At 34.6% G+C, this 72,089-nt stretch overlaps 1 protein-coding gene and 1 non-coding gene across 2 annotated transcripts; one reads left to right on the top strand and one right to left on the bottom strand.

The window, feature by feature from the left end:
* Positions 1-16,769: 16,769 nt before the first annotated feature.
* On the bottom strand, positions 16,770-43,220 carry LOC149580609 (28 kDa ribonucleoprotein, chloroplastic-like). Its single transcript, XM_089792248.1, has 4 exons — positions 42,559-43,220; positions 39,532-39,633; positions 17,161-17,436; positions 16,770-17,057 (listed from the first exon to the last, which is right to left on the bottom strand). The coding sequence occupies exons 1-4, from the start codon at positions 43,006-43,008 to the stop codon at positions 16,992-16,994; spliced, it is 894 nt and encodes a 297-aa protein (XP_089648374.1). The 5' UTR covers positions 43,009-43,220; the 3' UTR covers positions 16,770-16,991.
* Positions 43,221-46,152: 2,932 nt separating this feature from the next.
* Positions 46,153-46,254, top strand: LOC149580608 (U6 spliceosomal RNA). Its single transcript, XR_016358226.1, has one exon. It is a non-coding gene; the product is annotated as a U6 spliceosomal RNA (small nuclear RNA).
* The last annotated feature ends 25,835 nt before the right edge of the window (positions 46,255-72,089 follow it).

Here is a 72,089-nt window from a genome sequence, read left to right as displayed (position 1 = left end):
TCAAAGGTAGATGCTTTGCATGCAATGAAATTGGTCGTATAAAAAGGGAATGTACAAGTAAATCATTTAAATAAGTTACTAATTTTTATTGTTATAATTGTCATCATTTTATTCATAGAGCAGTTAATTGTAAGAAACCTAAATTTGATAATAATAATAATAATAGTAATAGTATAAATAGTAGAATTTTTAGAAACACTAACCCTGTATGGAAAAGAAGGAGATCTAAGGAAGGAACTAATGGAGTGAGAACAACATTTTGTGTTACAAATTTAACAACCTTGGACACATAGCCAAAAATTGTAGAGCTCCTCTAAGCCAACCTTGACTTGTTAGCATGAATGTTGATTGTATTCCTTTGGCGAGTATCCTAAGCATTTCTAAAGTATGTGAAGATTGTTAGCATGATTGACATGTTGCATTCATGAATATGTTCATCATTGATGATAATATAGTATGGTTTTTGTGAAGATTGGCAGAGTAGTAGATAGAGATCAAGGTCATACAGACATAGAATTGATGGTTAGGTCAAGCATGGTTAAGGACATGTTCTATACTATTTCCTAATGATGAGGTTAAGTGCACATATAGAGAGTCAAAAATATGTAGAAGATGTACTTGATTTACAGAAAGTAGTATACTTACAAAGTTATTTAGAAGCAATTTTTGATGGTTGGATTATATCTCCTGACAAAGATAGAATCTTGACGTGTGAAGTTGTATAGTGATAGTAGACAATTTGATCATGACATCAGCAAGTGCGCAAGATCTAGAGTCACATGTGTGAGAAGTTGTAAAGACTGTAAGCTGACAGTGTTGTGTAATAATTAATTATCTTAATGTGGTCCTATTATAATTAATTGGAAAATCCTCAAGGCTGATTGAAAAAATTGTTTTGAGGACATGGTATAAATGAAGCATATTTTCCTTGATTGTAAGAATGTAATTGTGATTGACATGGTGTCAACAAGAGTAGAAGATTTGGTAAATGTGAGTAAGTGATCCAAGGGATTATTGGATGCAAAGTTGGTGATCTAGTATTGAGATAAGAAGAAGAGCAATTTGGTTAATAGGATAGAGGAAGAGGAAGTATTGTATCATTGATTTCTACTATTTTACAAGGAATGATATACAGATCGGTTGGATAGTGAGTTCAGTGATCTATCCCCTTAAGTCATTTGGACAATGGGTCCATCTGCCTTGTACAACTCCTAACAAGGTTGGTGCAACTCCTAACAAGGTTGGAATCTCATAATAGGGATTCAAATTCTCTTAACAAGGACTCATATGTACTGATATATTTTATTGGCTCCTAATAAGGTCCATCCTCTAATAAGTAATATTTATATTAGTACATCATTTTGTGGGTACTATCCCTACCGAGGTTTTCCCTTTGATTAAGGGTTTCCCTAGTTAACATATCTAGTGTTATTGTGTATAAGTATCTTGTTATGATTTCTAATTATATTTCTCATATGGCTAAGGATTAATAAAGTTGATAATTGTTATAATATTTGGATAATTGATTCACGCCCCCCCCCCCCCAACTCTTAGTTATATTGGCAAACTTTACTTTCTAACAATCGGTATCAGAGCTTTGGGAGATCAATGGTAAGTCACTTCAGAAAAGAAAGTCCTAAATTTGATCAAGTTAACTATGATAGTTGGAAGGAAAATATGAAGACTCATCTACTATGTATGGGTCCAGGATATTGGCTTTTGACAAAGAATGATAAAGAATGCAGTGAAGCAGAAAGAGATATGTTTATGTGTAATATGCGAGCCAGAAAAACCTTACTAATAGCTTTTCCTAAAAATGAATGCAATAAAGTAAAATCACTAGAGACATCTCATAAGATTTGGAAATCTTTAGAATATATTTTGAAGGATATAATCATGTTAAAATTTTGAGATTACAGAATTCAATGTGTTTGTTTCAAGATGCTAAAATGTTGGAAGATGAATTTGTGAGAAGCTATATTGGTAGGATATCTGAGATTGTTGCAGGACTCAAATCATATGATGGATCCAAAGAGGAGGATGAGATTGTATGGAAGATTTCAAAACTTTGACACCACCATTCAAGCAAGTAACATAGATGTTTGAGCTATTAATACCCTACACTGAGAAGTTCACCAAGGAGACTTTACTTGGAAGATTGGAAGCAAAAAAATCAAGTTTGAGAATGTTCAAAGAATTGACAAGAGTGGAGATAGCCTTCAATGCCTTAATTATTTGTCCCTCCTTATTCAAAAGTGCAAGTACTCATGGAGATTATACTAGCAGCAGCAAATCCAAATCTAAAGAGGATGGAAAGATTGAAGGTATAGCCTTTCTTGTGAGAAGAGAACCAGAACTAGATGGTAAGAAAATTTTTAAATGTTGGACTTATAATGAATTTAGTCATTTTTCTTCTAAGTGTCCTAAAAGAAAGAAAAATTATAAGAGAAATTTCAAGCCTAGAAGACCTAGAGATTTTTAGTATGCAAATGAAAATGATGAATCTGAGGAAAGAGTTCAAAGTGAAAGTGATGATGAATTAGGATTTGTGGCTATAAAGGAAGAAAATTATGAAATTGAAATTAGAGAAGAAAAGGCTCTAGCTTCTCAAGTTGAAAAGAAATTTTATTGGATTATAGATAGTAGTTATTCACATCATATGACTGGTGATATGAACAAGTTTGTTGAATTTAGAAATCATGATGGAGGTATTGTTAGAGTTGGTAATAATGCAGCATGTCACATCACATGGATATGATCTATTACTCTTGATGGAAACACTAACACTGGTGATGTTTACTTTGTTGATGGTTTAAAGCACAACTTTTTGAGTGTTGGACAGTTGGTGGATAAAGGTTATCAATTGCAGTTTACAAAGAAGACTTGTATTATTAAAGATAAGGATGCTAAGTTGATTAGAACAGGTAAAAGATCAAAAGGGAATGTATTTCAATCGAATCCTATTGAGATTACATATTTGGTTGCAAAGGTACATAATAGTTAGTTATTGCATAGAAGGTTTTTTCATATAAACTTAGATAACATTGTGAAGGCAAGTAGTCCATTTGTAGTCAGAGATTTGCCTAGAATCATGAAGCATGTTAATGTTGTTTGCTAAGAATTTATAATGGCTAAAGATAAGAAGGTATCATTTCCTAGAAGGAAATTCACTACTACTGAGAAGTCGAAGATTGTTCATACAAATCTGAGTGGCCCCATCAAAACAAGAGGATTCTATGGAGAAAGGCATTTTATGATTTTTGTGGATGATTTTTCTAGAATCATGTGGGTAGCATTTCTTAAGGAAAAATATGAAGCATTTGAGAAGTTCAAGATATTTAAAAATGGAGTTGAGAATGAATCTAGTGTAAAGATTAAATGTTTGAGATCATATAGAGGTGGAGAATTTACTTCTAGAGAGTTTAACATGTTTTGTGAAGAAATTGGAATTAAGAGACAGTTATCATCACCCAAGACCCCTCAAAAAAATGGGATAGAAGAAAGGAGAAACATATCAATATCAAAGGCAGCAAGAGAATTCATGCTTGAGAATGATGTATCCAAAACATTTTGGGGAGAAATAGGTAATACAACAGTATACACAAAGTGTAGATCAGAAAAGCTACAAACAAGACTCCTTATGAATTATGGTTTGGCCATATACACTTACTGAAGTATTTCAAAAAAATTGGGAGTACGTGTTATAGAGATGATGATATTGGTAGGTTTGATCCAATAAGTGAAGAAGGTATGTTCCTTGGTTATTCATTAAAAATAAAAGTTTACAGATATTTTAATCATAGAACTAAGACAATTTTTTAGCGTGCAATTGTGAAAGTAGATGAAAAGTTTTGGGTTAAAGAAAGGATGATGGATTATTATTCTAATGAGGAAGATGATGATCATAGAATTGTTAGAGAAAATGTAGAAGTTTTCTTTGAAACTAACAATGACTTGCAGAATGATAGACAAATTATTGAGCAAAGAGGAGAACAAAGAGTTGAACCAAGAGAAGATATAACAGTTGAGATAGCAACTCCCACACCTAATAGGAACTTGGCAAAGAATCACCCCATAGAGCAGATCATTGGAAGCAAAGACAAACTAGTAATGACTAGAAATAGAGTACATGAGGAATAATACTTGATTTCTCAAGTTGAACCTAAGATGGTAGATGAGGCATGCAAGGATAATCATTGGATTCAAGCTATGAAGGAAGAATTAGATCAAATAATAAAGAATGACACATGGGAATTGGTTCTTAGGCCTAAAAAAAAAAATGCAATAGGAACTAAATGGATATTCAGAAACAAGATGAAAAAAAAAAATGAATTTGTGAGGAACAAAGCTTCATTGGTATGCAAAGGATATTCACAACAAGAAGGCATAGACAATGAAAAAACTTATGCCCCAGTAGCCAGAATGGAAGCAATAAGAATGTTCTTGGCTTATGCAGTAAGTAAGAAGTTTAAAGTATATCAAATGGATGTCAAATCAGCCATTTTGAATGGAGAACTTGAAGAAGAAGTTTACATTGATCAACCTGAAGGATTCCCTTTGACAGAAGAAAAAGACATGGTATGTAGTTTGAAGAAAGCACTATATGATCTAAAGCAAGCACCTAGAACCTGGTATGCAAGGTTGGACAAATACTTGGCAAAATTAGGATTTGCTAAAGGTACAGCAGATGCTAACTTATATTTGAAAAAAATTGAGAGTAGTTTGCTAATAATTGTGATATTTGTTGATGATATAATCTTTGGAGGCAATGATGAAGCAAGTGATAATTTTGCTGAAAAGAAGAAGAATAAATTTGAGATGAGCATGATTGGTGAGATGAAGATTTTTCTAGGTTTACAGATTATGCAAAAAAGTGATGGTGCTTTCATTTCATAAGCTAAGTATTTAAAAGACTTTCTAAAAAGATTTGGCTTGGAAAGTTGTAAGCTTGTTGGTACACCAATGGTAATTGATCACACATTATCTAGCAAAGATGAGACACCAACAGTTGAGCAGAAGTATAGATCAATGATTGGAGGTTTGCAATATTTGACTCACAACAGACCAAATATAGCAAATGCGATTGGGATTTTAGTTAGATTTCAAGTTGATCCTAAGGAGTATCATTATGTAGTAGTAAAAAGGATATTCAAATATTTGAAGGGTACACCTGATTATGGATTATGGTATGATAGATCAAGTGATTTCACTTTATGTACCTATACTGATGCGTACTGGGTAGGTGGTATGGATGACAAAAAAAGCACTATTGGTGGAGCATTTTCCTTGGAGGAAGATTGGTTTCTTGGCTGAGCAAGAAACAAGATTATATCTCATAGAGTACAACTCAAGCAGAGTACGTAGCAGTAGCAAATAATTGTAATCAAATCATGTAGATGAAGAAGATGTTGAAGGACATTGGGATAGAATTTTTAAAATCTATTATCATACATTGTGATAACACAAGTACAATGAGTATGTCTAAGAATCATGTATTGCATTCTAAGACTAAGAATATATCTATTAAGTATCATGTTTTGAAAGGCAAAGTTGTAGATAAATATATCATATTGGATTATGTTAGTACAAAAGATCATATTGCAAATATCATTATGAAGTCTTTACCTGAAGATACATTTGAGTACTTGAGAGGTATGCTTGGGGTCCTGCCCCTGTCTACTTCTAAGTAGATGATGTAGAGATTGCATCGGTCCAGTGGTACAAAGCACTATTATTTGACTGGACTAAATATTGATGCTTCATGTATGAGGGAGTATTTGAGATGAGAAGAATCATCTAGGACTCTTGGAAGTTGGTCTAGAGCAGTGTCTTTGGACACTTGAGCTGATTGAAGACTTGGAACAAGTGATTGACATAATGAAGCCCTTGTCATTTATGTCAATGGGGGAGAGATTACATAAAAAACATCTCCATAGTATTATAGGAAGAGACTGCATAGAGAAGTATCATGTATGGGGGAGAAGATCCTCTATTGGGAAAGAGATTGAGATTTCCTATGTAGAAGGATTCAATAGGGAGATACATTGGATGGGTGAGAAGTTGAGAGTTGTTTAGTGCATGAACAATTGATTTCAATCCTAAAGGAAGAGATGCAAAACAAATCATTGTTCTAGAGGATTTCATATTTGATTGATGACAAGGATTTGAAAAGAACAAAACAATAGTAGCAACAGCAAAGTGTTGTTTTGGTATTCTTGGAACTTAGATATTTTTCATCTATGTTGTCATCAATGCTAAAGGGGGAGATTGTTAGCATGAATGTTAATGGTATTCCTTTGGGGGGGTTTCTAAACATTACCAGAGCATGTGGAGATTGTTAGCATGATTGACATGTTGCATTCATGACTATGTTTGTCATTGATGACAACATAGTATGGTTTCTGTAAAGACTAGCAAAGTAGCAGATAGAGATCAAGGTTGTAAAGACATAGAATTGATGGTCAGGTCATATTAGCATGAATGTTGATGATACTACTGTTAGAAATATTTAGGATGAAATGTGTTACTGAGAGGGGAGGGGTGAATCAGTAACATATAAAATTTTATGCATTTTACCCATTTATCATTCATTTATCTAATCTACTGCATAAATTAAAGATCAATCATTCATAACACATGAACACAATGATTTGGTGACCCAGAAACCTTCCAATTAGAAAGTAAAACTGGGGTGGGGATGATGCCCACAAAACTTCGTTATTGCAGTATGAAGTTGGCCTGTTAAAGCTTACAATGATCACTTCTGGTGATCTGCCTTGTTAGGAGCAAGTAGGACTGCCAGATCCACCTTGTTAGAGGATTTACAAACATACAGAGAAGTATGCACTATGTTAGGAGATTTACAAAAGACTGTTAAGTCTACCTTGTTAAAGGATTTAAAAACTGATTCACCTGTTAGGATGAAATAGTGGATCTACTTACAACTTGTTTGCTGATAAGATCCTTTTGCATTGATCACCTGATGTGATAGATATAACTTTTCTGCTCCTTATGCTGACCTTGTTGTATTCCTTTTGCTCTGTTGCTGATAGCAATACCTTCTTTTCATGCAAACAATACTTTCTTATTTCATGCCAATATGTTCATATTCCATTTCATATTTCAAAAATGATATCATACATTACATATATACCATTTCAATATTTTACAGTTACAAGGTCGGCCAAAACACAAGTGAACAAAACATTACTGAGTCGGCCCATTAGTAAACTCGAGTTCACTGAACTGACTCGGTGACCTTCTAATACTCGGCATCCACTACGTTACTCGGCATCGTCATGCACTCAGTAGAAGTAGAGACTCGGTTCATACTAGTCACAGAACATTGCTTGGAACTCAATAGCCATTGGTGACTTGGTAGATGTAGTGTTACTCGGTAGAAACTATCTTCTTTGTTTACCTTGCTTAGCTTGGTAAACACTAAATCCTTTGTTTACCTTTTTCACTCGATAAACTCTGCTAATCTTTGATTACCTTTTTCACTCGGTAAACTCTGGTGATCTTTGATTACCTTTTTCACTCGGTAAACTCTCCTAATCTTTGATTACCTTTTTCACTTGATAAACTCTACTGATCTTTGATTACCTTTTTCACTCAGTAAACACTGCTAAAATTCCTTTACCTTTTTCACTCGGTATCTTCTAGAATGCTCGGTGAGAACTATTTGCCTGTTAAACTTATAAGGTAACCATCGAATGCTCAGTATATACTTGAGACTAAGTGATGAGCAAGATAAGCATTCAAGATAGAATAAGTGTTTGCACTAATGACAAATATATCATAATTCCAACAACTACAATGGGGGAGTATCCTAAGCATTGGAGAGTATTGACATGTATTCATGACTGTGTTTGTCATTGATGTCAACATAATAGTAAGTCTATGAAGACTGGTAAAGTAACAGACAGAGATCTTAGTTGTACAGACAATGTTTTGATTGTCCGGTGATGCACGTTCATGGACATGTTTGATACAGTATGCTGATGTGAAAGTTCAATGGATAGTCTAGTGGTATAGAACATTATTGTTTGATTGGATTGAGTATTGATGCTTCCTATATGAGTGAGTATTTGAGATGAGCAGAGTCATCCAAGACTCTTGGAAGTTGGTCTAGAATAATGTCTTTCGACACTTTGAGCTTATTAAAGACTTGGAACAGGTGATTGACATAATGAAGCCTTTGTCATTTATGTCAACTTGGGAGAGATTACATGAAAAATATCTCCATAGTACTATAGTGAGAGACTGCATAGAGAAGTATCATGTATGGGGGAGAAGATCCTCTATTGGGAAAGAGATTGAGTTTCCCTATTTATATGGATTCAATAGGGAGATACATTGAATGGGTGAGAAGTTGAGAGTTGTTTAATGCATGAACAATTGATGTTGATCCTAAAGGAAGAGATGCAAAATAGAGCTTTGTTCCAAAGGATTTCATATTTGATTGATGACGAGTATTTGAAAAGAAGAAAACAACAACAGTAACAGCGAAGTGTTGTTTTGGTATTCTTGGAACTTAGATGTTTTTCATCTATGTTGTCATCAATGCCAAAGAGAGAGATTGTTAGCATGAATTCTAATGTTATTCCTTTGAGGGGGGGGTTCCTAAATATTACTAGAGTATGTGGAGATTGTTAGCATGATTGACATGTTGCATTCATGACTAGGTTTGTCATTGATGACAACATAGTATGGTTTCTGAAAAGACTAGCAAAGTAGTAGATAGAGATCAAGGTTGTAAAGACATAGAATTGATGGTCAGGTCATATTAGCATGAATGTTGATGATACTACATTAGTGGAGTATCCTAAGCATTGGAGAGTATTGACATGTTACATTCATTATTGTGTTTGTCATTGATGTCAACATAACAGTAAGTCTATGAAGACTGGTAAAGTAGCAGACAAAGATCTTAGTTGTACGGACAATGTTTTGATTTTTTGGTGATGCATGTTCATGGACATGTTTGATACAATATCCTGATGTGAAGGTTCAATGCACAATACCTGAGTCGAAGACATACTTAAGCTATGCCTGATTTACAAAGTAGAGACAGAGTGCCTAAGAAGCAGTTTCTGGTGTTTGTATTACATCATCTAACAAAGATATAATCTAGAGATGTGTAGTTAGCCAATGACATATGATAGTCTAATGATGACGTGAGAAAATACGCAAGTCTTAGTGTCACATGTGTGAGAAGTTGTATAGACTATGAGCTGATAGTGCTATTGTAATTATTAATTAATTAGTTATCTTATTACAACTAATTGGGAAAACCTCAAGGCCAACTCAAGGAATTATTTTGAAGATACGGTATAAAGGAAATATGTTTTCCTTGTTTGTAAGATGTGTTGTGATTGTTGTATTGAGTGCAAAGTGCGAAAAGGAGCAGAGTGTTAGAGATATAATAGGAAAGTAAACTCTAAGATAGGGGGTGAACCAGCACTTAAAACTTTCAACCTCTAAAACTATTCACCACACATCCATCTCACAATCTATGCATATAAACTGAAATACCAAATTAAGCATATACATCCATAGCATGAAAGTAAAATATTCAACACATGTATGACACAAGATATTTGGTTACCAAGAAACCCTCCAAGAAGAAGGTAAAACTGGGATGGGAATGACACCCACAAATCTTCACTACTATAGTAATAAAGTGAATCTAATGAAGGTTACAATGTTTGACCATGAAACATGATCTACCCTATGAAAGGTCTGCCCTATTAAAGACTTACAAGATTGTTAGATCTTACCTTGTTAAAGGATTTAAACACCCTGCTAAAAGTGTCTTTGGTAAAAGGACTTTAACTTACAATGAAGTAAGCACCCTATTAAAGGATTTATAACAGCCTATTAAGACTTCTCTGTTAAAATATTTAATTGATTCACCTATTAAAATATATCAGCAATGATCCTTTGATTAGTACTTTGTTGCTTGATTTCAGATCACCTCTATACAAATGTATACTTGATCTTTTTTGATCAGATGTATCTTTGTTGTCCTTTGATTCCTTTTCTCTATTCTCCTTTAACTGATTATACAATGTAACTCAATTCACAACACCTTAATCACCATGAATGCTCTATTTATGCATGAAAACTCTCTTCAATTCCCCTTAAGCATTCATACAAAGTTTAGGGTTTGTCTTCCTTAAGAAGATCTAGGTTACTTAGGGTTAGGTATGAATCAACAATGGTGATTCACCCATATTGTCACTTAAACCTTCCCTTTTTCTGATTGCATGCATATAATGCATAGGGATTATCAATAAAGATTCGTCCTTATCAACAAAGATCATAAAATAATCCTTAAGTCAGCTCAAAAATAGTTTACATAGCAATTTGTGCCAATACAAACAACTATGTCAAAATTTTATTTCTCAGCATCTAAAGTCCCTGGTGCTTGGCACTAACTGTAACTTCAATGTTATCACTCAGCATGCACTACTTACTCGACACTTGAATCACTCGGCACATACTATCTCCTCAGCATCTGAGTGACTCGGCACTTGAGTGGCTTCGCACTCACTATCTACTCGACAAGCTCTATCTTATATGTTATGCTTGGCATATATTACTTGTTCGGCATGAACTAAGTAAATGACTTATAATGACTTAAAGTGTATAGACACTCATTTGTCAAAACCAATGTGAGATCAACATAAAGTGTTTAGTGAATGTGAGTATGTGATCCAAGGGATTATTGGATGCGAAATTTGTGATATGGTTATAAGATTAGAAGGAGCATAAGTCCAGTTGACAGGACGGAGAAAGAGAAAGGAGCAATACTATTCATTTCTATTATTCTACAAGAAATAATACAAAGATCATTTGGACAGTGGGTCATTGGTCTTGCCTTGAAGCTGTTAAGACAATGAGTCCATCTATCTTCTACAACTCCTAACAGGGTTGGAATCTCCTAACAAAGATTTAAAGTCTCCTAATAAGGTCTAATATGTATTGAATGTTGTTATAGACTCCTAACAAAGTCCATCCTCTAATAAAGAATAATTATATTAGTACATCATCTTGTGGGTATCATCCCCACTAGGGTTTTCCCTTTGATCAAGGGTTTCCCTAGTTAACATATCTAGTATTATTATATATGAGTATTTTATTGTGGTTTCTGATTATATTGCTCATATGGTTAAAGTTTAATAAGGTTGATGATTGTTATATTAGTTGGATAATCAGTCCCTCCCCCTCTTAGTTATATTGGTAGACTATATATTCTAACATGTCAAGCACAATTAAGGATGTGTTCTACACTGTGTCTTGGTAACAAGTTTAAGTGCGCATATAGGGAGTTGAAGATATGCTTGATTTATAGAAAGCAATATATAGACAATTATCTAGAAGCAGTTTCTAATAGTTGGATTATATCTCCGAACAGAGATAGAATCTTGATGTGTGAAGTTGTACAGTGACAATAGACAGTTTGATGGTGGCATCAATGAGCACGCAAGAGTTGGAGTCGCATGTGTGAGAAGTTGTAAAGATTGTAAGCTGGTGATATTGTGTAATAATTATCTTAGTGTGGTCCTATTATAATTAATTGGGAAAGCCTCAAGGCCAACTTAAGAAATTGTTTTGAGGACATGGTATAAAGGAAGGATATTTTCCTTGATTATAAGAATGTAATTGTTATTGAGATAGTGTGAACAAGAGAAAAGTATTTGGTAAATAGGAGTAAGCAATCCAATGGATTATTGGATGCAAAGGTGGTGATCTGGTATCAAGATCAAAAGAAGAAGAGCAATCTGGTTGACAGGACAGAGGAAAAGAGGAAGTATAGTGCAATTAGTTTATATTACTTTACAAGGAATAATATAGAGATTAGTTGGACAGTAAGTTCAGTAATCTTGCCTCTAAAGTTGTTTAGACAGAGACTCAATCTGCCTTCTACAATTCCTAATAGGGTTGGCACAACTCCTAACAGGGTTGGAATCTCCTAACAGGGATTCAAAGTCCTAATAGGGACTGATATGTACTAAATGCTTTTATTAACTCCTAACAAGGTTCATCTGGTATCAAGATCAGAAGAAGAAGAGCAATTTGGTTGACAAGATAGAGGAAGAGGAAGTACAGTGCAATTAGTTTATATTATTCTGCAAGGAATAATACAAAAATTAGTTGGACAGTGAGTTCAACAATTTTGCCTCTGAAGTTCTTTAGACAATGAGTCCATCTACCTCCTACAATTCCTAATAGGGTTGACACAACTCCTAACAGGTTGGAATCTCCTAACAGGGATTCAAAGTCTCCTAACATGGATTGATATGTACTAAATGCTTTTATTGACTCCTAACCAAGTTCATCTTCTAACAAGGAATATTTATATTAGTACATCATTTTGTGGATACCATCCCCACTGAGATTTTGCCTCTTATCAAGAGTTCCCCTAATTAACATATCTGGTGTTATTGTGTATGAGTATCTTGTTATGGTTACTGATTATATTGCTCATATGGTTAATGATTGATAAGGTTGATAATTGTTATAATAGTTGGATATTTTCCTTGATTGTAAGAATGTAATTGTGATTAAGATAGTGTGAACAAGAGAAGAGTATTTGGTAAATGCAAGGGATCAAAGGGATTATTAGATGCGAAATTGGTGACCTAGTATCAAGATCAGAAGAAGAAGAAGAGCAAACTAGTTGACAAGACAGAGGAAGTGGAAATATAATAAAGTTCATTTTTATTATTATGCAAGAAATAATACAAAGATCAGTTGGACAGTGAGTTCGACGATCTTGCCCCTGAAGCTGTTTGGACGATGGGTCTATCTACCTTCTACAACTCCTAATAGTGTTGGCACAACTCGTAACAAGGTTGGAATCTCCTAATAAATATTCAAAGTCTCCTAATAGGGACTGATATATACTAAATGCTTTTATTGACTCGTAACAAGGTTCATCTTCCAACAAGGAATATCTATATTAGTACATCATTTTGTGGATACCATCCACACTGAGGTTTTCCCTCTTATCAAGAGCTTCCCTAGTTAACATATATGGTGTTATTGTGTATGAGTATCTTGTTATGGTTACTGAATTATATTGCTCATATGGTTAAGGATTGATAAGGTTGACAATTGTTATAATAGTTGGATAATTTCCTTGATTGTAAGAATGTAATTATGATTAAGATAGTGTGAATAAGAGAAGAGTATTTGGTAAATGTGAATAATCAATCCAAGGGATTATTAGATGCGAAGTTGGTGATCTAGTATCAAGATCAGAAGAAGAACAAACTAGTTGATAGGACAGAGGAAGAGGAAATACAATAAAGTTCATTTCTATTATTCTACAAGAAATAATACAAAGATCAGTTGGATAGTGAGTTCAGCAATCTTGCCCCTGAAGCTGTTTGGACAGTGGGTCTATCTATCTTTTACAACTCCTAACAAGATTGGAATCTCCTAACAAGGATTCAAAATCTCCCAACAGAGAATGATATATACTAAATGACTTTTATTGACGCCTAATAAGGTCCATCCTCTAACAAGGAATATTTATATTAGTACATATTTTTTGGATACCATCCCCACTAGAGTTTTCCCTCTAATCAAGAGTTTCCTTAATTAACATATATGGTGTTATTTGTATGAGGATCTTGTTATGGTTGCTGATAATATTGCTCATATGGTTAAGGATGAATATGATTGATAATTGTTATAATAGTTGAATAATATCGAATCTTGTGAGTTTATCTTTGTATTTGAAATCACTCGATGCTATTTTTTTTCCAAGACATTTTAATTTAATTTTACAATGATTTTTATTTAAAAATTTGTAAACATTTAAAATATCGAATATCGAAAATAATTATAATTTTTTAATGTAAAAAAAAATATTTTAAAAATATGTAAACAATATTTAACTTATTATATACAACATTAATTTATTTATCTTTTAAAAATTAAAATTTTGTTTTTAAAAACAATAGAATCTTTAAATAATAATTTATTAAATAAATTATTTACCTACATAAGTTTACTTGTTGAAATGAAAATCCATAATTTTCATTATAAGAATACACTTATTTATATAAAACACAAACCAGTGTAAGTTTAATCGAAAAATAAAGTATGAGAGAAGATAAATTAAAATATTAAAACAAACAAGTATAAACATAATAAATATACACACTTATTTTCCCTTTTCAATATGCACTATTATCGAGTGAGTGGAATGGTATATTAGTCTGATGAACGAGATTCGTGGCTGGATAGGCACTGCCAGCATCCTGAACCCTTGATGGTTTACTTTCCAAAACCCCCATCCACTATATTGAGAAGACCAGAACCCAAAGCTATAACATACACAATCAGCTGGAAGTGCTCACAAATGACCCAAAGTTCTATATCTGCATAATAGGCACTTTAATTTTATTTCATCTATTTAGCTAAATCTACATAATAGGCAATTTAACTTAATTACTCCAACCAATAATATTCTAGAATTAAAATCATTTCTAAAACCAATAATATTCTAGAATTAAAATCATTTCTAATCATTTCTAAAGTATGTTCAATAGTTTTTATTTTGCATACGTTTTCAAAATTAGAAAATCATTAATTATCTGAACTTTTATTGGCTGCCATCGAAAAAGGCAAGGAGAAAAATCTATTTTTCAAAATCAAAATTAGAAAGAATATTTAAAAAGAATGTGGCATTAAAGGATACCTTTACTTTATCTAGATCATTCTCTATTTTTTAATAATATTTATTTTCCCACTGCCACATCCACTACCCTCATATGTATCATTCAAAAATGCCCCTGTATATGCACACCTCATCAGTATTCTAGAATGCCAATTCTATCGATCTATTTGCTCAAGCCTACGAAGAGGAAAAAACATGCAAATCTCCCATGCTTCAAGCTTCGCATTGGGGTCGATATGTCAAATGAGACATCATGCTGGAAATGGTGAAGGTAGAGGTGGTCTGGAACTATGGTAGCAAACCGAAAATGACAAATCTGATAAGTTGCGACCTCTATCACACACACCTCCTACCATCCATAGGAAAAGCTTCTACACATCCCCAAGGCCATTGTCTCCTATTGTTTCTTAATTTTTTGAGTTTTTTTCTCGTAAGTTTTTAACTTACTGAAACTTTGAAATGAAAAAATGGATCATATCTTATGAATAGAAATAATATGGGCATGGCTTTATTCTCGTCTGTGAATCTAGGTTTCTTTGACTTTTTAATTTTTGAAATCAATAATATTTAGGTGGGTTAGCGATTAACAATTCTACAATATATTTAAATATTATAAATAATATCTTCTATTTTGTCAAAAAATATATATATATATTAATGTATATACAACTCGAATCTGATACAATTTAAAACTTATACAATATCAAATCAATGTCGATAAAGAAATTTTCACTATATAATTTCATTGACATTTTATGATTTCAACCTTTGAGGTTTTAATACAAAATGCATACATGACTAATTTTTTAAAGACCTACTAACATAATTGTTATATTGGCAAAGGAACATTCTAGGTGCCTTATGTTCTCTCTCTATTCTTTTTTTGTCCTATCACTCTGTATCTTAATTTCTTCCTCTTTCATATTTCTTCTTCCATCTCTCCCTATATCTCTATCCTAAACTCTTTATTCCCACCTCCTCTCTCTATCTATTTTCACCTCTCTTGCTACTTCTTTCTCTCTTTTTCTTTCTATCTATTTCCCTCAATCTTCTCCCCTCCACTACTTTCATTTTCACTTCTATTTACCTTCAACTATCACATTTTAGGTAGGAACTTTGACAAAGGTTGTACATTTATCTTCTATTTACCTTCATCTATCACATATTTTAGGCAGGAACTTTGACAAAGTTGTACTCTTATCTTCTATTTACCTTCAACTATCACATTTTAGGCAGGAACTTTGACAAAGTTTGTACATTTATTGTGGGTTGTTCTTTTGTTTGAATCCAACTACTAATTTCTTGGTTTTTAATGTGTTTTGATGTTTATTCTCAAATTTATTAGTACTACAAACAATGACACGCACCGAAATGTTATTTTAAAAAAACTAAGTGGAATCACGATGCACAGTTTAAGATAATGTCAACATAAATCTGTGCTTAACTTATGCGTCAAAATAATACTTTTAAAACACCATGTACAATAAAGAAGCAAGAAAACCTTAAATGTGAATCCCAACATGATCAAGAAATATTTCCAATCCAAGACAAAAAAAAAATGTAAAGCCTCTGATATCATCACAAAATTCCACGACTCTGCTACTGTTGTGCAGAACTAACATAAGAATATATTATTATGTTTGAACTAGTTATTCGACAGAAATCATTTATTATTATGGCTTAACTAGTTAGTCCGTAGAAAACAGATCGCGTCAGTACAGCCAGCTTCAGCACTTGTGTTATGGAGTTATTTTAAACCCGATAGATATTCATCATGGAAATTTATGCACCATGAAGAACTTACGTTCACTGTTGGGTGGTTAGAAACATTTTACACAATTAAATAAAACGGGATCTCCAGTCATGCAAACCTATAGTAATATTAAACTTGCAAACTCTCGAGCATCCCGAAATTCTAGTTGCAAGGGGAACTGGAAAAATCAAAAACCCACACCGTGGATATCCTCTAATCCTTTCATTTGTCAGATAATGAATTTGATTGCCTGCACTAAGTTTCTGCGTGATTAAAGTATTTTCAACTATTCTACCATTTCATTTCTGGAGAACACAATAACACGAAAAAGATGGCTGATTCTGCCCTAATTACAACTTCTGAAAAATGAACTAAATTATATGGTGCTATAGAAGACTTCCTGAAAATGTATAAAGCAACAAACTCGTCTAAAAAGGAATACAGAAATTCCCAATAAAGCGGCAAAAAGAATGTAATCCGACACACAGAGATACGAGGTAAAGCAGAAAATGATAAGCAACTAAGATTTATTTCTCTGCCTCAAAACCGCCCCCGCCGAGGCATGCTTTCAGCTACGCTCACTCTCAAGGGCCTACCATCCATGTCCTGCATCAAATAAAACAAGATCCTCAAACCCCATATATAGTGAAAAATTAAAGAGCCAGCCAAAATAAACCAACACACTTGTGAACATCCTTAGAAGACTTACAGCTCCATCAAGGGCACTAATGGCATCATTCACTTCATTTTCTGATGAGTATGTCACAAAACCAAAGCCGCGTGACCGTCCAGTGTCCCTATCATATACAACTCTTGCCTCCAATACCTTTCCATGCTCACTAAATAATTGCAATAGTTGACTATCATCTGTTTGCCATGGTAAGTTACCAACATAAACTTTATTGGGAGAACCAAAATCAGGTCTTTCCATTCTAGTTCCCTTGGGAGCAGCCTTCCTCACCGTCAAGAGTCTGCCTTCAAAACTCTGTTCACAAATACAAACGAGAAATTTAGCAATTTCCATTAAGGGTCAACGAATAGTACATAATTATGCTCTCATTTCCAAAATCAGACCTCCAAATCCAAACAATTTTATGGTATGCAGATTTTAAAAATAATCTTGCAGTCAGCTTTCCTATGACAAAAAGGTCAAAAGGCCTTGAACAAAAATAATCAATTCTACAATATCAGCGCGGAACAGTAAAACTCAGATGGTATGATCCTCCAAAATTCCAAATGGTAGAAATCAATCAATCTCATCAATCCAGGAAGTCGTAAAAAAATGCAACATCTGTTGAAAGACACCAATAGTGTTATTTTCACTCACATATTTCCAAAACCCCATTATGTTTCCTGACATATGGATACACATTGTACAACAAAATAAGTATTCAATGATGTTAGTAATTCTACATTGTATAAAAGAAACAAAGCCTCACATACCTTTATGAAGAGAAACGAGTGATTAGTATGATTGATTAAAAGTACAGGAGATATCCTTGTGGTAACTCCCATTTGCAAAAAAAGGATAATCAAATGTTTCACTCCAAATCCACTTACAGAGCCACAGAATCAAACCTTTTAATGAATTGACAGACTCGAATCTTTTCTTGAGTTCACACACCATGGAATCAGAGGCAGGGTAAACTTCAGCTTATCCTAGTGCCACCAGAATTTACAAAAACATAAAAAATAGAATAAGCCTCATAATAAAAGCATATATACATAGATGATACGAGTTTGTTTCAACATATGTAGTTTAGGGGTTCAGAATTATCAATAATCCATACCCTAATTGTACAAACATTCAAGACTCAGATTTTGGGGGTTGGGTGATGGACATTAAGCATGGGTACAAGGTAGTTTGAGTAAACTACTAAGCATTGCTATCCATATTTCTGAAGTTTGCTTTGCCAAAGTATATCTTCCCAAATACCATATATACTTGTCACTTACAAGGTTTACAACATCCATGGATGTATAAAACTAAAAGGGATTATGCTGCCATCTTGTATTTCTAGAATTAGGATGATAAAAACAAAATTGACTTCCTCCTTAAAACTGAGGACTTCTTTTCAAAAACCATTTGGATCATACATTTGGATTGGAAAATTCATCTTGGTCCCCTGAATGTTTGAGGTTGGCATGTCCCAATAAGGCCCTTTGAAAGCATCATTGTAGCCTGTATCTGAAAATTGAAACTAATATCAATTACAGATGGAGGAAAACAGTTGTCACATAGTGCACCCCTTGGACTTGATGATTTAGGAGTATATCTTATTAATTATCTTTCTTATTTATTTATTATTTAAATAACTAATGGTCATTATTGTAACTTGAGTAAATATTATAGATTGTTTCTATTTTAGAAATGCTTTGTTATAGAAACATTTGATTTGTAATTCAGTAAATAGTATCATCATTCCATTTATTTCATCCAATTATTTGCCAAATATGGTATCAGGGTAGGATGCAAAATGTTGTTTTTCTAATAAAGTTTCAAATGGAGTTTTTCAAGTTGGCTGAAAAAGGACCTCTAACCAGACAAGGGTTCTGTCATTTTTTCTTGTGCCTGGGATTTTTGAGTTTTGCTTGTAGAGATTTGAATGATCTCTTTTTTCCAGCCCAACACAACTATTTTCTCTTTTTTATGACAATTTTTAGTTGCAAACTGTGTTTTAATATCTGTTGGTAAACAGATTTGTCACTGTGAGTACTTCAAAATTGACTCTATTTGCCCTGCAAGCAGTGACAACTGTGACGGCAGTTAGATATAGCAATCAGAATGCAATCTACCTCTGCATTTCAGAGGGGCAGCCCCCTCGTATGGTGGAGGTATTTGTTGTTTTCATGTACTTTTCACCTGAAAGCAAAAAAAAAAAGAGACAAAACAAAACTAAAGAGATAAATAACATAGCAGACACCCAGTAGACATAAGAATATAATTTGAGATTCCCAACAGATGATGATAACAAAGGGGTTGAATTGTAGAATGAAACAGTGACAAAATATAGTCAACAAATCTTGACATACAAAAAGATAGGCTATTCCAACACATTCAGACTAAGATACCAAGAAATGAATGCACTTCATCAAATTAATCATATAGTTTAGAAAGACCTATTGGGTTCCATCAATACATAAAGACTTACCAAATTCAGTCTGTCCATACAAAATTCAAAAGTCGATTTGCCATAAATTTAAATTCAGCTTGAATTCAATTCAAATTTGATTTTTTTCTCTGTAATTCATTGTGAAGTCTATCAAAAGGACCCTAGATGACTTTATAATTGCTTGCAGCGAATGTTGACTTGGTCAGGCATGCCTGGGCCGAATTTAGAGCAATTTGGGCGAATTTCATATGAATTTGAACAATTGACAGGTTGTTTGGACGTTTGTTAACTTTTCTGAGTTCTCTTTTCACTTTTTTACCACTTTCTTCCCCCTAACAAAACCTAACATTTTAATTTTTCATCACACAAAGCATTTGTTCTCACACAGGCAGTTGTTCTCAGACAGCATTCTCACAAGGGCTTTTGTTCTCAAAAGGCATTTTCTCAGGCAGTTTCCCTCCCACAGCATTTTCTTAGAATAGCAGGCATCGTCTGGGTCGTCTACCAATTTCTGAGAATATTAGGCAGCTGTTTTCCCTCACATCAGCATGTTTTTTTAAATATCTTTAGTCGTCTAGCAGCAGAGCAGCATTTGTCTCTTTTTCTTTGGTCGTCTAGCAGCAGAAGCATTTGTGCATTTTTTCCTGGTTGTCTGGCAGGCATTTGTGCATTTATGGATAGTCTAGCATCAGAGCCACACATTCTTCTAGCTATGCTGCTACAGGTAAGGCCTTCTTAAACTTTTGAAAGTATCAATTCATTGATCAAGTTATCAGATTAAGAACATAATCCTTAATGTTATCTAAAAAATTTATTCAGAAACCATTTTTTATTTTTTGCTTTGATTGTTCTTTGTAGATTCAAAGAATGGCTGCAAGTGCTTCTATCACCGGAAACCCCTGCTTCAAAATAGACAGATGCTCCCCATTATGGAAATATGTGGAGATGAATCAACCAATGCCAGGTGGAGGATGTTATTTGTGGATTCACAGCCATTACAATGAGGAATCTAGCAGCTTTATAGTAGAGTAAAAGCACATTTGTGCTTTATTTCTCATAAAGGCATTAAATTTTGTATAGGGAAGCCAAAAGTTGACCCTCCTTCCAAATCATATTATGAACAAATGCATTCAAAAACAAGCAGACGAAGCTGCTGGGAGAGCAAATTCTCATCCGTCGCAAAATGCTAGGTAAAAAGCAAAAACATCATCTATGGCTTCAACTACCACTCCAAAATGAACCACCCCTAAAGGAACATCCATTCTTGTGTTCTCAAGAACCAATGGCAAGAAAGAGAGCAATGGTGCCCTTGGAAACATCATTTCAAAATGAAGCTAGAGACATTGTGAGCAAGCCATAGTGACATGCAACTATGCAAATGGATTGTCATTTAATGTTGTCTGCTCATCGTATTGAGAAAGAATGGTGAATGCAATTAATGAGGCTCCAAAGTGGTTGAAGGGCCCTAGTTATAAGAAGGTACACGCCACTTTATTGGAAGAGAGGTGTCCAATGTAGAGGCTTCCATGCAGCCTGATGGAGCTCAAATTTTAGAGGCTCCATTTTTGCAATAGAGTTTACATATCATATACTGATGATTGTAGGGAATCAAATCATATGAGGAAGAGAGCACTGTGAAGGTTTGAATGAGCTATCAAAAGTTGTCAAAGTGTTATGTATTGAATGAACTATACTATAGACCATCAAAGGCCAGAAAAGTCATGTATTTGGCAATACTTAAGAGAAATGAATCGACTTTGGATCTCTTCTTTCTCCGTGTTAATCAGATAGAAAAGAAAGTGCATGTCTGGATGCTTGTACATCTGACTTTCAAATATGCTCTACAAAAGATAATACTTTGCTCTCTGTAAACAGAATAACAATCACAATTTCTCCACGCATTTCTTCAAAACATAATACACTCTGCTAGTCCAAAGATGAAATTGGATTATGATCGCACCTTTATGAGAAAGTCTTAAAGTTGCTTTTCATTCATTTGACAAGAGCATGCCCCAATAAAATTCACTCTTCTATGGTTGGAATTGCAAAATAATGATTAATACATGAATATATTTACTCATAAAACAACAGGTTACAAACATAAAGAGATGAAGATCAAACATGAACATTAATAAGCATCGATCAATATGTATTCATTGTAATAGCCGCAGGTCAAATAGGAGGAGGACGTAAGCGCATTGAGGGTTTGGCAATGGAGAAGCACAGGAATATCATTCACAGAGAAGTTAAATGTTGTGAGCAATTAAAAGGAATGGGCCTGTACGGGTATGGAGCACACGATGATGTGTCCTCATACCATGTTGATTAGATTGGAAGCCGCAAATGTAAGAAGATATGCTACACTACGCCCAGTCTGGTTCCCTAATTTAGCGATCATCATATACATACACCCTGGATATGGATGCACGAATGATAATAGCTTCACCTTTTATGGGATTGATCATTTGTTTAGAAATCCCGATACATAAGCCAGAGTTCATGAATCTTGAATCAGGATTGCTACCAAGGAATTCTCAGAAATTATCATGTTTTACTTGTGCCAGGCGAATGAATCTCAGACAAACTTATGACAGTCATACGCCAAAATGTGAACAAACTTCAACAAATGGAATCGTTGCTTTGCAAGAATATTAATTCACCCGAAACTATATTGCTTGTATAGTATTGTTGAAATATTAATTTCAACTACAAAATCCACATGCCACCAAAAAATTAAAAATCAAAGGCATAAGATATCCGCCAATAATATTAGGTGATTAAACTTACTGAAGGTCTCTTATTAAGGATATCAAACAGCGACTATTTTAAAGGTAAAAAGGATTTAAATGAAAAGAGGTGATTATAATTGAATAGAAAATACTATTTTAAAGGGGAGACACCCTTTCATGTTTAGAAGTCACATCTCCTTATATCGAAGATATAAATAAGGGGTAGGCTATTTGTAAGAGACATATATTCCGAACATTCATATTCTGAAGAGGCATTTTCTATTACTTGTACGGAGGAATAAGGGCTACAATATGGCTTTGTATTATGAATTCTATTATTTTATTTTTATAATAAAATAAAATGTCTTATGTTTATTTTTAAATGGCATGGAGATTTAAAATGCAAATGAATCATCCTTTGTAATTATTTTTTGGAATTTTGTATACAATTTAAATATCGGATAAGCGGACATGGTCATTTAGCATTTTAAATTTGATCATCACAGATGTTGTGAAATATCAAATTGTTTCTGTATCTGTGTCCAGTTTGTCTCCCTATCAGAGGAGTTAAAATTCAATCTGGACTAATTTAAGATTGCATAAATATTTGATTTGTTGCATCTTGATTATGTAATTGATGTCAATATGAGTGCGTAGAACATTATAAAGTTGTACGTGAAAATTCACTGAAGTTGACTCTATTGCTCATTGGCACTAGTCTTTCTATTATTGAAGTCAGAAAATCTATATGTTCCTTCGTACAAGTATCAAATTCATTATTAACAAACCGTATACAAAACATTCAATTGTTTCAAGTAGTCAACATTCAATTTCAGTTTCATAGAGTTCCAAGACTATAATGTTCCTAAGGTGAACTTGGCCTGTAGGTGATCTTGATCCGTAAGCAATTACTTAGGTAGTCTTGTCGTGTGCTGCCAATAGAAAATGCTTCAAGTAGTCATTCTAGTGCCTCAGGTAGTTCTCCTTCGTGCCTTGGGCAGTCTTTCCAGTGCCTCAAGTAGTTCTTCATGCCTCGAGTAGTCAGTGCATCAGGTACGGTGGAATCAAGAGGCGAAAGGGGTGACCATACGATCCAAGAAGGATGTCCATATGGTGATGGGTGAAGCCATACGGTAGTCTAGGACTGGTCGTATGATAGTCAAGGACAGGCCGTACGGTGGTCTGGTGTTAGGCTACCAGGTCGTACAGTAGTCTGGTGTTAGGCCGTACAGTAGCAATAGGGCTATACAGTGGGCCTTGGGTAGCCGTACAGTAAGTAAACGAAAAGTTGTATGGTGCGAGACGAAGAAGGAAATCCTGGAGAATGGAGTAAGGGAGGTCCAACAAAGTCGCTCCACAAAATATATCGATATTTGCCAGAATTAAATCAAGAAACACACAGACAGAATAGAGTGAGGGTTAAACCCCACCGAAACCGTGCAAGCCAAATAAGGAAGATCTTTCACTTTCGAAATGGCGAACGATCTAGAACTCCAACAAGAATTCGTAGTACATACAAAATAATCCAAAAGCATGCCTAAAACAACTTACAAGAAGGCCTTATAAAGGGCTTCGGGGAAACTTCCCGAAGGATTGCAAAATGACAATAAGCCGACAAATACTAAAAAATAAAGAGCGGCCCCTTTATTATTTAAATCAATTAATTAAATAAGCCCTTTTGATATGATTTGAATTATAAGACCATTTAATTAATTAATTAAATATTTTATTCAAAATTGGGAACATTACAAATCCTCGCCACCCAAAGATTGCTTGTCCTCAAGCAATTCGCTATCCAATCCACACCATCAATTCCGTGATCCCAAATAAAATGCACAAGTAGATCATGTGAGTTGACATCAAATCTTTGTTGCAACACACCATCATCCAACTTCCATTACACCACTCTGATATAAATATTTGTCATACTGGTCAGTACGATGCCAATGACACCAATCAATGAAATCTTTTACATTGTCATGTTCAAAGATCACTTTGGTTATGGTCATAGGCATAGACATTGAAGCTGGCACAAATTTAGGCACTAACATGACCATGCAAATGCCCTTTGGATAAACCCTGTGGAATATTTGCGATGGATAAAGCCTCTACAAAAAGTACTACAATGAAGGGAGCCTCAGTGAAGGGAACCTCGAGGAAGAGTAACTCGACAAAGGAATCCCCAACCATGAGTACCAAAACAGAGAGAGCCTCAACAAAAAGTAGCTTAGCAATAGACGAAACCTCAATGTTGAACAAAATTTCAGCTACAAATAGAGCTTCGACAACACACAGAACTTCGATGATGAACAAAGCCTCGACAATGAACATCTCCTTAGTAACGTACATGGTGATAGAAGTAGTCACTATTATGGATGTAGCCATAGTGACAAACACATAATGGCAACAGAGATAACCACTGTAATGTTCTTGATCCACTATATAATGATGGACACAACAATAAACACAATAATGGTGATGGGCTTGCATCCTTGACAATAAACATGACCAAGAATATGGACATAACTTCAATGATAGACATGTAGCCTTGACAAAAAACACAACCTCCATGCCTAATAGTGCCTTAAAGATGGGCTCAACCAAAGGATAAACTCCATAGTCAATCAATTGTGGTTCTCTTGCAAGGAATCATTTGTAGCATCTCCATGAATTTGAACAATTTTTGGTAGAGCTTTCTCCTTTTGAGGATCACCAATAGGGCCCAAATTTTCATCAATGTGATCAAAAAGTGTTCGTTTGATGAAATTATTGCAAACATCTTCATTGTTTCTATCATCTTGAAGTTTCAAGTGCTTTCCACATGTAGGCGTAGCAATAGATTCTTGTGAGCCCTCATGTAACTCTTCATTTTCCTCTTGTGCTTGTATGACTTCATCTTGTAGCCACTTATCAATTTCCCACTTTAGAAAATTGTTGAAGATTTTATTGTACTGAGATGATGGATACTTCATTCGCAATTCTATATGATCCTTTAGGGATATGTCTCTCTCCCATCCACCAATCACCCAATCCTTCTTGATTTTCTTCAATGTCTCAACCAACGCATCACTCGACACCATGATTTGAGCTCAATTTCCTGACAGGCTGGCAAGATCACCAGCTCTAATACCACTATAATGTTCCTAAGGTGAACTCGGCCTATAGGTGATCTCGATCCATAAGCAAATACTTAGGTAGCCTTGTTGTGTGCTCCCAGTAGCAAATGCTTCAAGTAGTTCTCCCTTCATGCTTCGAATAATCTTTCCAGTGCCTCAGATAGTTCTTCTCCGTGCCTCGGGTAGTCTTTCCAATGCCTCAAGTAGTTCTCCTCCATGCCTCGGGTAGTCAGTGCATCAGGAACGGTGGAATCAAGAGGCAAAAGGGGTCACTGTACGATCCAAGAAGGATGTTCGTATGGTGACAGGTGAAGTCGTACAGCAATCATTGTACGGTAGTTTGGTGTCAGGCTACTAGGCCTTATGGTAGTCTATGGACGGGTTGTACGATAGCAGTAGGGCTTTACAGTGGGCCTTGGGTAGCCGTACAGTACATAAACGGAAAGTTGTATGGTGCAAGATGGAGAAGGAAATCTTGAAGAATAGAGTAAGGGAGGTCCAACAAAGCCACTCCACAAAATATATCGATATTTGCCAGAATCAAATCAAGAAATACACAGACAAAATAAGGTGGGTGAGGGTTAAATCCCACCAAAACTGTGCAAGCCAAATAGGGAAGATCTTTCACTTCCGAAATGGGAAACGATCTAGAACTCCAAGAGGAATTCGCAGTACATAGAAAACAATCCAAAAGCATGCCTAAAACAACTTACAAGAAGGCCTTATAAAGGGCTTCGAGGAAACTTCCCGAAGGATTACAAAATGACAATAAGACGACAAGTATTAAACAAAAATAAAGAGCTGCCCCTATATTAATTAAATAAGCCCTTGTGATATTATTTGAATTATAGGACCATTTAATTAATTAACTTGATTAAATATTTTATTAAAAATTGGGAACATTACAAGGACCTTGCCAGTTGGAGAACTCCCAAATTTAAATTTGCTTTAGAAAAGCTCTGAACCAAGTGATCAGGTTCGAGGAGGTCTACCCACCTAGGTGTAGCAAAGCCTAAAGTGTAGGGGAATCGAAAAGTATTCTCGTTCATTGGCCAGAACTAATTGCGGAATCATATCAGAGAAGTGGCAAGCTCTTGGATTTCCAATCTGTAATTTTGGGAACCAACACAGCCCATCAAGGATTCATGAATCAAAGGCGTGACAATAGTATCTAATAAACAGAATGTTATGAGAGATTGTCCTTTCGTAAATGTTATTGCAGTGTCCACAAGACATGAAATGTTTTTGAAAGCAGTGATAGGCATCATGACAACAAGTTGCCTAAACTATCAAAAACCAGGAATGTGAACGCCTACGAGAACTAAGTGCGAGTGGGAGGTAGCTATGAGGGTCCTCGTGAATAGTAGTGGCGATGCTGTAATAACTTCAACTTCCTCCTCATCATCCTCATCCTCCACTTCCTCCTCTGAGATGTCACTATCCTCAAAAGATGTGTCCAATCTTCCACCATGTTCCTGTGCTCGAAACTTTCTACCTCCTATCAAATCCTTTTCTACCCTTCGAGAGTATCAAGATGCCTCCACTGCATAATCAGTGGCTCCCCTAGTTCTGTCGGACCTGGCTTGATTTCCAACATATCATTCGGTATCATCCATGTGGCAGAATCAAGAAATAGGTCGATGGCGTTGTGTGGCATGTAACATGTTTTGTGTTGCAACGAAATAAACTCCTACATGCGTTCAGCCAGCAAGGATGCTCAATACATAAGTGAAAGCCACATTTATAATATCCGATACGATGCTAATGAAACAACACAACCGTGTCCGCACCGGTAACTGTCTAACTACCCAATTTGTCAAACAACAGTCCTTTGGTGAATGTTATTGTAGCCCACAAGAGGTGAATTGTTTCTGAAAACTCTTTATTGTTGAGGAAAGGTGAAGGATCGTCCTTTCATTGCAAACATTCTCATCCAAGCCATTGAGCAAGTTGGCCCTCAAAATGTTGTTCAAGTAGTAATTGATAATGCCAATAATTTTAGGACACAAGCGACCCAAATGGTTCACAAACCACTATATAGCGCAAGCCATATTTAAACAATTCTCGAAATTGGAGCTCCTAAAGGTAAGTTCAATTATTTAAAATTTGAACATGTTTAAGAAATCTAGTCACTTAAGAAAACTTTCTAAACTTTTAAATTTTAATTTTAATTTATTATTGTTTTGATCTTAAAATACGTTGTCCAAACCCACTTTGCCTCCAAGTTTAAAGAGACATTATCTAGAATGATAATCAATGCTAATTGGAACATATGGAAGCAATCTAATAGTGGCAAGACAGCTACCATTAAAGCATTGCTACTAGATGACTCTTGGTGGGATCGTGCTGAGTACCTTCTTAAGTTCACTAAGCCTATATTAAGCATGATCCCATACACTGACATGGATAGGCCTTGCTTTGGTAAGGTATACAATGGCATTGACTCCATGATTGAGGAAATTAGAAATATCATAAATGGGAGAGGAAAATCTTGATGAAAAGCTCCTCCAAGAGCTACAAGTAATCATGGTAGAGAGATGGAACAAAATGATTACCATTTTGCATCTACTTGCCTTTGCATTAAGCCCTAGCTTCTATAGTCAATCGGTCCTCAAGAGGAGTACAACTCGAGTTGTACCATACAAAGATATTATAGTTGCTCAATGGTACAAGACAGCCCTTTAAAGAATCTTTCCCGAGCACCTACGACCTGTAATGAGGTCTAAATTTATCAATTTTGAGAGCACCAATGATTGTGGTCTTCAAGCTCCAATGTCGATGCTCATTAATGGTGGTACTTCCATGGACAAATATCCCAGCACATGCAACCCATAGACATCAAAATTCTATCACAAGTAAGATCTTTAATCTTAAGATTCTAATTTCTAAATTTTCGTTGATGAATATTCAAAACTCTTAACTCTCTACTTTCAAAATTGTAAATCTTGATAGGTTGCTAAGTCGTCATCATCTAAGAGGAACTACAGCACATGCTCCTTCATCCACTCAATCAAACACAACTGACTAGACTCCAAGAAAGCAAATACTTTGGTCTTTGCGCATTCAAACTTGAGGCTCACAACACGCAAAGAGAATACTTACAAAAAAGGGGAGGCCAAACATTGGGATGCTGAACCAGAATTTGCGGACTTGGAAGCTGACTTTGATGTATTTGCAATTGATGATGGTGATGGCGAGATACTTAGTGATGTTGAAGTTGATCCTGAGGCTAGGCCTGAGGCTGGTATAACTGATGCTAGTGGCACAATTTGTGCTTCTAATCAGCAACAACATAATGATGATGATTTTTTATGATATTTGATCACATACGACTAAATAGTAATGTTGACATTATTGTTTTTTGTTGAAACATTAATATGGTGGTGCATTTTGATATTTTGTTATGTCATTCGAACTAAATTGATAATATATGTGGTGATGTATTTTGCTAAGTTGCTTTAATGTTAGTATTAGTGGCGCATGAACCTATTTGCTGCAGCATATTTTTACGTATATATAATTTTTATTTTTAAAACTTGTATGAACAAACCCAGACCCAACCTGAAAAAATTAAGTGAAAGTTGAACCCGCATCCATACCAAAACCCGAACTGACAACTTACCATAAAGAGATTACCAATTTGACATACACTTTGAAAATATACAAGTTCAAAAACACTTTTGCACATAGTGTAAACCCAAAAGCCTATTTGGAAATCTCTCCATAGTTTCTCTTTTGTAAAAAGTCTCCCCCTTTACATTGCAAAAGCCGTGTATTTATAGGCTCTCCTATAATAAACACCTAACTACTTCCCAGAATAACCACCCAAGTTATCACTTAAGGTGACTACTCAAGTAACTATTTACGATAACCACCTAAATAATCACTTAACACAACTACTTGAGTCAATCACTTAGGATAACTAAGTTATTCCTTCTAATAACTACCCTTTTGAAAACAAGTTAGGATTCACCTATATATTACAATAATAGATCCCAAAATCTAATTCTAGTTAGAATAAGTAACATTACTCACTTTATAAGTAAGACAACTTAAAAGTTAAAACTCATCACATCAAAAGGAAAAGACATAACATTGGCTTTATAGAAAATACAATTTTTTTTCCAATCATTTTAACTTTCAAGAAAACCACTCTTAACTCAAATTTTGAAAGGCACAACATTTGTCCAATCAAATATTCAACTTTTGTAACCAAACACACCACCGCTAAGAATATGGAATTGTGTGATGAAATCCATTAAAACTCTCATTGAACACATCAATAATAGAAGCCGCACAAAGACCAAATGTCAAACCCAAAGTAAGATATACATTGTTAGGGTTGAGATCATCTCTAAACTCTTTCATGTTCAAAAAAGAAATTACGCCCATTGGAATCACTTCACATATGGAAACCCTCTTTTTCCATTGCTTATGTTGGAGTTTTACATAGCTCCTATGAGATATTATCGAAACTCACATGCTATGATATATTAATGAATGCTTCATTGATTCAAAGGTTTTGAGAGCTTCCTTGCAAAATTCGTGTTTGCACACATTCTTCAATTATTTCATTTTTCCTTTAGATGGCATCCCTTCAGGACATTTTGTCAAACAAATCAATTGCATTTGTTGTGATTCCACAATTTGCATGTATTTTAATCCTTGATGAATGATAAATTAATAACATCTACCATATTTTTTGTGTTTCGTATGCTTCAACATTTTGCATACATCGTAATAAAAACATTACTAATAGGGATGTTCAATGAACACCCAGCTTTTATTATTGTGACCCGACTTTTATAGTTGTGGTGTGGACAAGTGCACCCACTCCAAAGCTTCTATGTTGTACATGCTCCTAGGATATGTAAAGGTGATGCAATCAAGTTCCATGCCTGTCTCTTACATTTGTTGATAATACTTTAAGGGCTTCCCCGACTTTCATTATTGTGGTGTGGACAAGTGCACCCACTCCAATTCTATGTTGCACATGCTCCTAGGACATGTAAAGGTGATGTGATCAAGTTCCATGCATGTTTGTAGCATTTGTTGATAATACCATAAGGGCTTCCTCATCATTTCCTATCTGCCAATATGTCAACTTGGGAGCCTATCAGTATTTTTGTTTTGTTAAATTGTGAGAGATTCACATGATTTGGGTTTTGCCCTATATTTGTAATAAATTTGAGTTCTTGGAAAATGTAATCCTTTTGAGGCCAACTTGTGGCTCCTACAATTGTATAAATTTCAATAGTTGTCCCTCGTTTGGTAGTGGGAAAGTATAGAAGGATAGTATTACCTCTCTGAAGCTCGAAGCTAAAGAATAAGTTGTATATTCAGGCATGTATACCTGGCATGTCAGATTGCTTGTCCCAGATCTATTGTAATTGAATTTGTTGATAATAAGAAGGCTGATCTTGCTTGCCCCCCAATAGTTTGTTACTATTTTTGTTGCATTACTATTGCTACAAAGGACTGGAAAAAATCTTTTGAGGTCCCTCCTATCCTTGGTTGCACAACATTAATACCTCCTTCACTCTCAGGGTTCGCTGGTTTGTGGAATTGTAGAAATCGAGATTTCTACGCATCTCAATTTTGCAAAATCAAGGATTTGCAAATCTTAAAAATGATTTTTGGGATTTTAGTTGAACGGTTTGGTTCACTTGGAAGATGAGTGAGAAGATACATTTTATGGGCTTAGTTCTTCAAATTGAAATTGGAATACAGAGCTCACTGGCGCAACCTTCAATGCATCTGAATAGTGGAGCTTTTTCAATAACACAAGACAAGAAGCTTTGCAATATATTAGAAGAAACAAGGTATTTCACACAATTCAACTCATTTACGAGGACAAAGGAAATGTGATAGATATCGAGCAAGGAGTGTTCTGCATGTCTCTAAATTTGTTGGGCAACATGATTTCAACACAAAGCCTTCAATCCCAACAACTCTGCTTCAACTGGATTCAACCAATCTATCTGTGAGTTGATGAGGCTTGCAGGAAAGCCCAATTTAGTGGATTTTTCCCATTTTTGTGGTTCGTGGACCCACAGGGTGTGTGTCGTAAGATGTCCAAGCATTTTCAAGCGATGTACAATTTTGTCAATTTGTTCCTAAAAAAAAGACTTGCCTCAGAAAGTGAAAGCCTCAATCAAAATGATTCTACAACCACTTCTCTTGATGTTCTATTGGATTCTAGAAGTCAAGATTTCACACCCGTTGATATTCAACCCTCAACAACCGTATGTACTAAAATTATCTCATCAAACACTTGGTACATATTTGAAGCACTGTTTTAATCACCTTTTTACTTTTTCAAGAATTGTTTATTGTCGGTACTGAAACAACTTAATGGTAGAATGGGGCATGGCAGAGTTCATTAGCAATCCAAAGAAATTAAAGCATCTAAAACAAAATCATTCTCGTTTAAAATCCACACCCAAAACCAAAACAGTTGTTGGTGTTTTGAAACGCCATGATTTCAAATTACCCAGATGAGACAAGATACGTCTAGGGGCAACTACTTCCCATCTTCAACATTACCCTTGCAGACATCGAGCCAACTATAAGGCTAGACCCTTCTTCTACTTCAAGCTCTGCAAAACCTAGGCGAGTGTACCTCATATTCAATTATATGGTACCAGTGCTAAAAAATACACTTGAATCTTGACAAAGCATATAAAACCCTCAATCTTCTAATACTTATGCACAGATCTCAAACACAAAATAGCTAATAACATGGCCAAAGAAATAGCTAATAACATGGCTACATCCTTTTTAGTTTTTCAACATTAAAGGAAAAAACATTTGATTAATGATGTTGAATATCAACACAACCCCAAATATGCAACAATATGAACAAGTTGATATTATAACTAATCAGTGCCTTGTCTATTGGGCAAATCTGCAAATTAAACCCATACATCTGTGATATTAATGACGTATTCCATACACCCAGATATCAGATCTATCTTATCACTTTGTGAATCAGATATCAATGTTCATAAAAGCCTCATTCTTATGAAATATCCTTCTCAAAATAACCAGCAAAACATCAAGCATTTACTTCGCGCTTTGTTCTAATAGCAAAATATATCAGACATACAACCTTAAGGGGATGCAAATGGGTCTCAGTTATTTGTCCTTAAACCACATAAGATTGCAGATTACAGAGATAGGAGACGAGAATCAAAATGAAACTAAAGAGATTCAGCTCATTTATATTCATTTCTTTAAAACTATACATTCAAATGCACAATATTAAAACATAGAAATGCCTAACAGATCAAAACTATCTATATTATCTTAGCTACTGCTGTTCATACAAGAGAAATATGCTAAAGAATATGGTGGAATCACAGCTTTGGAACCAATAATAAGGTCTAACACTGAAAATTTCCAACCTTTACAATGTATGAGAAAGAGAAAGATATAGAGGAAGAATGTAATCTCGGATCTGATCTGAAGATGACATGTGTCCACTTGAATCTCCATCCTTTGCAGTTGTAAAACCTCTTTCATCTTTCTACCAATGAAATCTGATTTGGTTTTCATCATTATTCTCGAAATATCTCTTATTCAATGATGAAAACCCTTGTGTCACCAAAATATCTTAGATGCATCATGGAATGCTGATAAAACTTGGATTTAACTAACTTAAAGGGGACCAAACTCGACCCTAACTGCATTTTTACTGCCTTTTACATACATTCAGCTCATTATCCTGCTAGAAATTACATTTGAACTTTAATACCTGAATGCGGTTGCAAACTGCGAATCTAGGACAAAAGCTCGTGTAACCTAAACAAATGGCTTCCTGTGTAAAAACAAACTCCATAAACGGAAAGTTTGTCTTCCCCCGATTCCGCCGATATATAATACTCCAATGTTTGCTTACCGAAAACACCCATAAACCCATTTTGAAAATAATACCCCTACTAATAGCTCTCTGGAGTCTACACTTCTATTTTTCAAAAATTTAAAATACTCTAGAGTTCAAACTTTAGCTTTATATCCATTTTGAATTTAAAATCATGCACGGATTCTTTGGAAAAATTATTTAAAATTTGACATTTTCAAAACATTTTTATTTTTGCCCTACCCATAAATTTCGGGTCAACCTTGTTTGACTTCCGTTTTGCCACGTGGCAACACGCCATTGGTTGCCGCCTACCACATCACCGTCCACCCAATGCCATGTGGCACCCTCTGGTTGGCTGACACATCACCGTCATGTGTCAACCCCTCATTTGCTCTCCGGTCACCCAGTCGACTGCCACATCACATCCGACCAGGGCCCGTTGACACGTGTCAGCTAGGTGCTTCCCCGCATTACAATCAACAAGCTACTGACTGTGCATGCGGGGAAGTGCCTTCAAGACATGTGTCCCCCGTGCAACATCAACATCTTGCGATCCATGCCTCATCTGAAATCCTCGTCACTTGACAGTTTGTAGTTGGTCTGCAGGTCACCATGTGTTAACTACTAATTTGTTAGATTTCCACGTCATCAGATGACGTCAACATCTTGCACGAGTGTCAGTCCAAAATTTTGACATGGTTACCTCCAGCTGGCCAGACCCACCACATGAGCTCTGCCTTTCAAAAGGCAACGACTTCAAGACATTATGCTTATTGTGTGTTGAAGTATATAAACTTCTAAAATTTCCTTCCTGCAACCAATGTGGGATTTTAAACTTTTACCTTTTCTTCCATTTACTGTAGGTTTTTTCGCTCCTTTGGATGGCTTGTCTTTCACCGAGCATCATAATCTCCTCCTTTCAAATTCGCATTGATGGATTCGCAATAGAACTTATAGGTTCAACGAAATACCCTTTTCTTCAAGTGTTCTGGATGCTTGCCGGAATTTGCAATATGAATAGTTGATTAACATTGACAAAGAATGAGATTGGCTTGACATTAGGGGTTTCCTGAATGTAGGCATCCCATTCTCTGCGGCTTCCTCAAGTGGATGTTATCTTCATGTTGTTGCAAGACTGGGAGCTCTCTATTGTCTCATCCTACAAGAGTGCCTGCTGACAGCTTATGTGGTCTGGGCCATGTTGAAAGCTTAAGAGTATTGCCGCTAACTCTTGCATAGCAGACATAGTCCACACACACCCGCTTCTTCTTCTTCTACACAGCTGTCATGTAAATGGTTGCTTTTTTCACTTTTGGTAAGGGATCCGACGATTGATGAAGAGTCTTTCTGCAAGGATGAAAAGTCATTCCATCGGTAGGCAAGTCGACATTGCTCAACTTGGTTAGCTTCTAGTCTACATGTCTCCAATTGATGCGGTTGCCTTCAATTTCGGTGCTACCTTCTACTTCTTGAGCCAAAACGCATATCCCATTTAACAATGGAGGCTTCTTCTGCCCTTGGCGTCTCTATCTTGATGCCGCCTCCAAACTTGATGCCGCCTCCACTGCATCTTTCTTTTCAACACCTCATTCTACAGCAACCCTGGGATATTCAAGAAACTCGCCATTGGAGGTCAACAAGAATTTAAGATTACACTCGACACATGAAAGATTAGAGTTTGAAGTGCTAAAAAGACAAATCGCATTGCCTCCTGTTTGTGTCGCTGCCTCCAAAATATCCTTTTCTTTGATTGCATTTTGCCTTTCGTAATGATCAGTTGTTGTGGACTTGTCAACAAGATTTGTTGACTTCAGCAGCCTCCATTGATCTCGTTTTTATGCAGCAATCAAATGCTTCAAAATTTGCAGCCATCTTTTGAGTCTATTATGGGTGTTTTTCTTTTCCTCTCGGATGATAATGCGGTTTGGTGTTTTTTCGACATAACATACTGCGAAAGTGGTGGACTGGTGAAATCAGTTGTATTTGTAACATCAACACATATAAGCAGCCAATATTTACTACAACTTTACTCAACAATCAAAAAGTGAGTACATTGTCTATTGAAAAGCTAGCAAGGTGGATGGTATCGAAGACATAGTATAACCCATTAAGCATTCAACTCAGACCATCACTGGATCTGTCTGCCATGTGCACTTGGTCACGCTTAGATTTTGGTAGTCAGCCCAAACTCTGATCATCTCTTTCCTGCTGCAGAATGGATGGCACATATTTTGTGTGGGACTTCTCTCTCTTGCTCCCATAAAGCTTCTCATTTTTCATTTTTGTTCTCACATGTTTTGTAGGAAGCAACTATGCAACCATAAAATCCCTCTATCATATCTCCATATTGGTTTGCACAAGATGAATAACATTTTTAGAAAGGTTGTTTTCATCTATATATGTTTAGATCATAAAGATGTAATAAGGTATTGGTGTGACGGTTTAAAATAACATTTTAAGTCAATCCATCCACACCAACATTTACCATGCAAGGAATTTGGCATCTCAGGACTCACAAGTCATGAAAACTCATGAAATCATACTGATTGATATCATTAAAACATCTCTTTTAAAAACTGTGCCTAATCAATTTGCTAAAGAGGGTGGGCCCCAAAGTTGACCCAGCCTAAAAAATTTCGAACTCAAACACTTGAAACCCCGGATTGTTTCAAAGAAGTTACCTTACTAACTAGAAACAATTTGCAATACTAATCAATTCTGAACTTAATCACTGAACCATCATTTTAAACTCAATTTACAACTTTCTGCCAACTGCCAACTTTGTGCCAAGAGGCCCTTTGACCGGCTTTAAAAACTAAAAAAAGCAACTAACCGGGCTCTGAAATCAACAATACTGATTCTTTGTTCTACATACTCTTAACTTGTTGAATCTCGTCTCATGATGAATTCTGAGTCAAAAGATATTGATTGTCAAAGTTGCCCTCTCAGAATTGCTTGCAAGAAAACATGTCAGAAAACAATAAATCGCATTTTGTTTTGGCTTTGAAAACTGGGTAAACGGACACTTGGAACAAAGGTATCAACTAATCTGCCTTTCTTGACATCAGTAAAAAGTTACAAATTGCATTTGGAATCGTGTTTGAAAACTGATCAACCGGATTCATGACAAATAACGGAACGAATTTGGTGAACGGTCAAAGCAGGCTACTCAGAATTTGCAGATTGGAAATGCTGGCAGAAAAGCATTTTTTGCAAACGAAATGGACCTGGTAAAGTGTGCAAACGGATTCATCAAAATTTGCAAATTGGCACACTCAAAAGTATTTTCAAAGTAGTACACAGTGGTACAATCCATTCGATCTCACCTATCACAGATTTCGAGATATGACATGGTGAACAAAGGTATCAACTAATCTGCCTTTCTTGACATCAGTAAAAAGTTACAAATTGCATTTGGAATCGTGTTTGAAAACTGATCAACCAGATTCATCATAAGCTCAAAATTGAAACATAACATGTCTCTGACCTCTAGAATGCAACACAAAAGAAATTTTCTCATTTTGGTCAACTGGGTCAAAGTTATAAGAAGTCAAACAGGGCCTCCCAGAATTCCGAGCAATTCACATCAGCATGACAACAGTAAATGACCAACTTTAAGGGATTCAAAACCTAGTCAAAACATATCGAAACGACTCAAAATCTGAAACATAGGTTCTCTGGTATGGACACTAAACATTCCCAAAGTGGCCAGTCATGAAACATTACTAGGTGCAAAATATTCCCGTCGCTGTTTGAAACTTGGGGAAAATGCAAATTTGGACATTGCTCAAAACAAAATTTCACAGAATGACTTGAAATGGAAATTTGTCTTCATGGAATGCATAAACATACTGAATGCAAGGTGTTAGAAACATTAAACACCTCTTAGGCCTCAAACGGACAGCCGAGTACACATGCATTAAAAAGCACTTAAAGGCTTGATTTTTTAGGAGGGTACTCAAAATCTAAGCTTCAATTTTGAGTCCCAACAACAAAAACAATGGTAAAGTTCTTGGTCAAACTGCCCATAAAACCAAACAACTAATAATTGGTTTAACGTATCATCTTTGCAATACTACCCATATCTTTACTATGAATTTGTTTACAGCAATTAAGTCTTTCAGGATAAAACAAGTGTTGGGAGAAGGGACCCCATTTGGCCAACTTTATGGAGAACATATTTTTATAATTTAACGAAACTCTTAGTTGATGTTAAATTTTTAGTCAGAAGGCTGCAAAAGAGGAGGCATTTCAGACATTCATTTATAATATAACTGGAGGCAAGCATACCTATCAAAAGTATAGTGACATTCATAGAATATGTAAGTTCTTCACCTAAACAATCTGGTCATAAACATGATACTAATATTGTAATCTTATGACTTCAAAGTGACTCAAACATATAGTTTTGCTTGTACAAATTTTTAAGAAATGTTTAATAATGAACAATAATATCTTCACCAATTAGCCATGATTTAAATCAGATTCAAGAACACAAGAATAAGCCCTCAACCAGAATATCTAGACTGTTATGAAGATCTAAAACACTTATTTCTTGAAAGCTTCTAATTTTGCATTGGTGAATTATGAAATTTCATTATTGTTTTTTTCATACAGGAATACAGTTTATCAAACAACATTCTGACTAAAACAGAAGTTGTTATGGTAAGGTTAATGATATGAAAAAGCATTTATCTATTGTTTGGTTTTCAATTTGTGCCAGAGCCTGGTGCCCCCAGATGCCCATGTCAATGTGTGATTCTCTTAAAATTGTACTGGTCAGCTTGTCTTGTGCAGATATTTTGCTAAAACTGAAGCCTTGAACAAACCTACAAAACTTATTTAAGCTAGAACAGATTTCCACAATCAGTCATAGTAGAGAGATGCATATTCTGGATTCGATTGTGTGCCATATTTTTGTATCAACGTTTCAAATCACACTCAATGATCCATCATCAGGATGCGAAGAGCTATAGGAGATAAAATGATAGATCACTGAGTGTGATTCAAAACGTTGATGCAAAAATATGACACAAAATCAAATCCAGAATATGCATCTCTATTATTTCAGCTAATATGAGATTTCAGCATGACCTGATATAAAATTCTCGCCCTGTAAAACCAGATTTGTAATGGTAGCCCCTACATTTATAATGGTTGCCCCACAGGTTTTTAGAAGGCTCTGAAAACGAATCCATACAGGCTATTTTTAGATACAACTACTCAATGTCATAGAAAGCACAAAATGAGAGAATGTGCACACAATTAAATGTTACAATTTTTATCAGTTGTAACATACAATGTGTGCTATAATATGTGAAATCGGTTGTCCATCTGTATGGTCTGTTTCTCTAGCACAGTATTGGTGCTAAATCTGGGCCTTGGGGCAAATCTGTAGAACTTGTTTTTGCCAATTTGAAATTTCTGCATCATCTGAGATAAAGTTCTGACTTTGTAAAACTACATTTATAATAATTTGCCCCATGGATCCATGGAGACTTTTCTAAAACACTAATACCAAATGTTGTAAGAAACACAAGATGGAGGAATGTAAATATGTTTGAATGTTGCAAATTGAATCAGTAACAATGCATGATGTGTGTGTTTGATAATATGTTAAAACTTAAAAGAAATAAAACATGTATGAATCATGACTATATTGTAGAAATTAATATCCTATCCTACATTTATTACGTTATGTTTAAACATTATATCTAATAGCCAACAACGACGTAGGTGCAGCTCTAGTTGTAGTAAACAGATTTTCTAGCTTAACTAGTTATCCTTTGCCCTAGAATCACACTTCTGACTGGGAGACTCAAAATGTCATCCACATGCCTTCGGAAAAACATGCATTTTGAGTGAATATTTGAAACCAATCCTTTTGAGTAGCAATATACTACTACAAATATGGAAGAAAGAAACCATAGAAAGTTGAAACTATAAACCCTATAAAGCTCTCTTCTAAGGGGAGTAAAGAGCAATCACTACATTGTCCTAACAAAGTATATTTTACATATAGCTTTATTGTTCAACAAAAATCTCAATAAGAGTCTAACACACTATATTTTACATATAGCTTTATTGTTCATCAAAACTCTCAATAATTGAGTCAAACTTTGCATCAAAATTATAATGTTATATCACACCAACTTTGGGATATGGATGGATGTTGTTCATTTTACCTTTAACCTTAATACCATTCAGAATACATTCAAAAATTTATATATAACATAAACTAAACAATATGTTACTCACATATTGATTGAACTTTTCGATGGCTATCTCTGATTCTTCAGGAGAGGACATTGTCACAAATGCAAATCCTCGTGAATTTCCGGTTTCTCTGTCTGTGATGAGCTGCAAAAATGAAAAGACTGTAAGCTGCACGATATTTAATCACAGAAGATAGACAATCACTAAACAGTTTTGAAGACTGTAAGCTGCACAATATTTAATCACAGAAGATAGACAATCACTAAACAGTTTTGAACACATATGCAGCAACATTGTCCAAAAGATGATATTTAAAGATGCACACGACTTTAAAATATTATATATTTAAAACCATGACGATAAACAAAGACCTCTCCAGGGTCTATAGGATACCAAGAGGCATCAATCTCTCTACCATTTGGCTCATAATAGAACCTTAGCTGCATGCCAGAGGCAGATAATATATATCAATTGTGAATTTATTAGAGAAATGTTTGTGCAAATTAAATATGTAGATGTAGACATATAAGAAACACAGTTCCAATAGCATTAAATGCCACAGGAGAAACAGAACTTCAGCATCCACATGAAAATTGTTGAAAACTTACAATTGATTGCATTGGTTGAAAACTTACAATTGATTGCATTGGTTGAAACAGCAAAAAAAAAAAAAAAGTCAGTGCATTGAAATCCTAGAAGGCATGTTCAAATTCACATAAAAAGCATAAGATTAAAATTAACAGAAAACTAATGATACACTTAAAAGCTTAGTTACCAATTCAAGATACGAATCCAATTCAGGCACATAAACCAGATTCGCAGATTCATGTTTTTTATTTTTCCCATTAGGATTCGTGAGAACACACACACACACACACATTATATATATAAATATATAAGTATATATATACATTATATATATTTATTGCAAGTTTGGTTTGTGGGTCCTTGGGGATTCATGAAGGAATCATGTGGATTCGTGGCCGATTCGTGTTGGATTCGTGAGAATCCACGTGGATTCATACAAGATCCTTGTTTTGGACTGTGGATTCGTCCGGACAAATCCTAGCACGAATCCAGGTCCACACAAATCCAGATCAGATCTAGCCGGCACGAATCCAGTAACTAAGCTTAAAAGTTAGCATTTGTTAATAATTACAGATTAGTATTACTGCCACATAGACAACAAAATGGACCAAGAAAAATCACAATGGAGAACCAGCATACCTAAAATGTAATAAATGAAAAGTAGAAAGTTCTCAGCTACATGGATGACCAAATTCACAAAGAAACATCACAAAGAAGAACCAACACGCTAAATGTAATAAAAAGAAAAGTAGAAAGTTCTTCGGCCTGGCACCAATTACCAAGAAGAAGAGAAATGAAACACGCAATCAATCAAGGATCTTTAACTTTCTGAATCTAGTTCATGAATTTGCTTATATCCACTCAAATCATATCGTGTGCAAAATTTGATGTCATTGCAGAAGTAAAAGAAGCAATGAATATACAATTTGATCTCAAAGATCATACACATTCCAGATCAACACAACGTTCATTAATTATTTTCAAGATAAAGAAACATTGTAAGAGGAGTTTGGAAGAAGACCAGAGACAACATGTGAAGCCCTGAAATTCTTGTCTAAATATACTCTCTATGAAATCTATAGAACAGATCAGTCCTAACCTGAACCCAGACAGAGATACAGAAGGTTGGAAGAGCAAAACAAATATCAACTTGATACATACTAGCTTTCAGTATTCCTTGTGGTCCAAGTAGCTAAACTAATTCTATAAACTAGTATGGAATCCAAACATGGGATTCATACGTATATGAAACAAAGGAGATTAAAATAGTCATTATCACGATGAAAAAAATCATAGCTTATACACAATCACCCAGCTTTATAATGCAGACTAGAAGAATGTGACAGAACGGCAGAACCACAAAGTAAGAAACTTGTATAATAAACTACATCAAAGACAAAAATTGTCAAAATTTAAGTAGTAGAAATTGCGATTGGTTTTTCTGTTTCATCTAGCTCTGCAAAGTTTCCTTCTACCTTTCTGTGCACACTTATTTCTTACCCAACAAACTAGTAACAACCCTGTGTGCAGGCTTCTCGCATCATGCACAATTTGTACCAAAAACCATGCCAAATCCACATGCAGCTTCTGACTCCGCATGCCACTAATGTAACATCAAGAATTATGTTACGCATAGTATAGCCTCAAGTCATCATAATGTGTCCCAATAACATGGACAATAGGTTAGGCCTCAGTAATCCACACGCTAAAGGGTTTCGTGATTGTAAAATCCTGTTTTATTTAAAAAGTGGATATTTCCTGCCAGGATTATAATTTTGACATTATCTTAAAAACCATGAAATACACAAAAAGTATCATCATCCAAATATGTCAAACAACGGGTGAAACCAAGATGGCAAACTATACAAACGATGATAGATAATACCTCGTACCTACCCAAGACCATCAAATGTTAAATGTCTTTAGAAAAGTAAATAAAACCTGTTCACTTGGATAGACTACTCTTAACTAAAGCTATGCATTGGATATATTAAAATTAAATGTGTGTCCGACACATGAATAATTGATCCTCATATAGTCTTCTATGCTTTATAGTTAAGATTTAATTCCAAAAATTTATATACAGAAACAGTTGGCATACTTTTAACAAGGAAGTGGGTACTTGTTTCAATATCTAAGGACAGTAAAATTAAGGTAACGTCTCACAGCTTTTGGCCACATAAGGACAGTAAAATGAAGTTCACATCTCACAGCTTTAGCCACGTAATAACAGTAAAATGAAGTTCTTGACTCAAGATCTTGGGTACATATATTATCATTTTGACAAATCAGATTTCACCTATAGCATACGAGAAAAGATGAAAAATACTAATAAAAGTCAAGTAGAGACATAGTCACTGTCGGAAGCATACAGTTAAACTCGTTCCAACTACACCTAGTAACATACAGAAACCATGACAATTCAAAAAATAGTACTAAGAGGATAAACATGGGAAGAAATGAAAGAAAACCGCAACTCACATTGACGTCCAAGACTTGTCCGGCCTCCTCAAACAGCTCTCCAAGCATCTGAGCATTGACAACAAACGAGAGATTGCCCACATACAGCTTTGCCTGTTCTTGAGGCTCGGCAAATTGATTTCCACCGAAGCTTTCTTCAAGCCCACTGCTTTCCTCAAACCCACTAAATGTCTCTCCTTCTGATTCCTCCACTAGTTCTTCCACATCTTCTGACGCGTTCACCATGACGGAAACTTTCTTTAAGGTCCCTTGACGTATCGGCGATGCCCACAACAGGGATGATTTCGAAGACGACCATTGGAGGCTCGTCTTTGACACCTGTGAGGAAGAGCTTGAAAAACTGACGGCCGAAGAAGCACTCTTCAAGGCAAAAACTTGATGGTGTGAATGGTCTGCAAGGCGGCCGTCTATGACAGATAAGGACCTACAAGCTGTGATAGAAGACGCCATTGATACGGTAGAGTGTATTTGACGGATTTTACAGGTGTTTAGAAGGGTTCTTGACCTTTTCGGGGGTTTGGAAGGGGTTCAAGGCCTTATCACAAGGGTAGAATTCTCAAGAGCTCTGAGATTTTAGGAGGTATTTCTTAAGATGCAGTTGTTCGCTGCTTCTCGCTCCAGTGGTTGTGGATAGGATTTTAATTCAAAAGATTGAATGCTCTGGTGTTTTTATAGGGAAAAACGGGATTTTATGTTGTTAACAAATTTGTGAATTAAATTTGTGTTGCCCTAAGATTCCAGCATATAAAGATTTTGTCTATATTGTTCCACGAGGCGAATCCGAGAGAGAGAAATTGGAGTGACTAATATTTTCCCGAAGGTCATTCAAAATCAAATTTGTGAAGTGTTGGAGGTTTATAAAAAAATTGTTTGCTCCGGAAAAAATTTTTAAAATATATATATATATATATATATGCTTCAATATGAGTTGACTATTTTATTTTATGTGTATATTTTATATTAATGTTTATATTTTTAACTATAAACAAGGGCTGCATGCAGCACTAGTCCCTACTTTTTTGGTGGGATTTGCGGCTAGAGGTGTATGTTAGCTAGACAATATGAATGGTTAAAAGAAACATGAATGATTGAAATAAGCACAGAGTTGCTAGATTGGAGTGTTTGGTTATGCTTCTGATGTAACTAGTTCACTGAATGGATCTGTTGGATAGAGCTCTATATCTACTACTATCGGATCTATTGGTTGCAGCACTTGTCAATGCTAGTGCAGCTTGTGAGCATAATGTGTATTTTTCAATGCATCAAAGCCAAATAAAGTTTGATATTGATGTATTGACAAAAGATATGAAGACATTCAATGATCTAGGCATTTCATCATCAGAAGAATGCATAGAAATATGCAAAATCTACAGATCCAAGAGCTATTCAAGTAGTGATCGAATTTCATTTACCGAACTTAGAATTAATATGTTACAAGGGTTGAAATCCCCGCTACAAAAATAAGTATGCTCCTACCTATAAGTCCTTAGACTACAATTTTTAAGATAATCAAGTGTCTAATAACCACTGCAGAACACACAAAGTTCATTCACCTAAGATTCAAGATCAACATGCTCAATGTTGAATCATTGTAGAGGAAGATATAGATTTAAAATTCAGAAAATTGCATAAAGAGGTCACTTCTACAACAACAAAAGTAATGAAATGTTTCATCTATACAAAGAATTAAGGATGATACATTCACTGTAGATGCTCAAAATAACCCAAGAAAGGAATATCAATCAAGGAAAACTTAGAGATCGAGTTAAAATGAGTCAAGGATGTGAAAAAAATTGCATCCAAAGTGAAGCCCATGCATTATACACCATAGTTGAAGGAAAAAATGCTTGAATTCATAGGATCGCATGTTTGAGAAATGTTACCAAATAAGCATCTGCCATAGGAGCTCAAAGTGCTATAGGAACTTACCTACTAGTTATAGTAGTCTCAGTAACATGAAATAGCTCAAGTATAAATTGAGAATTAAAAGGTAGTATCATCTGTCAAAGTTTGGATATGTAGATATTTGTCTCCAACATTACGTAATTAACGTGATAAATATAAGGAGTTAACTAATTTAAAAATATTGGTGTGAATCATGTTTTTCTTGCATGAAAATGTTTGGTAAGAATATTTTAGATTGTTGGCAAGAGATGGCTCATATCCTTGCTTAGAGTGGGGTCAGAAGAAGGATTATGACATCAAGGGAGGAACAATATTACATAATTCATCTTTCATCTTTCATCTTTCATCTAAGTGCCCGATAAAATTCATCTCTCATCTTTCATCCATGTGTTGTGACACTGTATGGTGCAAACATTCATTCAACCAATAGGGAAATTGATGGAATCATTAAAATATGCACATTTAAAAGAAAATGGCATAGAATAGTAAGTGTTTGTGGAAATCTTTAACTGTAAAATATAAAATGGCATATGATTTCAAATCATTGACTTTGCAGCCTCAATACAGGCAGTAATCATAAAGTAAAGTTGAACATTGTATATTAAACTAACATCAAAAACTTGTATCCTGCAATAACACATAATTTATGTCCCAGTAGCCAAATGACAAGGGAAATACCTTGCTTTGTTTTAATAACAAGCACAATGTTCTTGTGGCCTTTGAAAATGCAATGCCAAAATTAAAGGAGAATAACACCACTACAAACATGAGAAGATATATAGCATAGAAAAGAAATATGGAGAATATCAAACTTACAATATTTAGGCTTTAAAATATGTTATGTGGGACAGTAAAGTAGGTCAAAAAAATTAGCATTGCCTATAAATCGTAAGCAAAGATGATAGTGGCCAAGAATTGAAATCAGAATGCATCCAGTGCTTTGTTGGTTTATTGGAATGGTAGTTTGTAGTAATAAACTCAACATGTTGATGCCCTCGTGTGAGAATTACATTTGTCTACTTTTATGTACAGATCTGCCACCACTTGCCACGAGTGCCAAAGTTGGCACAATTCCATAAATGAGTTTTGTCCCCAATTTTATATGAAGTAAATTAAAAAGATCAGGAGGAAAATAAGAAGCCAATGTAAAAAATGAGAAATTGAAGCAGAAATTTTAGATTAATCGGTGATAATTGCTCCACCGTAGTGTATAAAAAATATTTTGATGTTTGAACAGAAACAAAGACACGGATAAATTTGGAATTAAGCCTCGAAAACATTGGAGTCAGGTAGAGAAAGCGTCAAATCCTAGCCGCTACATGAAGGACTAATTTTTGGTGGAATTATATGGAAAATTAAACAAAAGACTACCGGGAAAATGTATTCAAACCAATGAGGATATTGCAAAATTGAGCAAAACTTAATGTGATTAATAAAAAATGATAAACAACATGTATTTGATGGGATTATTTTTCCTATTTCCCAACTCCCAAAGCATGATTAATTGGAGAAGTAAGGTGAGAACATTAGTCCCCGCCTATAGGCAACAAGGACTATTAATTGGTTTGTATAAGTATGGTTCATTCGTAGTAGAATTTAATTTTATAAAGAGATCAAAATTACTTTCTTTTTTTCTCTTTTCAAGGTTGAAAAAACTTATTGGGCTAATAGTATGGATTAAGGGGTATTGTTTCTTTGAAACATCCGATAAAATTGGAATGGTACAGAGAAGATTGGCATGACCCTTGCACAAGGATGACATGCATAAATCAAGAAATGGTCCAAATTTTTAAGGAGGTGAGTAGATGGAGACTCTGAAACCCTAGCCGACCAAAGCATACATTGCAAGCAATTTTCAAGATTTTTGCTAAGTTTTACCTCTTTAGATGTTTCTTAGGCCCTTTTTTGTGGTTGAGGCGAATGGTTGTGAGTTGTCCCAAGGTGATAAATTGGAAGTAAGGCATCTAAACATAGAGCTAATGCGGCTAAAAACATAGGCCAAAAAAATGGCAAGAGAAACAATATTTGATTTGGGTGGTCAACAAAAGTAGAAACCATCCTGCTAACTAATGGAACGTAGGAATTTATTTCATTTCAAAGATGGGAGGGAATGAAGGAAGACAACAAACCATAAATGATATGATAGAGTTGTTGTTAAAGAAGTGAAAGATCAAAGTAGACTAGGCCACGAAATAGGTGTCAGCATAAATGAAGGTAAAAATTTTGAGTATTTACTTCCTAGTGATGCAATGGATTGTATTGAGGAATGCCAATATAGATCTATATTTTATTTTTCTTTTAGGGAATTTCGTCTAAATTTGACTTTTATAAATAGGCAAGATTGAATTGGGAAAGTAAAGGATGGGAAATTAAGGCTCTCAAAGGTCTACGAAAAGGGTATCTCCTATATGTTCAAATGTGCAAATCATGAATAGGTTGTCCTTCAATATGGTACCTCGGTGACATGTGGCCAGATTTTCTATTTATAGGCCTAGACATTAGATTTTCACCTTGAGGACCTATCTAAATCAAAATACCTAATGTGGATAGAACTTCCTTTCCTTAATATAGCCTCTAGACTTTTTTTGAAGGATATAGTTGCACAACTTGGGAAAGTAATTTGGTGTAAAAAAAGTCAAACAAGTTGTCTAGTCTCAGGGTTCATCCAAGGGCACATGTTGTACTAGACCTAAATAATCAATTATGTGAGAATATCAAGCTAGTTGGTCATGGTTTTGAGTTCCTCCAACTTATAGTTTATCTCAATAAACCTAATGCTTGATTTTTATGTCATCAAGATGGACATTTGAAAAAGGATTGTCCTATCCCAAAAAAATAGATATAGTCAGACATAATTCATAGCTACTCCTAGTACAATTCAAGAACCCCAATCCTCTCAGCCTCTTATGATGAAAAACATAGCGCCACATTTGAATCAACAAGCCATTGCTTCCTTAAATAAAAATGACAACATCTCACTCTCTCCTTAAAAAGACACATTATAATGACAGATAGCAACTACCTTACAAGCTCAATAACTTACTTCTAAAAATTCCTTCTTCTGTAGACACATTGATGGGAATTTAGAATTTGACTCCTAAGCTACAAGAAGGGGAATCTTATAAGGAATGGTGATGGTCCATTATCGTGATGCAAGAACATCCTAGGGTATTTGACAATCCTACACGGTGAAGTGGTTGGGCCTTGGAGTTGGAGAACTCAGTCATAAAAGGAGTGGTACTTGGTCATTATTGGGAAGTTCTTGGGTGTAGTGTTGGTCAAGGAGTTGGGTTGCTGAAGGCTTGCTCAACATCTACACTATTACTTGGCTTATATTATGTTGCTCGACATGTGTTGGTTGCTCGATAACTAAAGGAGGTCAATGATGCTTGAGGGACTCAGTCAGGCTTGGCTAGTTGTTGCCAACACTTAGTAATTGGGGCTTGTCGAACGAAGTTCCTGTAGACTTGATCAATCATCTTGGTGCATTTAATGCGTGAGAAGTGTGATCGTGGGAGTTTATGTATACCTATGTGGGTCTTGGTTATTTGTCTTAGGAGTATTTAATCAGTATTGCAAGCCTTCTAAGGCATTTGGTATTTAATATTTTTTGTAGCCCAACTTGTGGCTTAAATATGTATTTAATATAAGGATGTATTTAATGTGTAACTTGCTAGGATGACTTGTGGCTTAGTTGGGTATAAGTAGAGGTGCCTTGTGGAGTCTTGAATCATTTATTCATTCAGCATGGAGTAGCTAAGAGGAGAAAAGTGGAGAAGAGCTAGTAGCTACAACTTGGGAAACAAGGAGATTTCTCGGTGGCTTGTGAGCACAAGTTTAGATCTCGTTGGAGGTTTCTATCATTTGAAGTGTTGTTGTGCTATATATATAGACTAGCTAGGGTTTGGGATTGGATCTTAAGGGATCTTGCATAACTATTACTTGCTTTATAATTGGTTATAACTGAGAAGGCCTTACAGATTGACACATTGCATGTAATATGTTGTTTTATGACTAAAGAATTGAGTTTGGTATAAGATCTTGTATCTTGTGTTGTGTTTCTATTGTGTGGTTATTCATTGGGGGTTAGGAAATCTCCTTTAGGGATTCTCCTACCTTGCACTGCATCATATTACCAACTCTACTGATTTCCTATATTCCTTTGGAAAAAGATTAGCATGGCAGCAAAAGAAGAGAGAAAATTCATTACAAGAAAAGTTGGAACTTCATATAAAAAGTTTGTGTTTTAATCCAAATGATTTAGTTATCTAGTCTACCATAACCTCTATTTAATCATAACTTTGTAATTGTAATCACCAAAAAATGGTCTAGTAAACTATGAGGCCCCTTAAGCATTTTTAAATTCCTAAATGCTAGACTAAATCTTTTTTATATATCGTCTTTAATCAATTTGAAATACTTTATATTTGATTGCCTTATCCTAAGTTCCCATTTAATTAAAAGAATCATGTCCCCTTTTAATTGAATAAAAGTCCCCAAAGTCCCTCTCATCTTAAGTGTGCACATGAAAAGGATTATTCACATTTTTAAAATAAAAAGAAAAACATTTTATCTACACATGTGAGGGAACACTTTTCAAGGTGGGTGGAATCTCCTTTCTCCTCCACACATCATTTGCCTCTTAAACACTACCATTGATCTTGCCTCTTTGGATTCTTGTGCGCCAAAGTTAGCTTGAGATTGATTCTCCACCATTGGATGTTGCCTCTTAGTCCCTAACATCCATTTCTCTTTAAAAGGAGGCTCTTTCTTTGCTCTCTCATATCTCATGCTTACACTCTAATGTTATATTGTCATCTTGTCCACTTGCACTGTAAAGTACAATTGCACCAACTTTGCTTTACTTGCATTTTAGCTTACTTTCTATCTTAGCTTAAAGTTCTTTTATGCATTAGCTTAGCTCACATAATGTATATAGGAGTTTTGTAACTCTTTCATTCTTGGTAGTTTAATCGTGCATTTATATTTTGATCTCTTTCATTAGATTCCTCTCTCTAATCCTTTGTATGAGAGAGACTTTGTTGTGATCTTGACTAGTCATAATAAGCTTAATTCTAATGGGACTCATCACACAACTCTTATTGTTGTAAAATAAACAAAGATTGTTGAGGTAAATAAAAAGAGCACCCCATTAGATTGAATGCCCAACAATTGACTATCAAATCTATTAATGAGAAGGGCCAACAAAATTGAAAGTGTTATTGTGAACCCTAAAGAGACTAATATCTCATCACTTGAGATCCAAAGGAACTAACTCTTGATCTTGGAGATCAATTTACAAAGGTGGTAAGAAAGAAAAGGAAAACATACGAGAGAATTCTCTCTCCAACAATATTAGAAATAAGAATGATATCCCTAATTTTTTTAATAGGTTGTACCAAAATCAGAAACCTCCATCCAAATAAAATGATTTCTATGATTCATTTATAAAGTTGGAATATGAGGGGGCTTGAAATGGCTGATGGGAAATCTTATGTCAATAGTTGGTGTAATAAATTAAGAGACAATGATATTTTCTCCACCACCACCTAATGTATTCACTCCTTTAACAACTGGACTTAGTTTGTATCAATATTTGCTATTAGAGAAGGAAATTTGGAGGGAGGAGAAATTAAGATTGGAAATAACTATTCATAATCAACAAGAGGAATTAAGGAAGAAGGATAATGAGATTGTTAGAAATAGATAATACTAAGAGGAGGGGTGAATCAGTATTCTACAAACTTTTGCCCACAGATGGATATTATTAATTACTTTACACTTTACATATGAAAGTAAACCAATAATGTTGAACAATAAAAAAAATCATACACAAAGAGAACTCATAACACCATATTTTATTAACTAGGGAGACCTTGGCCAAGGGAAAACCCTAGTGGGGATGACACCCACAAAATGATCCACTAAACAAAAGAATCGTGGTAAGGATATTGACCCTATTAAGAGTCTATGAATCACATATAGTGTCTCAGTGCTTGTTAGAGGACTAAGCCTTGTTAAAAGCCTCAACCTTGTTAGGACTTCAACCCTGTTATTAGGAGCTGGTAATATAATTACAACTATATACAAGAAGAGCCCATTGCCCTAACATGCAATTACACAATATAGTGCCTTTATACAAAATGAGATAGATACAAAAACCTCTTTATTGTTAACTGTTGTACTTCATATAGCTCTGATCTAACATTAGAATTTGCATCACAGACCTCTTATACAAGTTTGCATGTCATATAAATAGTTCACATACTCATCATATTCTTTGCATTCACATATATCACATATAACACCTTATGCATACTTCACATGAAATGATTCTTTACTTAATACTCATTTCTTTCACAAAAACTCTTATGTAGTTGGCTTGATGCATTCACATGTTATGCTAACTTAGGGTAAACATCTAGGATGTCATCCCTACATAATTAAGTAATTATTTCATAACCAAAATAATTCCTTAACACTTTATTCCTCTATTTTTGTTGTACTCTATTCAATTGTGCATACTGCCTTTACTAGTATTTGACCTGTAATTTTGTCTGTACTGTCCATACATATCTGCACACTTAGGTACATCATCATGACATGCATTTACACGTTATGCTAACTTAGGGTAAACATCTAGGATGTCATCCCTACATAATTAAGTAATTATTTTGTAACTGAAATAATTCCTTAACACTTTATTCCTTTGTTCCTATTGTACTCTATTCAATTGTGCATATTGTCTTTACTAGTATTTGACCTGTAACTTTGTTTGTATTGTCCATACATATCTGCACACTTAGGTACGTCATCATGACATGGATTCACACATTATGCTAACTTAGGGTAAACATCTAGGATGTTGTCCCTACATAATTAAGTAATTATTTCATAATCGAAATAATTCCTTAACACTTTATTCCTTTCTTTTTGGTGTACTCTATTCAATTGTGCATACTACCTTTACTAGTATTTGACCTATAACTTTGTCTATACTATCCATATAGATCTGAACACTTAGGTATGTCATCATGACACTCTATTCTAGCTATCCTTAAGTTTATACATGCCAAATATCTTTATAGCCTTTGCAATATCAAAACTATCTCTGCACTGCTAGTAGAACTGTCTAACACTTAGACAATTTTTTGTCTTTGAATGTAGAATACTTTAACTCATCCTACCACATGTCATATAAATAGTTCACATACTCATCACATTCTTTTCATTGACATATATCACATGCAACACCTTATGCATACTTCACATGAAATGATTCTTTACTTATACTCTTTTCTTTCACAAAAACTCTTATGTAGTTGGCTTGATGCATTCACACATTATGCTAACTTAGGGTAAACATCTAGGATGTCGTCCCTACATAATTAAGTAATTATTTCCTAACTTAAATAATTCCTTAACACTTTATTCCTCTATTTCTACTATACTCTATTCAATTGTGCATACTGCCTTTACTAGTATTTGACCTATAACTTTGTTTGTATTGTCCATACAGATCTACACACTTAGGTACGTCATCATGACACTCTATTCTACCTATCCTTAAGTTTACACATGCCAAATATCTTTATAGCCTTTGCAATATCAAAACTATCTCTGCACTGCTAGTGGAACTGTCTAACACTTAGACAATTTTCTATCTTTGATCGTAGAATCTTCAACTGTATAACCTGCCATCTCATCCTGAGATATATGTTGTCATAAATGAAAACCCTAACTCATCCTCAGATATATTTTTCCATAAATGACAACCCTAACTCATCTTATATAGCTATATTTCCAACAAAGATTATAGTGTTGAAAGATAAGATCACTCAATTTACAATCATGATACCTAATTTGCTCTAGTGTCGACCATTGACTCAAGTATATACCCTATTCCTTAAGGAGAAAATGTTGAATTTTTAGATGACTATGATAGTCCAAGGACTTAGTCCCTCCCTAAATACACCTCATGAATTTTACTATGCCATCTTACACTCCCGACTTGTGATAAAGAACATCCTCTATGAGCTTTATCTTCACAGCCTACCAGTTCCAGAGATAGGGAATAGAACCCTTTAATGTTTGTAGGAGATATTTAACCCAGAGTTCTTGTGTCTTGGATATAAAATGAACTAAGTAGGGAAGAACAGGAAAGACCTTATAGGGGAGAAGAAATGGCAATGCCCTTACTCTTAAGGCTAGAGGCTAAAGATCCAAGGAATTATTACATGGATTGATTAAAAGTAGTTGATACTAAATCAAGAAGTCAAAGAAATGATCCTTTGAGGGAAGCTATCTACTCAAAATTTGAACAACTAGCTGCTAGGAAACCAAGGGAAGCTTGGAAGGTCTGTTATGCAAAGATGGGTAAGACTTCCTCATGACTTAAAGGTAAAAGAGCTTCATTTGCCACAAAATCTCACCATGGCAATGAGAAGGGCTTCCAAGTATATCAATTTGGGTAGATAAAGAAAAAAAAATGGTTTCCTCTAAAATTTGAGTTGCCTTTGCTCATTCATTCATTTCTCGGTGTGAATGAGGATCTTAATGAACATGACAAAGCTGTAGAGGACCGGATTTGGTAGAACCATAGGAAGATCAAAGGATACTACTGGAATTCTGATGATGGAGGAAATGGTGAAAGTATCTCAGCTGACTTTCATGTTAAAGTTCGAGTGGAGAATTATATGTTTGTTGGAGGATGAACAAGGTTTTAAGTTGGGGGGAGTTGATGGGACTATTTTAAAGCATATATTTTGATAAGATTTATAGTATTTTTGATATTTTTCTATGCTTATGCTTGAAGACTTTTAAGTTGTATCATGAATGTTTATGATACTACATTGGGGGAGTATCCTAAGCATTGGAGAGTATTGACATGTTGCATTCATGACTATATTTGTCATTGATGCCAACATAGCAGTAAGCCTATGAAGATTGATAGAGTAGTAGACAACGATCTCAATTGTAGAGAAAATGGTTTGATTGTCTAGTTATGCATGGTCGTGGACATGTTCCATACTATGTCCTAATGATGTAGTTCAATGTGTAGAGTCTAAGTCAAATACGTATGAAAGATATGCTTGATTTACTAAGAGCAGTAGAGAGATAGAGTGCTTGGAAAGTAGCATTCTGATGTTTGTTTGATATCTTTCATCTAAGATTGAATGAGAAGATGCACACTCAACCAATGACTCATGACAATCAGATGATGACATCAGTAGATGCGCAAGCCCTAGTATCGTACATGTGAGAAGTTTTGTAGACCATGAGTTGATAGTGCTATTGTAATTATCATTAATTAATTATCTTATTATAATAAATTGGAAAAGCCTCAAGGATGACTCAAGGAATTATTTTGAAGATATGTTATAAAGGAAAGACATTTTCCTTGTTTGTAAGATGTGGTCATCATTATGTTGAATGCGAAGTGCACAAAGGAGTAGAGTGTTTACTAAATATGAGTAAGCAATCCAAGGGATTATTGGATGCGAGTTTTGTGATATGGTTACAAGATTTGAAAGAGCAAAAGTCCAGTTGATAGGACAAAAGAAGAGGAAGGAAGGAAAATTCATTTATATTATTATGCAAGGAATAATATAGAGATCATTTGGATAGTGGGTTCATTGATCTTAACCTTGAAGCTATTTGGGCAGTGGGTCCAACTGTCTTCCACAACTACTACAAGGACAACTCCTAATAGGGTTGGAATCTCTTAATAGGGATTCAAAGTCTTTTAACAGGGAATGATATGCATTGAATATTGTTATAGACTCCTAACAAGGTCCATCCTCGAACAAGGAGTATTTATATTAGTACATCATCTTGTGGGTACCGTTCCCACCAAGGTTTTCCCTCTAATCAAGGGTTTCCCAAGTTAACATATCTAGTGCTAATTGTGCATGAATATCTTTATGTGGTTTTTGAATATATTGCTCATATGGTTAAAGTTTAATAAGGTTGATAATTGTGATATTAGTTGGAGAACTGATTCACCACCCCCCGCCCTCCACCTCTTAGTTATATTGGTGGACTATATATTCTAAAAATTAGTATCAGAGCATCAAATCCTTGAAGGATAATCTTAACAACTTTGGGACATCGATTGTGAATCTTTTTAGAAAGGATAGTCATAGATTTTATGGGGCCAACAATGACAGTTGGAAGGAGAAGATGAACACTTGTCTATTATGCATGGGTTTGAGTTATTGGCTCTTAACAAAGAGTAAGAAGGAGATTGTAATAGAAGAAAAGCTTGAAGAATGCAGTGAGGCAAAAAGAGATCTATTCATGTGTAACATGAGAGCCAAAGAAGATTTACTATAAGCTCTTCCTGAGAATGAATATAGTCAGGTAAAGTCACTTCAAACATCTCATGAAATTTGGAAAGCATTAGATCTATTTTTGAAGGTGATACACATACAAAGAGAGTAACATTGCAAAATTAGATATGCACATTTCAAGATGCTAAAATGATGGAAGATGAATCTGTAAGAAACTATATTGGTAGGATATCAGAGATTGTTGCGAGAATCAAGTCACATGGCAGAACCAAGGAAGAACATGAGGTTGTATGGAAGATCTTGAAGACTCTAACACCACCATCTAGGCAAGTAGCATAGATGATTCAATTACTAATACCCTACATTGAGGAATTTACCAGAGAATCATTGCTTGGAAGGTCAGAGGAAACACAAGTGGATCTAAGACAATTTGGAGAATTAGCAAGAGTAGAGGCAGCCTTTAGTGCCCTTAATATTTGGCCATGCCTATTGAGAAGTGCAAGCATGCATGGAGATTTGGCTAGTAGCAATAGAACCGGATCTGATGAAGACAAGAAGATTGAAGAAGGTCTAACACTAGCATTTGAATGTCCTAAAAGGGAGAAAAAGTATAAGGGAAAGTTTAAACCAAGGAGGGATAGAAATTGTTTGTATGCTAATGAAGAGGAGGAATCTAATGAAAGAGCTCAAAGTGAAAGTGATGATGTGCTAGGTTTTGTGGCCATAAGGAAGATGATCTTGATAGAGAAATTAGATAAGAAAAAGCTCTAGTTTCCCAAGTTGAAAAGAAGTTAGATTGGATAATTGGTAGTGGTTGTTCACATCACATGACAAGTGATATAAATAAGTTTGTTAAGTTTAGGAGCTATGATGGAAGTATTGTTAGAGTTGGTAATAATGCAGTCTGTCATATTACAAGGATTGGATCCATTACTTTAGATGGAATAACTAACATTGACGATGTTTATTTTGTTGATGGATTGAAGCATAATTTGTTGAGTGTTGGACAATTGGTGGACAAAGGGTATCAATTGCAATTCACAGAAAAGTCTTGCACTATCAAGGATAAAAATGGGAAGATGATTAGAATTGGAACTAGGTCCAGAAGTAATATATTTTTCAATTGAATCATACTAAAATGGCATGTTTGGTTGTGAACGTTGATAACAGTTGGTTATGGCATAGGAGATTTTGTCATATAGACTTTGATAATATTGTGAAAGCTAGTAACACATTTGTAGTTAGAGACTTGCCTAAGATAACAAAGCCTACTAATATTGTTTGCAGAGAGTACATTCTAGCTAAGTAGAAGAAAGTATCTTTTCCCAACAAGAAGTTCACTACAACAAAGAAGCTAGAAATTGTTCACAAATATTTGAGTGGTCCTACTAGAACAAGAAGATTCTATGGTGAAAGGAAATTTATGATTTTTGTTGATGATTTCACTAGAATGATGTGGGTAGCATTTCTTAAAGAGAAATCTAAAGCTTTTGAGAAGTTTAAGATATTTAAGAATAAAGTTGAGAATGAATCTGGTGTTAAGATAAAGTGTTTGAAATCAAATTGAGGAGGATAATTTACCTCTAGAGATTTTAACATGTTTTGTGAAGAGAATGGAATCAAAAGATAGTTATCTTCACCCAAGACTCTTAAGCAAAATTGGATTGTAGAAAGAAGGAACATATCAGTTTTAAAGGTAGCAAGAGTGATGTTGTTTGAGAATGATGTATCCAAGACATTTTGGAGGCAATTAATGTAGGAGTGCACTATGAACAGAGCATGGATTAGAAAAGGTATGAGAAAGACCCCTTATGAATTATGGTTTGGTCATTCACCATCAATTAAGTATTTAAGAATATTTAAAAGCAAATGTTACATTAATAGAGATGATGACATTGGTAAGTTTGATCCAAGAAGTGATGAAAATATGTTTCTTGTCTATTCATTGAAAAATAAGGCATATAGATGTTTTAATCACAAAATCAAGACTATAGTTGAATGCACAAATGTAAAGATTGATGAAAAGTTTTGAACTAAAGAAAAGATGGTAGATTATAATTATGATGAAGATCAAGATAATTATGGAATTATTAGAAAGGATGTTGAAGTTTTCTTTGAGACTAACAATTATCTATAGGATGATGTGCTAACTGAGAAAAGAGGAGAACAAAGGTCTGAACAAAGAGATGAGATAAGATTTGAAATGATAACTCCTACCTCGAACAAGAACATGACAAAGAATCACCCTCTAGAACATATAATTGGAAGTAAAGAAAAAGGTGCAATGACAAGAAATAGAGTTAATGAGGAATTATGTCTAATTTCTCAAGTTGAACCTAAGAGTACAGTAAAGTATGTAAAGATGATCATTAGATTCAAGCAATGAAGGAAGAACTAGATTAGATTGTGAAGAATGAGACATGGGAGTTAGTTCCTAGACCTAAAGACAAGAACGTGATAGGAACCAAATGGGTATTTAGAAATAAGATGAATGAACAAGATGAAGTTGTGAGAAATAAAGCTAGACTTGTATATAAGGGTTACTCACAACAAGAAGGCATAGAACATGAGGAGACTTATGCCCCTATACCCAAAATGGAAGTAGTAAGAATGTTCTTGGCTTATAAAGCAAATAACAAGTTCAAAGTATATTAGATGGATATTAAATCAACTTTCCTGAAAGAACTTGAAAAAGAGGTAAACATTGAGTAGCTTGAAGGTTTCCCTTTGATAGAAGACAAAGAGATAGTATGCAGATTGAAGAAAGCTCTATATGGTCTAAAGCAAGCACCTAGAACTTGGTAAGCAAGGTTGGATAAGTATTTGACAAAACTTGGATTTATTAAAGGTACGAAAGTTGGTAATTTGTATTTGAGAGAATTTGATAATGGTTTGTTTATCATATTAATATTTGTTGATGATATAATATATGGAGGAAATGATGAAGTAAGTGATAAATTTGTTGAGGAAGTGAAGAATGAGTTTGAAATGAGCATGATAGGAGAGATGAATTTTTTCCTAGGATTGTAGATTATGCAGGACAGTGAGGGATTTTTATTTCACAAGGTAAGTATTTGAAAGACTTGTTGAAGATATTTGGATTGGAGAGTTGTAAGCCTATTGGTACACCTATGATAACTGGTCATAAGTTATCTTGCAAGGATGAGACACCTACAATAGAGTAGAAGAAATACAAATCCATGATTGGAGGATTGCAATATCTAACTCACACTAGACCAGATATAGAAAATGTGGTTGGGACTAGAGCTAGATTTCCAGCTAACTCTAAAGAGTATCATTATGCAGTAGTAAAGAGGATATTCAAATACTTGAAGGGAACATGTGATTATGGAATATGGTATGATAGATCAAGTGATTTCACTTTATGTGAATATACTAATGTAGATTGGGTAGGCAATATGGATGACAAAAAGAGCACCAATGGTGGAGCATTTGTCCTTGGAGGAAGATTGGTTTCTCGATTAAGCAAGAAGCAAGACTGCATTTTACAGAGTACAACTGAAGCATAGTGCATAGTGACAAAAAATAACTGTAATCAAGTTATGTGGATGAAGCGGATGCTGAAGGATATTGGGATTGAGTTTACAGAACTTGTTATCATATACTGTGATAACACAAGTACAGTAAGTATGTCTAAGAATCTTGTATTGCATTCTAAGACTCAGCATATATCTATTAAGTATCATGTCTTTAGAGACTCATGACATTCAAATAATAATGTTAGTGGATGCATAAGCCCCTGGTATCACACATGTGAGAAGTTGTGTAGACTATGAGCCAACAATATTACTATAATTCTAATTAATTAATTATCTTATTATAATTAATTAAGAAAGCCTAAAAGCCAATTCAAGGAATTATTTTGAAGATATAGTATAAAGAAAAGATGTTTTCCTTGTTTGTAAGATGTGGTAATCATTATGTTGAATGCAAAGTGTGAAAAGGAGCACAATGTTTACTAAATGTGAGTAAGTGATCTAAGGGATTATTGGATGCAAGTTTTGTGATTTGGTTAAAAAATCTGAAGGAGCAGAAGTCCAGTTGACAAGAAAAAGGAAGAGGAAGGAAGGACATTTCATTTATATTATTTTGCAAAGAATAATACAAAGATCATTTGGACAGTGGGTTCATTGATCTTAACCTTGAAGTTGTTTAGGCACTAGGTCCAGTTGTCTTCCACAACTCCTAACAAGGTTGGAATCTCCTAATAGGGATTTAAAGTCTCTTAATAGGGACTGATATATACTAAATATTGTTATAGACTCCTAACAGGGTCCATCCTCTAACAAGGAATATTTATATTAGTGCATCATCTTGTGGGTACCATCCGCACTAGGGTTTTCCCTTTGATCAAGGGTGTCCCTAGTTAATATATCTAGTGTTAATTGTGCATGGTTTCTAATTATATTGTGCATATGGTTAAAGTTTAATAAGGTTGATAATTGTGATATTAGTGATAACCAATTCACCCCTGCCTTCTCAGTTATATTGGTGAACTATATTCTAACAGTATAAACATATGAATTGGTCAACTTCTATGATTTTTACATACTCTATGGTTTATAGACATGGAACTATAAGTTAGAACTTCTGAGTGATTAATGGGATTAGAAAAATGCATGATGAATGAATGTGATGTTCTCTTCATGTAGCTTAATGGGGTATGTTCATGTAGCTGTGTGTTGTGAGAAAAGATTAGTTAGTTAATGCATTAAATTATTTTCTATGGATTAACGATTTGAATGTATGTTTCAAAATTGGACGGTGTACTAATCCTCTACACGAATGAGTCAACATAACTAGGATAGTGACATTAAAAGCACCTAGTGGCACATCCCTACATTAATTACAAAAAATAGTTGAAAAGGAACAAGTTAGTGTAACTATCAAATGCCCTTACCTAAAATCCAAGAGCATGATGATCTTGTTGGAAACTACAACTGGAACAACTATTATGTTGTCATTGATGTAAAATCTACTGGTGTGACATTGTCAAACCTACTAGAGAGACATTTACTAACAATGTAGAGTGCCATATCATTTGATTGATTAAGTGAATTTGAAAAGAGGAGATAACAAGGTGAGTTAGTCAAGTTGTTGAGAAGAAAGAAGTTAAGTATCATGGAATTATAATGGGCACTTGATAAGTTGGTCTTTGATAAGATAATGCGTTTTTTAATCACTACATGAAGTAAGGAAGACACGTGAATTTATGTATGAGTGAAATAATAAGAAATTGAGAGAAAAACTCTAAGTTTGACCGAGTACCAATGTTTCTCAATTAATGAAGGAGATGAAATAGAGATTCTGGAACTTAAGAAGAAGTTGAACAAATAGTATTGGTGGAGTGTTAGTTATGACCGAGCAAGTTGTAGTTGTGATGGAGTATAGTAGAGGTTGAGTGAGCCAAAAAATGTCGAGAAAGATAGAATAGTGTATGCAAAGATACACTATGTTAATTGAGAAGAACTTAGTGATTGTCAAGTGACAACAAAAGTTACAGTTTATGAAAGAATTGAGTCTAAGGCTGACATAGTCGAACTTTTTGATTAATCAAAGCACATTAATTAGCTGGCATATTTAGTGCATGAAGAGAGTTTATTATGTGACCAAAGGAAAGGATTTGATCATAAGTTTCTAGAAGTTCCAAGAAAGGAGGAGAACAAAATTATAGAAGAATTCAATGAATTTGACCTAACCCTAAGATTTATGGTGATGTTTAAGTGAAAAAATATCAAAATTACCTATTTAAGGAGAGATAAGAGATATTTTCTAAGGTTGGTTCATTGTTGATTGGAAATATAAAGGAGAACCTATGAAGAACATAGTAACATAAGTGAAGTGAGGTGATTGGTGAAGTGTGATTGCCTGAAGGGATGCCAAGCAAATCAATGATGGAGATGATAATAAAGGCCAACCAATGAACTAGAAAATGAGTGAATGGAGATCTGAATTTGTAAAGTGAGTTATTTTTTTATAGATCCATTGCGGCAGTCAAAATCTCTTAATCAAGGTTGACCTAACTGTCCTTTTGTAAATCCTTTAATCATGGTGACAATCTAATAGAATAATCCAAAGTCCTCTAACAAGGCCACTCCTAATAAGGTTAATAAATCCTTTATCAGTGTCGCATTTAGTAGTGTGTTTTGTAATATTTAATCAGGTTAGATCTTAATTGAGCTCACTTCAAAAGAGTGAAAAATGGTAGCATGTTACTTGGTGTTTTTTCTCAAATTGGGTTTCCACGTTAAATCCTAGTGTCTTTTACTTGTGTGAATGTTACTTTATACATACTATTTTTGTAGTTGTTTATTTTATTGTTAGTCAACACACATATACTAAATAGAGAGTTAAGTAGTGAACATAATGTTATGTTGTTGATATATTATAAACTAAGTTATTTAATGAGATTTGATACATATGGACCTAAGGATAATTGATTCACCCTTCCATCTCAATTATTTTAATTATTCCAACAATTGGTGTTAGAGCATAGGTTCTTGTAAGGAAAGTTTGAAGGGACTAATATCTAAAGATCAAGATGTATGAGAGAGAGGTACCCAAGCTAAACAAGGAGAACTTGCCAGCATGAAAACACTTGATGAGATTACACTTATGTGGTATTGGTGATTTCACATCATACTACCTAGAAAATGAATACATTAAGGTACCTAGACCCATGACTATTAAAAAAATGAAAGAGAAGAAGGATCATAACCAAATGATGATCAAACTACTAGGAACCTTAAGTTATGTTGAATTTGATGATGTGAAGGAATGCACTACTGCAAAGTAAATGTGGGATAAGTTAGCACAAATCTATGGAAGAGACAAAAATGTATTTAGGGATAAGGCAAAAGGCTTGAGAGGAAAGTTTGATGATATGAGAATGAAAGAAGGTGAGACCATTACACAATATTATGGCCAAATAAAAAATAAGGTGAATACTATTAGAGGAATTGGATGAATCATATATGATGAGACTGTGATAAATAAGCTATTGAGGACTTCACTTCCTATCTACATAATTGGAGTATCTATAATTGAAGAATTGAGATGTACACCTAGTAATGATCTGACCTTGGATAGTCTAGTTGGTAGACTCACTGAATTCAAACTTTCAAATTTTGATAATTATTCCCCTAATAGTGTTGAATCTTCTTTTAAGGCTCAACTAACCCTTGATGGATCTAAGAGAAAGGAGAGTAATTATGTAGAAAGTGATAGTGAATATGATGACAACCTTGATTAACTTGAAGCATTATTGGCCAAAATGATACCAAGAGGAAAAGGAAAATACAAAGGTAAACACCATATAATATGTTTTGCATGTAACAAAGTTGATCATATTGCTGCAAGGTGTCCTGACAGTTATAAGAAGGATGAAAGGAAAGAATACAAGCATAGATGAAGGAGAAACAATAGAGACAATTGACATAACAAAGACTATAAATATAAATGTAATAAATCTTGCTACATTCTTGAAGAAGATGGTTCTAATGATCATGATGAAGAATTTGTACATGTTGTAATAAAAGATGATTTTGATGAAGATGAGAAAATCGCATCGATTTCACATGTGAGTAAAAATGATAAATGGATAATTGATAGTGGTTGCTCACATCATATGACTGGTGATACAAGTATGTTTGAAAAGTTAGAACATTATAATGGAAGCAATGTTAAGTTTGGAAATGATGCACCATGTTATGTGAAAGGTAAATGATCAATTATATTGAACGATAAGATCAAATGTGATAATGCATATTAGGTTGGTTGCTAAAGTACAATTTGTTGAGTGTGGCATAGTTGAATAGTGTAGGCTATAGAGTTGAATTCCAAAACTAGAAGGCAAAGATCTATGATGCTATTGGTGAACTAATTGTGGTGGAGAGAAAACAAGAGGTAACTTGTTCTATCCAAAGCTATATGAAGATACATGTTTATTTGCACAAGTTGAGGATGTTTGGTTATGGCATTAGAGGAAATGTCATGTGAACTTTGATAAGTTGGTAAGCAATAGTAAGAAGAAAAGAGTTAGAGGGTTACCAAGATTAAGAAAACCTAACAAGGTGATGTGCACACAATATCAAATGAGTAAAATGACAAAGTCTAGTTCCAAGAGCAAGGCCTATTATTCTGATGATATTCTAGAATTGGTTCATAATGATTTATCTAGTCTTGTTGGAGTCCAAAGCTATTATGGTGACAAATATTTTATTCTATTTGTTGATGACTTTTTTAGAATGATGGCTATGATGTTTCTTAAAGAAAAATCGGATGCATTTTGAATATTTAAGTGGTATTTAACTATAGTTGAAAAGGAAATAGGAAAGGGTCTGAAGTTCTTGAGATCATATAGAGGTGGTGAATTCAAATGATTTCAACATATTATACAATGATAAAGGAATAAAGAGACAAATGAGTGCACCTAGGACTCTACCACATAATGGTATAGCTGAAAAAAGGAATAGATAAATCATGGATTGTGTAAGGACATTGATGATGGAGAAGAATGTTTCACAAAAGTACTAGAGAGAAGCTATAAGTATTGCAATCTACACTATGAACCAAGTTCAAGTGAAGAAAGGTACAAACAAAATACCTTTTGAACTTTGGTTTGGTTGTGCACTCAATGTGAATTATTTCAAAGTCTTTTGAAGTAAGTGTTATATATTGAAAGATGCAAGAAAAGGTAAGCTTAATGCAAAAAGTGACTTAGGCATATTTATACAATATTCTATTAAAAGAAAAGCTTATAAGTGTTTGAATTCTAACACTTACAAAATTATGGAAAGTGAAAATGTTAGAGTTGACAAATTTGCTAAAAATATTGAAGAAGAATGAAAGAAAGAACCTAACTACTACAAGAATTTTATCTATGTTCATGAAGGTGAACCTGAATTAGAAAAGGTGGTTATCGAGCATCAACAGCCAAGTACTGTCGAGGTTCAGTAGAAGAGCTCTACTGAGTATTAGGATATAGGAGTCGAGTCATAGATAAAGATTGTCGACCATCAAATAGAGTAAGTTAAGTTACAACCATAAATACTTGAAGAAGAAGAGCAAGAAGAACCCAGTGAACCACAACAAGAAGAAAGAAGGCCTAAAACTATTTTGTCAAAGTATGTGAGAAGACATCACACATGAGATCAAATCATTAGAGACAAAGATTTAGGGTCATGAAAATAAGAATATTGAAGAATGATGCATGCTTATTGTGTGAGTTTGAACCCAAGTCAATTAAAGATGCTTTGGATAATGAAGATTGGATAGGAGCAATGAATGAAGAGATTGAAAATATTGAGAAGAACAAGACATGGACATTAGTACCTAGACCAAAGGATAAGGAGTGATTGGGTCTAAGTGGATATTTAGAAACAAGGTAAATGAGAAAGATGAAGTCACAAGGAACAATACAAGAGTAGTTTGTAAGAGATATGCACAAGAAGAAGGAGTTGACTATGGTGAGACTTTTTCCCTAGTAGGAGTAAGAATTTTTCTTTCATATGTTGCTTACAAAGGATTCAAAATATATCAAATGGATGTCAAATCTACATTTCTGAATGCTCTTAGAGGAAGAATTCTACATTAAACAACTAGAAGGTTTTTTAAATCCAAGCAGGAGGAATATGGTATGTAAGTTACACAAAGCTTAATATGGTTTGAATTAATCCATTAGAGCATGGTATGAAATGTTACACAATTATTTGGCAAAATTGGTTTTGCAAAAACTAATGATAATAACAATTTGTATTTGAAAAGTGAATCTAAAGCTAAGATATTGGTAGCTGAAATTTTTGTTGATGATATCATATTTGGAGAAAAAGATTCAATGTGTATGTCATTTGCAGATCAAATGAAGAAAGAATTTGAGATGTGAATGTTTGGAGATATAAAATTCTTTGTTGGATTGCAAGTCTTTCAAATGAAATATGACATATACATTACTCATTCTAAGTATATCAAGGATATTTTGAAGACTTTTGGTATGGAATATTTAAGACCAATTGGAACACCTATGGTGACTAGACATGGATTGTCAAAGAATGATGATTCTATCGAGGTGAATCAAACACTATACATGTCTATGATTGGAAAATTGCATTATGTTGTGCATAATAGACCTAATATTGCATTAGCAGTTCGTATTATTTCTATATTTTTTGCTAATCCTAGAGAAAACCATATGATGGAAGTGAAAAGGATACTGAGATATCTGAAGGAAACAAAAGACTACGGATTATGGTACAAGAAAAATGACAAGTTTGAGTTGAAGGTTTTTACTAATGCAAATTGAACTGGAAATCTTGACGATAGAAAGAGTACAACTGAAGGCACTTTCTATCTAGGAAAGAGACTAATTTCATGGACAAGCAAGACATATAACTATATTTCACAATCCACAACAGAGCTGAGTATGTTGCTGCAATAGTCAATTGTTCTAATATTGTGTGGATCAAGCAATTGTTGAAATGTATGAATGAAGAGATCACTAAACCTATTGTGATATATTGTGATAACACAAGTGCTATAAATATATCAAAGAACCTTGTGATATACACAAAGCCTAAACATATTGAGATCAAGTATCATTACTTGAGAGAGCTAGTATAAGATAAAGGAGTGAGATTGGAATATGTGAACACAAAGGAACAAATAGATGACATATTGAAAAAGGGACTACCTAAGGATGATTTTCAATATCTAAGAGGTAAGTTAGGGGTCATTCTCCTACCCAAAGAAAACTGAGAAGAGATGATGTTGTCAGGATTAACCACATATAGAAATAAGAGTTACATGCAAATATAAAAAATAAAAATAAAAATTAAAAAAAAAAATTGCACAGAAGAGAACACAAGACACAAGGATTTAACGTGGTTCACCCAATCTCTAGGCTACATCCACCAACAACAAGTCCAATATTATTATTATCTAGTGATTACAATTTTCAATCCCTTACAACTCAATACCACTACAAGAAGCTACAATATCACTATATATTATGAAATCCCTAACCCTAAGCTATTTTATACAAGCTTTTTTTGCTTACAAAATTAGGGCTAGAATAAGCCACCCAATAGAAAAAATAGTAGCCAACACCTTTTACAATAGTGAGTCATTTTGCTTTGGGGGTGTTGCTCCCAAAAACCCTTGTGGGGGTGTTGCCCCTCAACCCCACCCTGTATTGTGATAGAAAGCACACTACGCTACCCCAGGACCCCCCAAGGGCACTACCCCTTGACCCTATCTTGGGGATGCTTCCCCCAAACCCTTTAGAAATAATTTGGGGGGAAACTTTGCTGAATAAACCTCCTAGTCTAATTAGGATCCGCATAACAACAGATGCATTGCATCAGCTATTATGATCATAATATCTTATAGATTGATGTAGGAGTTGCTTAAATATTTCTGAAAAGATGGACTTAAGCATGGAGTAGATGTGACTATAAGGAGTTATGGTAAACAAGTGGAAGTGATATTTCTATATTAGTCAGAGCAGTGTCATGAAGATGTATGCTAGAGCAAAGAGAAGAGATGCATGTGAATGGTTGATGTCTTTAGCATTATTGTCAAAGAGGGAGATGTGTTCAGTTGCCATTCATATAATGGGGGATAAGTTATGCAATCATCATGAGTTCAGGGAGACATATGTTGTTAGAGGTGTTATCATCTAGAGATCAGAAGAAGAAGAAGCTATTAGCAAAGAGAAAATAGTATACCATCGAGAAGTTTAAAACATATAGTGATACTACAATTGATGATAGAGGGAGCATCCAGAGATTGCATTGAATGAGAATCAGAATGAAACTAAGAAAGAGAAAACAAAAACATAGAGGGAGATGATAAGTACAAGTTCAAAAGCCATAACAAAGATTTTGGATTGCATGGTAACTAGAGGCATTGTCATCAATGCTAAAGAGGGAGATTGTTGGAAACTACAATTGAAATAATTGTTATGTCATCATTGATGTCAAGCCTACTGGTGAGATATTGCCAAACCTACTATAGAGACATTTAGGGACAGTGTAGAGTGTCATATCATTTTATTGAGAAGAGGATATGAAAAGAGGAAATAGTAAGGTGAGCTAGTCAAGTTATTGAGAAGAAAGAAGTTAAGTATCATGGAATTACAATGGGCACTTGACAAGTTGGTCTTTGACAAGATAATGTGTTATTTAATCACTACATGAAGTAAGGAAGACAAGAGAATTGATATATGAGTAAAATAATAAGAAGTTGAGTAAAACTCTGAGCTTGACCGAGTACTAGTGTTGGTTTTTCAATGAAGGAGCTAAAAGAGAAGATTAAGGAACTTAAGAAAAAGCCAAAAAAATAGTATTTGTTGGATACAATTGTTCAATTGTGTGTTGTCTTTGATATCACACAAATGTCATATTAGTCATCAGATAAATTCCATTGAGCTTAGAAGGTTAACAAGGCAAAAGGATAGTGTCTACCGAGCTCAGAAGGTCAGCAAGGCAAAGAACAGAGTCTACCGAGCTCAGATGGTCAGCGAGGCAAAAGGATAGAATCTACCGAGCCTAAGAGGTTAGTGAAGAAAACTTGCAGTATCTACCGAGTAAACAATTCTTACCGAGCTAACTCGATCATCAAAGGAAATGTGGCAGAAACAGTTCTTACCAAGCTCACTTGGTCATCAAAGGAAATGTGGTAGAAATAATTCTTACCGAGCTCACTCAGTGATCAAAAGAAATGTGGCAGAAACAGTTCTTACCGAGCTCACTCGGTCATCAAAGGAAATGTCGTAGAAGTAGTTCTTACTGAGCTCTCATGAAGGAATTCAGTTCTTACCGAGTAAACTCGGCAGCCAAAGGGTTTTATGGATATTACAATGTTAACCGAGTTAAGAAGGTTAACTTAGGAAATTCCTGGAAGCAGTATTTATCGAGCAGGGTCAACCAGTAAAGGATTTCATTGTTTTATGAAATAACATTTATTTGTTTAGAGTAATATTTGTAGCTAACTGATTTATGGTTTATTTGTAAATTTAACATGTAAATGGGCCGACTTAACAATTTGAATGGTATAATTAAGAGGTCAAGTTGCAAATTCTAAGTGTGAAGTGGGAGTATGTGTGGAATTAATGTAATATGAAGACTGATTATTGTGGAAGCGAATTGGAAGGATGATTAGAGATCATTGAGGAGCAAAAAAAACTATACTTGATCAAAGAGGATCTAATAATGCTAAATAGAGACCTGTAATCAACAAATTCAGTTGCATCTTATTTAGGTCAATTCATTGTTGCTTTCTAACCATTGTAGCAGTGATTTCAAATCTCTTAACAGAGTTGGTTTAACAGCCATTTTGCAAATCCTCTAACAAGGTGACGGTTTAGTTGAATTGTTCTAAAGACCTCTATCAAGGCCACTCCTAATAGGATGATTAAATCCTCTAACAGGGTCACACCTAATAGTGTGTATTGTAACCTTTAACAGAGTTGGCTCCTAATAGGGCTCACTTCAGAAGAGTGAAAAATTGGTGACTAGTTACTTGGTGGTTTTTTCCATATTGGGTTTCCATGTTAAATCTAGTGTCTCTTGTGTTCATCTTGTTTTCAATTGCATGCATGTTTGCTTGAAGATAAGTAATAGTTTAATATATCGAGTTACAACACTTTTGTTATGTTTACCGAGTATCAGCAGTAACTAGATCTTTAAAACATCTAAGGGATCTGTGGATTAATTTTTGTAAGTAACTAATTCACCCCCCTCTTAGTTACTCTACCTTTAATTCCAATAGCATTGGTCAAATGCTAGTTATGGTATAGCAAGTTGTAGTAGTGACCGAGCATAGTAATGGCCGAGTGAGATAGAATAGTGTATGCTGAGCTACATAGTGTCGATCAAGTAAAAGAACTTAGTGATTTCTTAATGACAAAAAAAGAATTGAGTTTTAGGCCAACATAGTTGAATTCTTGGATTAGTCAAAGCATGTGGATGATAATAATTGATGAGCTAGAATATTTAATGCACAAAGAGAGATTATTATATGATCAAAGGCAAGGATTTGATCAGAAGTTTCTAGAAATTTCAAGAAAGGAGAAGTAGAACAAAATGATGGAAGGATTTGATGAATTTGATCTAATCCTAAGATCTGCGATGATGTTTAAGAGGCAAAATATCAAAATTAACTATTTAATGAGGCATACTAGATATTTTCTAAGGTTGGTTCATTATTGATTGGAGATCTTAAGGAGAACCTATGAAGAACAAATTAGTAGAAGTGAAGTGTGATTTCTTGAAGGGATGCCAAGAAGATCAATGATAGAGATGATAACAAAGGCTAGTCAATGAACAAACAAATAAGTGAATGGAGATCTGAATTTGCAAAGTGAGTTGTATTTTATAGATCAAATCTATTGTTACATTCTAAAAATTATGGCAGTCAAAATCCTTTAATCAAGGTTGACCTAAACGTCATTTTCTAAATCCTTTAATCAAGGTGATATTCTAATGGAATGATCCAAAGTCCTCTAACAATGCCACTCCTAATAGCATGATTAAATCCTATTACAGGGTCACATTTAAACAACATTGGCTCTTAGTCAAGCTCACTTCAAAAGAGTGAAAAAGTTTTAGCACGTTACTTGGTGGTTTTTCCCAAATTGGGCTTCCATGTTAAATCATGGTGTCATTTACTTGTGTTAATGTTACCTTATGCATGCTATTTTTACAATTGTTTATTTTACTATTAGTCAGCATAGATATACTGAAATAGAGTTAAGTAGTGAACAAAATGTTACGTTGATGATATATTATGGACCGAGCTATTTAATGACATTGTTTGAGGTTGTTACAAGTTAAATTGGTATATCTGTTGGCAATATGGTCGGATGGATGTCTTGATGGTTGTTATTTATGGCAACATATATTCAACATTTCATTTATGCATTTAGAGATAGAAAATTGTCTAAGTGTTAGACAGTTTGTAGCATCACAATGAACAAATGTTTAAGTGTACATATGACTTGTTAAGAGTTAGCTCATGTGTAGTTGAGGGAAGCATTGTGATAGAATCATGATGAAGTGTGCCAGTGTGCATAGGTGTACGGATAATATGATGCATGTTATGATTCAAATACTAGTGCAGGTATTTAATAATGCATAACATAACATAACAGAGAATTGGATTGTACAACTTTAGGAATTATTTTGGTTATGAAATAATTACTAAGTTATGATGAGCCGACTATGTGGATATTATTCCATAAGTAATTTTATATTATGTCAAGCATGTGAAGACATGAAGGCCGATGATATAGAGTTTTTTAAATGTGTAAGGTATAAGTAAATATCTTATCTTGTGCAGTTATTGTGAAGTCATGTGGATTAGATGTGCCATGCGAACTATTGTGAGAACTACCTACAACCCTTATGTGATGCAAATTCTGATGTATGATCATAAACAATGTGAAGTACAATAGTGAGAAAGTATTGTATATATATTTATTCTTGTGAAGAACTATATTGTATAAATTACATGTTAGGGTAGTGGGCTCTTCTTCCATACATTATATTTATTCTACCAACTCCTAATAGGGTCAAAGCAACTCCTAACAGGGTTGAGGCTTCTACCAAGGCCTAGTCCTCTAACAAGGGCTCAAGACACTATATGTATTTCATAGGCTCCTAACAAGATCAATATCCTTAACAAGATCCTATTGTTTAGTAAATCATCTAGTGGGTATTACCCCCACCAAGGCTTTCCCTTGGCCAAGGTTTCCCTAGTTAATAAATAATGTTGTTATGAGTTCTCCATGGGCATGGTTATATTACTATTCAACATTGTTGGTTTACTTTCATATGCAAGTTATAAAGTAATTAACAATATTCAATTGTGGGCAAAAGTTTGTAGAATACTAATTCACCCCCCTTCTTAGTATTATCTATTTCTTATAATATCTGGACTTGAGTCTAACTTATTCATCCCTCTCTTAGTTATTATAATCATTCCAATAGATCTATATTATGGGTTGACCTATTCTACAATTGATGATTCCCTACATTTGTTGTAATCCATTGAAAGATTTGGTTGAACCCACATAGTGGACAGTCTAAGATGTAGGAAAGTTTATTTAAGTGAAATAATATAAATAAAAAATTGCTCTGATTTTCTAAAATTAATCGAGAATACTTTTGTAATGCAACTAGAGGTAGTTAAATTTGTGATTATACAATTCTCAGTTGTATTTTGATGAGATGAATATGGATAAATTGATACTCTTTCTATCCCATATTTGAGATCTAAGTAGTCACCTCATTCACTCATCCAAAGGGGGCACACTTGGTGAACGAATTCTTCCTTTTGGCAGAAATTAGTGTTATAAATTTGTTCAACACTTGCCTTAGGATTCATGACAAGGGCTTAATTTCCTCCTATGTACTATAAGTTAAGTGGTTCTATCAGGCATTGATAGATCTATCTTTTGGTGCAATGACAACTCCACTCTAACAAGTGGTATTAGAGCTTGCTCATAGGTTCAAATCTTTAGACCCTCGGGTAACATTGAGGGGGAGATTGTTAGAAAAGAAATTTACACTCTCCTCAAGATTTGTGACAAGGGCTTAACTATCTCCTATGTACTACAAGTTGAGTGGTTGTATCAGGCATTGATAGATCAGTCTTTTGGTTCAATGACAACCCAACTTCAACAATTAGTTTCCAATATTGTTTAGAAGTAAGTTAGTATTTTGCTATTCTTGTAGCCACTTGTAACATTAAGCAGTAGAATAGATTCAATTCTATATTGTAGTGCTTTTAATAAGGTAATTATTCCCACTTTAAGTTTAGCATCATAGCTTAACTTATCATTCTTGTAGCTTAGTGATGACACTTGTTGGTGTTTTAAAGCTATAGGCTCCAAAAACCAGTACTAGGATACAGAATGAAGATGGATGCCTAGGGGTAAACTATTTCCCATATTCAGCATGAATTCACTTAGATATGGACCAACTTCAACAAAGCACACAAGGGCTTTCTATACTTTAGGCTCCTACAGGGCCAAGGCAAGTGCACCTAGGGATTATATTGCTTATTTTTTGATTCTCCCCTTCAATACTTATATCCCTTATAGCACAAAATAGTCATAAGTCTTCTTGAAATTGAAATCAACTTGTTGATTTACAAAAACTAACTATAAATAAAGAAAGCTATTACAACTAGGGAATGACCAACAATATAGCTCTTTATTACAAAACTTAGACAATTGGTTTTGATTTAAGTGTGGATTATGCAATCAAAATGACTATATCAATTTGCATCTAAATTAATGACCACTGCCTTATC

Source organism: Cupressus sempervirens, chromosome 1 (genome assembly GCF_028749045.1).
Source record: "Cupressus sempervirens isolate cs-2001-9-10 chromosome 1, ASM2874904v1, whole genome shotgun sequence".
Lineage (NCBI taxonomy): Eukaryota > Viridiplantae > Streptophyta > Pinopsida > Cupressales > Cupressaceae > Cupressus > Cupressus sempervirens.
This window is presented reverse-complemented; position numbering and strand designations above follow the sequence as displayed.

What these genes read in the sequence shown, in the direction of transcription:
- LOC149580609 (XM_089792248.1), bottom strand. Translation starts at nt 43,008, where the DNA reads ATGGCGTCTTCTATCACAGCTTGTAGGTCCTTATCTGTCATAGACGGC. An exon ending in GACAAGTCTTGGACGTCAAT is followed by an intron (nt 39,634 to 42,558) that starts GTGAGTTGCGGT and finishes TCATTTTTGCAG; the next exon opens with CTCATCACAGACAGAGAAAC. An exon ending in TCGAAAAGTTCAATCAATAT is followed by an intron (nt 17,437 to 39,531) that starts GTGAGTAACATA and finishes ATTTGTGAACAG; the next exon opens with AGTTTTGAAGGCAGACTCTT.